Source organism: Beta vulgaris, chromosome 8 (genome assembly GCF_026745355.1).
Source record: "Beta vulgaris subsp. vulgaris cultivar EL10 chromosome 8, EL10.2, whole genome shotgun sequence".
NCBI classification, from domain to species: domain Eukaryota; kingdom Viridiplantae; phylum Streptophyta; class Magnoliopsida; order Caryophyllales; family Amaranthaceae; genus Beta; species Beta vulgaris.
The window spans coordinates 54,516,709-54,588,797 of record NC_079209.1 but is presented as its reverse complement, the minus strand read 5'-3'; the positions used below and the strand labels follow the sequence as shown (position 1 = coordinate 54,588,797).

Below are 72,089 nucleotides of genomic sequence, written 5' to 3'. Positions count from 1 at the left end.
TTTTCTAGAATAAAGAATCTGATCCCCGCGTGATTGTATTCAAAATATACAATAATAAAAGATATAAAGAATAATACTATTGTTAGCACTAATAATAGTAACGTAATGCGATGTGTCCAACTATCCAAGCTAGAAGCCATCACTTCATTGACCAAGATTTATGCGGATAATATATTATTCCAAGAGCATCATTGATTTTTTAATCTATACCAAGATTCGCGTAGATTTTCACTTTGATACTGATGTAAAGTTGTTCAACATGGTTTCGGATAGGATTTAAGGGGAAATCATTTTAATAATTGGTATTTATTCTCTATGTTTTATTTTAGGAAAAAGCTATGCATATAAGAAGGTAAAAATGAAAAAAAAAAACAAGCATTAACTGATCATTTATTACATAGATTAAAGTAAACTTTTGTCATAAATTTACAACTAAATTCCCATTTAAGCAATGTATTTATGTCTTATATGCAGCCCTAAGAGCTGCATATAGCATAACCCTTTTTTTATATCTCGTTTTTATTTTGTGTATTCTAAAATGTTGTTCTTATTTTCCTTGTTTTCATTTTTAAACATCACTTTTACTCTCTCTTCACTTTTTTACATGGGTTTTTGATACCCTCGTTTATTGTTCCTTCAATCTTATTGGTTGGGTATAAGAAAAAAAATGTTTTTATACTTTCTCTTTCCTTTTTTTTCACATGCTCATCCATTTAATATTCTAATTCTTTTTAATTTTTTTATGGCAATAATTCCAAAAAACACAACTCTCAATGCAAATACATAATAATCATGATTTCTTTAATTTTCGTGCCCAAAGTGAAACGGAAACTATAAAATGGGACGGAGGAGTAATTGAAACTACACGTTCAAACTATAATTGCTTTGTTTTTAAGAGATTCCAGCTTTTGCTTATCTCGACAAGTCTCAACTTTAACTTCTTTTATCGAATACCAACACAGTCTTTCTCCATAATTAAAGTGGTAAATCGATTAACTATGAAACATTAGACACTTTCATTGGTTTAAGTTAGCAAAAAAAGTCATCTAACCACTTTTTGAATAAACTAAGACTCTGATTGGTGATTTAAAATCCTCAAAAGATTATTATAAAGCCATTTTTCATTTTAAAAAAATATGTGACCCACCATATTAAAATTGTATATTTTATTATGCTTGTGTCATTTTTCACTTCCTTTCTTTAAGAATGTGGAAATCGATTGATCTCCTAACACGTCCAAGCCACTTTCGTTTTCAATATAACCATTTAATAAATGTTTGTTCCTCAAGGCATTGCCATCCTTATGGGCTTGTAGCTCAAACACAATCCAAAGGAGAACTTTTTTTTTAACTTCTTAGATTATGGTCAATTGGTCAGCTATCTCCAGAAATTATCCCAAAGAAGCTAAAGCAATAAAGTCTTCGTAAATCAAGCACCATTTTTTGCACTTAAGCATAGGTATTCTGATCTTTTACTATAAGATGAATAATTGGGAACCAAAATGCAACAAAACACATGGATCATCCCATACTACCTTCTTTTTTTAACCTTTCAAGGACAATTATTGCAAGTATAATGGGACCATGATCAAAGGGTAACATAGGCATATCCAAACCCGATATTCTACATACAGCATGTGCCACTTATTATTATAATAAGCTCAGTCAAATCTCTTACAAGTTACAAATACTTGCATTGTCTTTCCTTGTCTGTTATTCGTCGTGGTGTAGTTTACCCCTACAAAAAAGAGAAATTATTCTAAAATTTTAGAAAATCCTAGTGTCCGAGTATATTTTAGTTGAGAGAATTGGGTGGAGTTTCTCAATCACCTGTAAGAACGAATGTTACTCCATATCATTAGTTGCATAATTTTGTGCCATATGCGTGTTGGGGCCGCTGCGCACGTTCATACACCCACTAGTATGATATTGTCTGCTTTGCGCCTGGCCAAGCCCGCACGGATTTGTTTTTGGGCACAACCCAAAAAGCCTCATACTAGTGTGGTGAACATCTCATTAATAAGGAGCTCTCCCCCTCCTTATTTCTTCCATGTGGGACTTGGGATGCACACTCCCAACAATCCTCCCTTCAGACCAAGGACCACAAACCGTTGGTCTCCCCTCGCACAATACATCCTGATCTCTTGTACCGCCGCAACCCACACCACAGAACACGCCGCTTGACCACCCCCAAGTCAAGAGGACTTTCGACACAAGGTATACATCGGGTTTCCAATCGCGAGGGCGCACAAGGAATCCCACATGCTCCACCACGGAGCGACAGTCATTGTTGGGAGTGTTCATCCCAAGTCCCACATGGAAGAAATAAGGAGGGGGAGAGCTCCTTATTAATGAGATGTTCACCACACTAGTATGAGGCCTTTTGAGTTGTGCCCAAAAACAAATTCGTGCGGGCTTGGCCAGACCCAAAGCGGACAATATCATACTAGTGGGTGTGTGAACGTGCACGGCGGCCCCAACAATGCGTACGGTTCCACAATGGTTGAAGGGAAGGACTAGCTTGCGATATATGAAAGATGAAGCTATTAACTTTATCATTGTGGAGCTACAAGTACTTGTGGCTTGTAATAACCTTATAGCTACAAAGCTACAAAGTTTCACAATAATCTAGGCGTACTTCTTTTTGTTACTATTATTTGAGACCTACAAAAGTTATATGTGGTTGTAAGTAGGGGATGTTCATTTCGGATCGGGAAGAATGCGATCCGAATCCGTTCCGAAATTTGTAGGATCGATTCGGATCTTTGGATATCCGAAAAATAAAAAAAAATTGAAATCTCGAAGGAAAGTTCATAAAACAAGTTTTGCATCGGAGCATTGGATATTTCGGATTGGATATGCAAATATATCCGAAAAAATTCCATGTTTCTGATATTTTTGGATATCCAGAAGAAAAATCCCGATCCGTATCCGGTCCAAAAATTTTCGGATATCCAAACCGAAATATCTGGAAACTAAAAAAGCCAATCTGATATCTGAAAAATTGGATTGGATCGACTAGATCACAAATTGGATCAACCGGATCGGATACTTATGAAAACCCCTAGTTTTAAGTGATAGAATATGTAATATCTATAAAGTCTTAGTAGCATATTCTGTATATGGCTATGTATTATTTCCTTCTTAGAGTATAGCTGATTAGTTAGGATACTGTTGATGTATATATCACGTTAATGGAGTAATGAGAATATCGAGGAATCATCTCTTTCATGGTATCATGAGACTAGGGTTCGATTTTCCTGTTCCTTCGTCTCTTCCGCTGCATATCTTCTTCTTCTCTACTCCTTTATTTATTCCTACTCTTTCCATGGTTGAAGCTCATTTTCGTCCGGCTCTTACCGTCTTTAACATCAAGAACCACATTCTCATTGTTCTTGAAATTGAAACGGAACACTACACTGCCTGTGCGGAGTTGTTTAAACTCCACAGTCGATCTCATCGGGTGCTTGTCCATATTATCCCTCCGGCCAAGAGCACTGACAAAGAGAAATCTCCCACTGATAAAGAAATCAAAGGAATTATGGTGTGTACTTGATGCCACGGTCCTTCAATGGAACTATGCCACCATATCCACCGACCTTCTTCACACGATTCTTGAAGCTGATTTCACGGCCATGGCTACATGGACTCGTCATCGCGACATCTTTCAAGACAACGAAACCTCAAGACTTCACTCACGTGAAAATGGTTGATTTTCGAAATGCGTCGACCAATTGCCAACGCCGAAAAACTCTCTCTAATCAGTTACGGAGTGTCGGTGCTCCGGTCACTAACCGCCACCTTGTCCTCCGCATGGTGACAGGCCTCACCGAGGCACTACAAAGGCATTGGCACCATTATTCATCAAAAGCAAGCCCTTATCTTCCTTCTCTAAGGCACGTTCGAGTCTTCTTCTTGAAGAAAAAGCTTTGACTCAGATGCTTGAGGACTCTCCTTCGGCAATGGTGGTGACTTGGGATGATGAGGGTTCATCTGATAACTCATTTCACTCTCGAAACGGCAAGAAAAATGGACATCGTGGGTCCCACCTCTAGAACAAGAGCTCCGGTGGTGGACGCGACGGCAACAAGGGTTGCGGTGGTGGCCATATTGGTAGCAGTGCAAGTGCCGTCACCAACCAGCCACTGCCTCCCGCCACTTCTCCTTAGCAGTATCCCGTGGGAGGCTGACGCTAGGTTCCTCAACAGTGGGCAGTCCCACCTTGCCCTTACCCCACGTCAGCTTCTTGGGTTCGTTCCCCATGCCCAGTCCAATAGTCAGGTTCCAGTTTGTTGGGTCCACGCCCATCTCAAGCGTACATGGCTGCTGCAGATATGTCCATATACATGCCTACAAACATTGAGGCTGTTTTTCACACTATGACTCTTACTCCTCCTGATTAGAATTGGTACATGGACACGGGTGCTACCTCTCATATGACCTCCACGCCAGGTAAACTCACGTCTTATTTTAATTACTATATTCATGCAATACAAATGGTATAATTGTTGGTAGTGGTCAAACAATTCTGATTCGTGGTTATGGTCTTGCGCATTGACCCACTCCCAACCCCCTTTATCTTTCAAAAATGTCCTTCATGCACCCAATTTGATTAAAAAGTTGGTCTCGGTTAGGAAATTCACAACTGATAATAGGTGTTACTATTGAATTTTATCCATTTGGGTTTTCTATAAAGGATATTCAGACGAGGAGGCGTCTGATGAGAGCACGGGCGATCTGTACCCCATTACCACCACCACAAATACTTATTCATCTGCTTTTCTAGCTTTTCCTCTTTTGTATGATAGGTTGGGTCATCCGGGAGCATCTATTTTGCACTCTCTTAAACAAAATAATTTGATTGAATGTAATGGAGCATGTCGCTCTCAAAATTGTCATTCTTGTGTACTAGGAAAACACTTACCTTTTTTATCCTCTGTTACTAGTTACTACTACTTTCACGCCATTTGATATATTGCATAGTGACTTATGGACATCTCCTGTGTTGAGTTCTGCTGGCATCGATATTACGTTTTGTTTTTGGATGACTTTTCTAAGTACTTGTGGACTTTTCTGTTATCTAGTAAAGCTCAAGTCTTCTCCAGATTTCGATCCTTTAACACATTCGTACGTACTCAATATCACCGAGATGTCAAAACTGTTCAATGTGATAATGGTCGGGAGCATTATAATTGAATTTTGGAATTTTTGTGACACTAATGGCACGTCATTTCGTCTATATTCTCCTTATTCCTCCTCCCAAAATGGTAAAGTTGAGCGAAAAATCCATTCTCTTAAAAATATTATTCAGACTCTTCTTGCTCATGCTTCTTTACCTCCATCTTTTTGGCATCATGCCTTAGCTTGCAAATGGCAACCTATCTTCACAACATTCTCCCTATAAAATTATTATCCAACCAATCTCCACTCAAAATTCTCTATCAAAAAGACCCTTCTTTTCTCTTCTCCGGGTTTTCGGGTGTTTATGTTACCCTCTTTTTCTTGACACGACTATCCATATAAACTACAACTCTGGTCAACGCCGTGTGTTTTTTGGGGTTATCCTGCTAATCATAGTGGTTATAAGTGCTTTGATTTATCTTCTCATAAGTTGATTATTTGTCGGCATGTGATATTTGATGAGACCAAGTTCCCTTTTGTTGATATGCATTCTTATACTCCTGATACTTATGATGTTTTGGATCAAGATTGCTTCTCTCCATATATTGTGTCTCACCAGCTTCAATCTTGCCCACAAAATATGGCCCAACCCCTACCTCACACTCCCCTTACCCCTCATCCTTCTTTGGAGCATGTCCAGCAGCCCAACCCACCCGTTTCAAACACTCCAAGCCCACCTTGTTTTCCCCACTCCCAACCCAAGCGACTCTCCCCTTCCTACCTCACGTGGCTCTCCTATTGCTTTTCGCCCATCCCTCCCTCCCTTCCTGCTGACCCACACCCTCCCTGTCGTGGCATCCAGCCCTGTTCTTTTACCCCACCCATCTGCCACTAGGCACGACACTCCTCTCCCCTCATCTGCCTAGGTCAATCCCCCCCCCCACTCCCCGCATGGTCACTCGTAGTCAGCACGGCATTGTTAAGCTCACTCGTCGCCTTAACTTTCATACCACCACTGCCAAATCTCCTCTACCCCATAGCCCTTTGACTGTGCTTCGTTGGAGTTGGTGCCCTGTTCTCCTGATGTTAATATTATTCGTTCTATGTGGATTTTTTCAGATAAAGAACGCTTTGACGGTTTATTTGAGAGGAATAAATCCCATCTCGTATGTGATGGCAAAACTCGACAAGTTGGGATTGATTGTGGGGATACTTTCAGTCCAGTGTTCAAACCAGCCACCATTCGCGTTGTTCTTAGCTTGGCTTTGTCAAAAAAAATGGTCTTTACACCAGTTAAATGTAAAGAATGCTTTCTTACATGGTGATCTTGAGGAGACTGTGTACAAATATCAACCTATGGGGTTCCGAGATCCTCAATATCCAGATCATGTCTGCCTCTTGAAGAAATCTTTATATGGCCTGAAACAAGCTCCCCGGGCTTGGTATAAGCAGTTTGCTGATCGATTTTGTGACTAGCATTGGATTCCTCAACAACAGTTTTGATAACTCATTATTTGTTTATCATCATGGTTCTGACATGGATTATCTCTTGATGTATGTTGATGATATTATCCTCACTTGTTCATCTGATGCTCTTCATACATCGATCATTTCTTGTCTGAGTTTGCTATGAAGGACTTCGGGCCCTTACATTATTTCTTGGGCATTGTTGTGACTAATCATGCAGGTGGTCTATTCCTTTCTCAGAGGAAATATGCTGAGGATATTATTGAGAGGGATGGCATGACTTCGTGTAAGTCATCTCGTACTCCAGTTGACACTAAGTCGAAATTAAGCATTTCCTATGGTGATCCCCATGACGATCCTTCACATTTTCGCAATCATGCAGGCACTCTGCAATATCTCACATTTACTCAACCAGATATCTCCTATGATGTTCAACATAATATGTTTATTTATGCATAATCTTATGGTTAAACACATGCAGGCACTTAAGCGTATCATTCGCTATCTTTAGGGCAGCCTGACCCACGGATTACACTTATATCCTTTTTCCATCATTACTCTTATTTCCTATACGGATGCAAATTGGGGTGAGTATCCTAATACTCGGTGTTCCACCTCTAGGTATTGTGTCTTTCTGGGTGATAATTTGTTATTTTGGTCGTCAAAACGACAAGCTACTTTGTCTCGTTGTAGTGTAGAGGCGGAGTATAAGAGTGTTGCGAATATGGTTTCCAAATCATGTTGGTTACACAACTTGTTACTGGAGCTTCTCTGTCCTATTCGAAAAGCCACCTTGGTTTATTATGATAATATTAGTGTCATTTACCTCTCTGGGAACCTTGTTTAGCATCAGCGTACTAAATATATCGATATGGATATTCGTTTTGTTCGAAAGAAGGTGGCTCATGGCGAGATACACGTGTTACGTGTTCCTTCTAGGTATCAGATTGCAGACATTTTTACCAAGGGTCTTCCTTTGGTTCTATTTGAACATTTCACAGACAACCTCATCGTTCGTTTACCTGCCGCTTCAACTGCGGGGGTGTGATAGAATATGTAATATATATATATATATAATATATATATATATTAATAATATATATATATATATATTAATATTATATATATATATTATATTATATAAGCCAAGGGAGGAGGTATGGTGTCCTCTTTTGAAGTGACTAAAATACCCTTAATGATCTAATTAATGGAATGAAAAAATTACAAAAGCAAATCATTTAAAAATTCTCATTCCAACTTGCCATTTAAAACAAGTTTAAAATAGTATATGCATCAAATACTTCAATCAAAAATTAAAGGAAAAATTGACAATAGAGGTCTGAACTTTGGGTGATAATTTTTAAAAGGTCTGAACTATTGATTAACCTGTGTAGGTCCCAACTTTAGGGGGTCTTAACTTTTAGCAGGCCTCGACGACTTAAAATTGAAGATTTTTTTTTAAATCTGACTTAGTTCCTACATCCCTCCCTCAATTAACCCTTCTGATGTGATCCAAGTTTTACAAGTGATGACCTATTAAGCCAGTTTTAAGTCACTAAGACCCGCTAAAAGTTAAGACCCCCTAAAGTTGGGACCTACACAGGTTAATCAATAGTTCAGACCTTTTAAAAATTATCATCCAAAGTTCAGACCTCTATTGTCAATTTTTCCAAAATTAAATGGACAAAATATTTATACCTTATAAAAAAAGATGGCATACATAACGTGCACATGAACAGTCTGAACATTCACTAGCTTTGATACTCTTTAATCCAGTTAAACCAACTCATTATTTTTGTTCTGTCTGCTCAATATTCATTCACAAAAAATTAATGTTAACAATCACTCACAACCTTTTTATTTTTTTACATTAGCGAATCAATATATCTAAATTCATCTAACTGTTGAATTTTTCACATTTAAGTTTAATCATAAATAAGGTATGAATGGAGTATCTAATAGAATAACAAATTTTGAAATTAACGCACGCATCGCGTGCATATAAAGGCTAGTATATATATATGTAAAGTCTTATTAGCATATTCTATATATGGCTATGTAGTATGTATTATTTCCTTTCTAAAGTATAGCGGATTAGTTAGGATACTATGATGTATATATCACGATATTGGAGTAATGAGAAGATCGAGAAACTATCTCTTTCAGTTTCTATTAGATAAGTTATAATTTGAAATTGTTGTAATTTAATGTGACATATAGGGGTGTTCATGGGTGGTTAACCGTCCCGAAACAACATTTCGGTTTGGTAATCGCAAGTTTCAGTTCGCTCTTTTTGCGAACCATAGCCGTTCAAACCGGTTACCGCTTAAGCGGCTAACCCTTTTTTCGGTTAACCGTTATTTAATTTATACTATTATGTATTACTTAATGTACTATATATTTTCAATTTTTTTGTGTATATATTTTAAAATTATATATACTCTAAAATAAAATGTATTATAAAATGGATAATAAATCCATTGAAAAATATAACTAACACTAATAATTCACTTCGTTTCCTAATCATAATGTTTATATTAGTACTAGAGTTTCCAAGTAATTACATATTTTCCCTAATTGTTGTAACATAGAAACAAATATTAGAATTAATGTAAGTGTTGAAAATGCTTCACAACAATTAAATAGAAAAAAATAATATTTCGGAATTTCGGTTAATCGTTCACTCAAAAATCAAAACTGTGATCTACCATTTAACCGTTAATTTTATCGTTTCAGTTTCCGTACCGTTGACACTTTTTTTTTATCGTAACGATAACCACCCATTTAAACTGATTTTTCAGTATTTCGGTACGGTTTTCCGATTTTATGAACATCCCCTAACGATATAATAAGTCATAAGTAGATATAACTGATTATTACTAACTATTGTGGAGAAACACTTGGTAACCAACTGGTGGAGTCCAAAAAAGACTCAAACACCCAAAAAAAAAAACACAATGGTACTATTATAACCTGACATTGGTATCAAATTGTTATCAGGACTGGTACCAAGGTATTAATATTTTCGTATAATGGTACCATTATAACCTAGCATTGGTACCAATCAAATCTTTGCCACACGCACGTGAAATCTTCCAACACATAAAATGACCAAACTGCCTCCGTTTGAGTCCATCAAGAAACTCGAACGGTTGGACGCCTAGCTAAGCTCACCATTGTGTGGGTGCTCACTACTTCATGTTGATGATTGTACATTTGTACTCACTCACATGTTTTTCTTGTCAGGCCAATTCTACTCCAGACTCGTAGGCGCTCATTGAAGAAAAGTAAGATTTCGCCAGCGAATGCCTCGACAAAAGATCAGGCATGATTAATTTAATGCTTGATTTGGTATCCCTAACTCCAAAGTGAATGATTATGAGTACTTACAAGTTACAAGATAGACCTTGATTTTGCTCATTATTTTACTGGATATTTGGCTTTCGTAATTGATCATTTTCCAAATACAGTAGTCAGTATTATTCAAGATCTGAAAGATATATGGGCCTCTCTCACTCTCTGCTCATCAGCGTTAACTAATATCCTCACTCTAAACAATTATTTTCATATTACAAATTGTATAATTTATGTGCGAGAGTCTTCTTGTTTCCCATAACGTGTACCTTTTTGATATTTATTTGCGGTCAAACATCTAAGAATAGTTGTATAAGCAACCAGCAATGTAAGGTTTCACTTTTTATAGGGCTTGAAAGTCTCAAATTAAATATTTTTGCCATATTGTTCAAACTGAAGCTTAATATTGTCAAGAACAACACGATATTTTTTGTAGATACATTATTTATAATTTTACAATCTATGCATGATATTTTTATATCTAGAGCCAAAATTTATAATAAGCACGGGGGACTCAAAAATTTTAAGACGGCTTTGTATACGCATAGTCCTTCCATCCTTAAATAGAGTTCTCATTTTTCTATATATGTCTTTTACAAATAGATTTTTTATTTTCTTATTTGGTATGGGTCCACCTATTAAATGTCCTATTTAACAAATAGAATTTACCGTTTAATTGTTAGAGTTTAGAGTTTTACGTTTTTGTGTTAGCAGATTTGACTAACTTCTCACATAAATGTGTTTGGTGAAACTTAGTTGATTGCTAAAAGTTGATTATCCTTTGTTTGTATAAAATGACATTTATGGGCATATTAAATGATATGTTAACATTATAATTATGGGCAAAAAAGTCATTCGTACATTCTCTCAACTAATCCTCTAAAGAAAAAGCTCCAAAGATGAGCTTTTTCATTTTGAGAATCTTCGCTCCAAAACTCTCTCTTGAAACTCTCTTTACTAAACACCCCCATAGAGTTTTTTACTATCAAAAACTCTAAAAGTGGTCCAAAACTCTCTTTTTACCCCAAAACTTTAATTGCCAAACACCCCCAAAATAATATTAAATCTTTTATTAAATTACCCACTTCCAATAAGCATAATGACTTTGTAAAGTGATCCACATTCTATCTCCTCAATGAGCAATTCATGAATAGTATACCAACTTTAAGTTTTAATTCTGATTTATACAAACTAAAGTCTCATTTATAACTTATCCTTAATACTTGTGCCCAAAAGAAATAAAAACTCTATTAAAGACGAAGGGAGTATAATATATAGAGAAAGTGGAGCGTTAATCAAGATAAATTCAATCAATTCTTTACATAAGTATAACAATGTAAAATTAGACTGAATTATATGTTATCAAACGAATATTAACACACAATTAATCTAAATGAGGTTAAAAGACTCAAAGTGAATAATATTCCAATAATGTGTTAATGGATTTTTTACAACGTGCCCATGAGATTTTACAAAATTTATGAGATATCCCTGGCGGTTTTTTATCGAGTACCCCTTAAGTTTGCATTGATGTACCAGACACCTCATAACTTACTGGTGTTGATTATTTTAACTTAAATTACCTGAAATCTCTTAAACCCCAACCTAATTCACCTATTAACTCATATTATGCCAAAAATATCCTTTCATAGTGATATAAATCGTATTTTTCTGTAGTTAAAATAGTTTTTATTGTAATACCTAATAGGCAACTTTTTTTCTGCTTTTAAAAGACATTGTTGGGCATAATGTGAAATATTAGATGATTTAGGATGGGGTCAACTAATTTTGGGTCATTTAAGTTAACAAAATCAATATCAATAAGTTATTGAGAGTATCTAGTACATTATATCCAAACTTAAGGGCTACCTGATGAATTTTTAAAACTAAAGGTAGATGTGACCAATGGTGGGCCAAGTTGGGCTCGCCTTAAAAAAATTGTCCAGTTGTTGGGTCAGACCAAATTTCGAGTCAATATTTTGCGCCCAAAACCCATTTTTCAGGTTAAACGAGTTTTTTTTGGTCAAATAGGGCCTAGCCAAAATTTCAACTGAACAGTCATTTTGATGTTTCCCAAAATCTGTTCCAAATAAAAAAAAATTGAGACTCCTAAAAAATCTGCGCAAAGTCTTATAAAAGACTGTATCACGTTAACACTAACGTGAGACGAGTCTGTTTTTCCTTCAATTCTTAGCCTCGGCCTTCATTTATGGTTTTATGGTTGATATTTGTGATTTTGGCTATTAGCTACTATTTTAAGATAAATAGTTATGATATTTGCGTATTTCGTTATTATTGTTTTTTACACATAAAACGCACAAAACTTAGATTATCTCCTGCAATTTCACCACATTGAATCTCTCCAATGGCGAAAATATTGAAGAAATTTCAACACTTCTCAAACACAACAACTGGGAAATTTTAATGGGTTCCTCAAACATCACTAAATAGCTAACCTCATATATTATTCAATCCGTTCTTCATCATAATCCTTGATCCAACTAAACTTCTGAGTTTCTTCAACTGGTCACATTCATCAATATTTGTTTTCTTTCTCAATTTTGGTTGTTCTTCTTTGATAATGTGATCAATGTTTGAAAGAAAAAGGGTTTCTTGATTGAAGTTGCTAATGTGTTTTTGTGTGTTAAAGATGATGATTTTTGCCCTAGTTTGGTTTGTTGCAATTCTTTGTTGTCTGACTTATTAAAAAAAAAGCATGATGGGTTTGTTTTGGAGGGTTTATGATAGAATTAGTGCTTTAGTTTTTTTGAGAAAGACATAATTATTTATGCGTGATATATATTGAAGTTATAGCCAATAAAATGCATTATAATTTGATTTTTATGATATAACTAACTAATATACTCCAGCATTTAACTAATATACTCCAGCGGCTAACTAATATACTCCAGCGACTAACTAATATACTCCAGCAACTAACTAATATACTTCAATGCTTAATTAATTCATCCAGAATTAATTTAAGGCTAGCATAACGAATAGGTGCAAGCGCTTAACTGATTCTACTGCTGGTTTGATGCACGCGCGTGATGTCAGCATGACATCAGCGGTCTCACGTTAACACTAACATGAGACCGTCTCTCAAAAAACGAACTCAAAAATCTGCACAAGCCCTGACATTTTTCAGACCGAACTCTTTTTTATCAGCTCTAGCTGAAAGGGTATACTATCATACATTTTGTAAATCCTCGGTGACATCTGGTGAAAAATCTAATGTGTTAATCATGTTAAAATAAAAATTTGAAACCTTTGAAGCATTGTTGAGAACAATGAAGTTTTCCAATTTCCTTTGTCATTATCGTTGTCTATAAAGTATAAACTTGGAATAATTTTACAAGAGGAGAAAATATACTTTTCTAAAACCTTTCTCTCTCTAAAATCAAAAGCTCTGACCTCTCTCTAAAAACACAAACCCTAGGAACTCGCCGGAGTTCCGGCGCCGCTTAGGCTTCCGGCGGTCCTCCGGCGAGTTCCTCTAAATTTTTCAACCGTTATTTCGTTTCTGTTTTCGGGTTTTGATCTTTGTTTTCGCGTTCGTGGTCTTTCTTCGCTGTGCGCGGCGACTCTTTCCGGCGGTGGCGGCCTCCAGCTCGTCACTTTTCCTCCCTCGTCGTTCGTTTTGGTTCCCTTCCCCCTCCCTGTTTTTCGTTTGTTGTTACAGATTCATCGCCTAGGGTTCGGTTTTAATTCGCCTCTCATTCCCCCTCCCTCGTTGGTGTTTGTTGTTAGCATTATTTTCGGTCTAGCCTCCCCCCCTCCCCTGTTTACTGTTTGTGTCGGTTTGGCTTCCCCTCCCCCATCCCCCTGTTTATAGTTAGGTTTGGTTTAGCATACCCTTCCCCCTCCCCTGTTCAGTGTTAGTTGAGTTGTTGTAGGCTTCCCCTTCCCATACCCTATCTCGTACGTATTCGTTGTAGTATTAGTCTTGGGCTTCCCCTCCCCCTACCCTGGTCAGTGTTGCGATCTTAGTCGGTGACTTCCCTTCCCCGTCCCCCGGTTCGAGTTGTTAGTGTCGGTCCGAGGTGATTTTCTGTGTTGTTTGGTTCTTGGTAGTGGTAGTATGAACATGTGTTTTGCTTTGTCAATCTGCTTGGTACTTTTGGTTCTTGTTGGAGGTAGTTTTTGTCGTCAAATTGTTTGGTCTGGTCTGTGCAATTGGTTCCGGTTTGTGTGGCACGTGGTTTCATGGTTGGGGTTTGTTCTCTCCGATTTTGCGAATCGGAGGTTTGTTCGGGATCTAACAATGCTTAGATCTCCGTCTCGCTTGGTAATGACCTTGATCATTGCCTTGACAAAACGATATCTGAAGACGACTCCCCAATTTGTTAATTGGGTTTATAGCACGTCAACGATTTCGAGCTTCTCCTCACCGGAGAAGCTAGAAATACCCATTCCACAGGGTATATTAAGTCACACAGGATTGTGACTTGGTTCTGTTGCGAGTTTCTTAACTCGTTGTTTCTTTGTCGCCCCGATCGTGAAGTAGGTCCACCCCTCCCACTCCTCTGTTCAGGTCTTTGTCGCTGCTCTTCCATCAACAACAAAGTCATCCAGTTATCCAACCTTAATGTCCTCCAATGCAAGCAGATTTATCCTAGCTTCATTTACGTTATAGTACTTGTTCTTTAAGAGCATGTAATGATCAGTTTGTTTTAGTTTCTTTGTTTTTTAGAATGGATGCATTATCATTAGGATGTAATCCCGTTTTTAATTAATGTAAATTTTCTCGATGTCAAAAAAAAAAGGTATAAACTTGAATTGTCAGTTATAAGATCACTAATCTATTTCACCAATATCGTTTTAGTTGAGTCCTTTTTTATATTTAATTTCTCCTTTCGTCATTGTCGGTGTTCCACATGCCTAAATCTTAAATAATAAAATCAACAATCAATTTTGTCAATATCGCTTTAGTTGAGTTTATTTATTTATTTTTTTAGTTAAGTTTATTCTTAATTTGATGATCCGTAATTTAATCTAAGTATGTAAATGCTTTTTGTTTTTAAGGTAAGATGAATATAAGTAGGGGGATTTGTGGATATACTTTGCAAATGATAAGAATCAAACCTGTAAAAGAAGGGCTTCGAACCAATAGGTGAATCCTGATTCTTATGAAAGGGTTTTACCGATGTTAATTGTGAAAATAGGTTATGTCTTGTCATAATGATGTGGTTGTGCCGAATAAGTATACTTATATAGTTATATGATTGGTTGTTTAGAACAAGGAATATGTGCATTTGAATGCCACGCTGGCCCACAAAGTATGGATTCCGTCCAAAATATGATTTAACTAGTTTTGAAGCTCGTGCGTTGCACGGGTTGTTTTTTTTATTTTTTTTTTTGTAATTTTTTGTTAACATTATTGATTTTGTATTACCTTTACTTTATGTTAATAAAATCATCATCAAATTGCCTCATAAAGTTACGCTTACTTTATTAAGGATTCACTTATCCCCTACACTTGTTAATTAAAGGAGTACCTCTATGCTAAACTACACATTTTTTTCATTTTCTTAAAAATCATGCCCAAATCCATTATTGTAGTAGAAAAAGAATTGATAATATATTTGTCATTATACCCTTATTTTTAGATTATCTTTAATATCTTTAATTATCTATTAATAAGTTTACAAAAAGTTGATATAAAGTTAGTATTGCAATGGTTGTTTCCATCTCTAATAAGTGAAGGCATGTTGACCGGTATTGTCAACTAACATATCAGTATATCACTATAATAAAAGTTTGAAAATAAAATAAAGTAGATATTGAGTGGCCACAATTCCACAAATGCAAATTGCAGCAGTTCATTAGATGTTATTGTATGATTTAGGCAAATCTCAAGAATCAGGTTTTCTTATTTTATTTTGTGATTTTATATCTGAATCATAGCCGTAGAGTGAATATAAAGTATAGTATTACTTATAATAGATTCCTAGTTATAATAGATCCCTAAAAGATAAATTTTTTTGGTTTTTGTCATAGCCGTAGAGTGAATAAATTTTATTATCTCTCAAACTCTAAATTTTATTATCTCTCAAACTCTAAATTTTATTATCTCTTAATTAATAAGATGACGTGGCAATCCTAGGTGGCGCGCTCTATGCTCCCGAAAAGTTCCTCTTTTATATATATATATTGATTAATCGAAAATACACATGTCTAAAAGAATAATAATCTATTTTATTAAAAAAAGAGAATAATATTAAGAACAAGAATATGGCAAAAACAAAATTATCATTGTTCTCGATTGTTTTTTCTACTAATTTTGTACTCCATTAAATATTCATAATCACTAAGTATTCATCTGTTTCAAAATTCAAGGCACGTACGATAGATATTCGAAGTTGACCGCTAACTGTTAATTACTCTGTTTTAGATAAAATAATAAGAAAAATAACAATCTTGAAGTATTTTCAAGACGGATCTAATAGTATAATTTTTATAGTTTTTGTTTGTCATATCATAAGAGATAATTGTGGTAAAAGCAATTTTTCATAAATTGTCAATATCTTAGTATTTCGAAACACGAGAGTACTGTAGTAAATAAAAAGTAATTATATATACATTAATATAAATCAACCATGTTTCAACATGAAAAATTCATTCATAAAACAATGACTTCCATTAAAAAGTTTCATCACATTAATAATATAAAAACTTACCTTTTTTGAGGGGAAAGTGAGGTGCATATATTAAATTGCAGACAAAACGTCCATTAATACAAAAGGAGACACATATTTATTGAGAATATCAACTATTATAGAGCACTCATGTCTAGTAGCTTGCGCAAAGAGCAAACTGTTATAGAGCATCTACGATAAGAATAAATAAATATGGGGAGATAAGGTCACCTTGTCTGAGACCCCGGGAAGGAGTCACATAACCACAAACACTACCATTGATCACAAAAAAATATTTCATAGAGGTTACGTGATTCATCACCAACTTCACCCAAGGAACATCAAATCCCATTTTCAACAACATCATTCGGAGAAAACACCACTCTACTATGTCGTACGCCTTGCTCATATCCAATTTCATAGCCTAATAACCACTCCTACTTCTACTTTGAAATTTAATAGTATGAAATAACTCCATAGCAATAAGAGCATTATCAGTAATCAGGCGACCATGAACAAAAGCACTCTAGTTATCATATACATCACTAGGAAAAAAGTGTTTCAGCCTATTAGCTACAACATTAGAGACAAGCTTGTAAATTACATAAAAGAAACTAATAGGTCTAAACTCAAAAATTAAAGTAGGATTTTTCACCTTACGAATGAGAGCAACATTTGTTTTATTTAAAGTGTCTAGAGGGCGCGTACCATGGATAATACCTGAAATTACAACAGTAATATCATCATCCAAAATATACAAGAACCTCTAATAAAACACCGCATGCATCCTGTCTGTGTGCATCCCACACCTCATCTTTGCTAAAAGTACGAGCCAAGCAGTGGCGGACCCAGGATTTTGAATTTGGGGATACGAAATACAACAAACACAAAAGTAGCGGAAAAAAAGTTGACAAAAATTGTTTCATGGTGTGAGTGCTAACAAGTTGTAGTACGTCCTAGTTTCGACTTACTTTTTAGGAGCATAAAAAATGTTAAAAGTTTTTGGTGTTGTTAGACTTTTTTTTTTTTTAGTATGTGAACTACTATATAATTAACCGACAAATTTAACAATTTATTTGGACTATGAAACTAATTGCATTGTTTTTTCCTCGATGTAAATAAAAATTCAACTGAAAAAACATCACTTCATGTGACCAAAATCTTGAATCATAATCCATTTTGTATAATCTGATAAGAAATAGAGTAAACCCCACCCCCCAATTCACCAAAAGTCAGATTTATTATGAACTTACTACTATTTATTCCTTCCCAAGTTAATAAATTGTTCAATTTCAATTTCGAATTTTAATAAGTAAGCCCTAACTAATTGATGAACCATGTCCACAGTCCACATTCAACAATCTACATCTAAAAATATTCAATTAATCTAATAATTTGACATGTATAAACTTATAAAAGTAGGAAAATGTGAAATTAAAACACAAAAATTGAAACCAAACCTCTGTGACTGTGAGTCAACAACGACGCCAATCGGAACTTTGAAGTTCGAACTAAAGGGCGTGCGAAACTGCGAAGTGCGAATGGCGGCCGGCGTCTCGGCGGTCGGAAGTTATTGCTCGGTAGTTTCAGACTTTCAGGTTTGAGAATTGAATGCCTTTCAGTATTGAGAGAGAGAGGTGAGAGAATTAGAGGAGAGAAAGAGAAGAGAGAGAAGAGAGAGAAGAGAGGAGAGAGAAATAGATGGGAGAGTGAGAGTCTAAGAGAGAGGAGAGATACGCGTGCCTGCGCGAAATTCAAGCATTCCTTTTTTTTTTAACGCTGATTTTTTTTTTTTGAATTTGGGGATACAACTGTACCCCCATGTACCCCTCTAGGTCCGCCACTGGAGCCAAGAACATGTTCATGTCAGCAGAAACAAAAAGGGCTACCAAATCCAAGACTGCTCTCATACATGCATTCGGAGGGGAACTCGATGTATATAGTTGCTCATAATACTCCACAACAACACGCTCAAGCTAATTATCCTCACTCCTCCAAGTACCCCCATTATCAAACAAGCCATGAATAAAATTTCTTTTCTTGCATTGACTTGCTTTATGATGGAAGTATTTCGTATTTATCCCCGTCTTGAATTTCTAAAACTCTCGGTCACAAAAACCAGTAAGCCTCTTGCTGTTCAAGAAGGTCATCAAGTTGGCTTTGGAGTAAACACTCCTCACCTCGGTCCCTCTCACAATTATGTTGTTGCAATGTTTTTATTTTTCCCTACACTTCTTCAATCCTCTTTCCCAGTTTATTAAGTGAACCATGACTCCACACTTTTAACTCCTCTGCAACACTGTTGATTCGAGACTCAAAGGAAGCTCCCTGAGAGTCTGCCTAAACAGAACGAACCAGTGGCTCGCACTCATCATTGAGCAGCCATGTCGTTTCAAAATGAAACGATTATTTCCTCTTCTTCTGCTGGCGGTGGTAGCCCTGTAACTAGAGCATTATGGGTGTGTGATCAGATTTATAGCGAAGTCTCCACATGTGCATTGGGGAAGTTCTCACACCAACTCGACGAAGTAAGGTAACGGTCAAGCCATTCCCGAATACGAGTATGTGGATTACGGCCCCGCTCCCAAGTATACCATAAGCCAGAAAAACCAAGATCACGAAGATTGCACCCTTCCAATATATCTCTAAAATCCCCATAAAGAAGAGCCCCCTTCCAATCTCACTCATACTCAAAATCTCATTAAAATCGCACCGAAGAAGAATAGGCCCATCAAACTCACACAATAAGCTCCAAGTTTTATATAATTGCCCCACCTCCGGCCACCCATACATGCATCCCCATAAACCTCCAAGTGTCACCACTCTCCCCAACCACATCGTCCACAAATATGGTGAGAAGAGAAATAAATCAAATTAAAACTCAAATTATTTGCCATCCAGTATATACAGAGCCCACTTGACCGTCCAACACTATCAACACCAAAAGCACAATCGAACCCCAAATGACTTTTCAAATTTTCAGACACAGTAGCAGATATCATAGTTTCCGAAATAAATATCAAACTCAGGCTCGAAGATATGCTCCATCCACGGAGCCTAAGAACTACCCGGGGGTTGCCTAAGCCCCGACCGTTCCAGCATAACAGATTATTCATAATACCCGGCGGGGTTGGGTTTGACCAACCTCCGCCTCGACAGATGTCTCACCACTGCCATGAATTAGGGTAACAACACATTTTGATTTTTTTATACCAGAATAATAAACAACATTATCATCAATCACCATCGCATCAGGAAGTTTACGTTTGTAACCACATGAGATATTATTATCATGCACCTCCCCTAGGGAAGCTGCTTCATTAGAATTCAGATTATTTATACCATGTTTACGTGGTAATATTTTCACTGTTCAAGGTTTTACAACAAAACTGCAATCATCTATAATAATAGAATGAGAGGGAGAACTTACTTCCATACTCAAGACACTTGCACCTGAGAGAGCTTCTTTGTTATGGGATTTAACAGCCACTTAGAAATGCTCACAGGGGACGAGGGACTCGTCACAACAGCAGCTATAGAAGCCTTAGTGGTAAGCTTACAAGAGGCCTCTATGGTATCAACCACTAGTAGAATAAATGTTTATTGTTGCGGTCAAAAAGTGGCCTATTGCTGCGGTCTTGGGCGCGCAGCAATTAAGGGGGCAGCAATAGGTAAATAATATATTGCTGCGGTTAAAAACCGCAACAATATTTCAACATATTGCTGCAGTTTATAGCATAAACCGCAACAATATTATTAATTTATATCAGAAAATCCAGTATATTGCTGCGGTTTCTAGGCAAAACCGCAGCAATATTATTATTTTATATCAAAAAAATCAAGTATATTGTTGCGGTTTTTAGCCAAAACCGCAGCAATATACCCTAATATTGGTAAAAACAAAATTTTTTTTTTTGCATTTGCCAATTAAATTTGAAATATTAAAATCAGACAACTAACACATTCACTATCCACTAAATTCGCATACAAACTAAAGATGAAATGACATGAATCTCATTAATATATAACAATGAAAAATCTAATTACATCAATATTACAAAACAATAAAATGAAAAGGCAACAAAAAAAATCTAAACATAACAATAAACAGATCTAATAAAAAAAGAAAAAAAAAGAACTAAAACAAAAAATGAAAAACAACCGTCGAAATGGAGGCCGAAAACCAAGACATTGAAAAATGGAGATTTAAATTTTACAATCCAAATTCAGATGCAAACTACGAATGAAGATTTGCACAGTTGTATGAAAACTTAAAAATCTTAACAAAATTACATTGTAGAAGTTTGATTTATGCTTCCCTTGACACGCTCATCAGAATAAAAGCAAGTGTTGAAATTATAAAAATCAAACAAATCCTAAAACAAAATCTACAGATCTAAATTATAAAACCTATTGAATAGAAATTCGAAATTATGAACACAAAAATTTACATATCTATAAAAAACAACAATAACGAAAAAAAAGGGGAAAAAAAAGCGGATCTAAATTCGCGAATGATGTTGACAGTGACGAACACGAGCGAACGAACCGGAGGGAGGAAGCGCCGGAGCGAGGAACGAACACGAGTGCAAACGAACGAGATCTGGATCGGAGAGTGAGGAACGAGTGACGAAGCGAAGCGCCGGTGTTGCGACGGCCGGTGTTGGATCGGAGAGTGAGGAACGAGTGACGAAGCTCGCCGGAGAATAATGACGACGGATTAGGAGTGTAAGAGAGAGGAGATTATTGCGTGCAGATTATCGAGTGTAGTTTATTGAGAAGATTATAGAGGAGAGATGAGAAAATAGAGGAGTGAGAGAGATGCGAGGTTGATAGCAGAGTGAGAGAGGTTGAGAGCAGAGTGAGAGAGAGAGAGAGATAGAGAGAGGGGTTGAAGAGAGAGGCGTGTGGTGAGGAAAACAAAAAACCCTAAGTGATAGAAACGCGTCTTTTATACTGTTTTTTAATATTTTTAAATGACATTGCCGCGGTTCCTTGGAGAACCGCAACAATATATTAAAATATTATTTTTTAATATTATTTTATTTTATTGCTGCGGTTTTTTTATCAAAATCGCATCAATATTTCGGTCAAAAAGTCAACTTTTTTTCAAAAATTTTCATGTTGATACGATATTGCTGCGGTTTTAGGACAAAACCGCAGCAATATCTTTATTTTATATTTATCTTTTCTTTTCACGTGCTATATTGCTGTGTATGAGTAAAACCGCAGCAATACCACCGCAGCAATAAGCAATTATTCTACTAGTGAACTTTTCCTCCAGCACCACTGATTGTTCTTGGTCTCAATGGGTGCGCTAAAATTCAGGTTCCTAGCACAGCCACGAAAAACATTAGCCTCTTCGTCCATCTTGATTCTGACACGCCTAGGGGACGCCCGAAGCAAACCCCCTGCTCCACCTTCTCTCGGTTCTCCTCCACTACGGTGAGACAATCTCTTTCGATATGTCCCAAGACCCCACAAGCATGCACGAATTCGGTAACCTTTCATACTTTATCTCAACAGCAACAATACTTCCATCCTTTGATCGGATTTGTTCGATGTGGCAAAGAGGCTTGGTTACGTCCAAAAGAATCTTCAAACGAGCAGACTTATCCGAAGCAATTCCATCCGAATCCACTTCAATAACCCCCCCAGTCCTCCGCCAATTATCCGCACCCTCTTCTCGGTAGGACTATCCACAGGTGGATTATATAGTCTAACCCAAAAAGGAGTTAACGTTATTGAGATATTAGAGGGTTGAGCACTGCCATTAATCTCCTCCAACATGATCAGATTGTTGGACGTCCAGCCATCACTATACTTTTTTCTTATCATGCATCGAAGCAAATTGGACGACAAAGAGCCTGTTTTTAATCAATCGAAAGAGAGCACGCTTCGTAATCATCCATATCTGGTTCATGGTTCGTTTCATGGCCTCAAAATTATACGGCCTTATGGTTAAAACTCTACCTACAAGTGACAGATTTATCCCCGAATCTTCATTGTCATTAGGAACCTCATCAAAAGAAACCACCTTGCTTTCGTCATCCGTAACTCACAAATTCGCACACTTTGTCACTATTTCGTCAGCCATAATCGACTAACTGCAGTCCTAAGGAGGGAAAACAACTCAAAAAACAAGACTATTGATGGATTTTTGCCCCACCACTCAAATCCTAGTTCGCCCTAGAGAGAGACTCAAAGAGGTGTGAAGTTTAGAAAAAAGTACCTCTAACATTTTTTGTTTTTCCTAGCTTTTTAAGTGTGTATTTTTGTTTTCCAACTTTTACTTTTTCTCTCATTATGAGAACCCATATCACTTCTTATAACCTATTATTTATAATTTGCTCCTTGATAATTCCCTAAAGTAAATGAAAAGGATCACAATTTTGAGAGGACCAACATTGGTGCTCTCCAAGTAGCTTTCCAATGAGTTCTTCAAGGATAGAAAATGGAGAGCGAACTCTACCCCAAAATTGGAGCTCTCCAGTGGCTATTCATTCGCTCTTCATGAGAGAACTTGAAGAAATGCTCTCCCCCCGCCCCCAAGAGCATTGATATTTGAGAGCATGCTATTGGCATAGTATGATGACACATGTTATTGAAAATATCAAAAAAAAAAAGGAATTAAAGATAATAGGGAAATTATATATGGTGGCCTCCTACTTTAGGTTTTTCTACTTGGTGGCAGGCCAAAAATAATTTTATACCAAGTGACCTCTTACTTTGGCTAATTATACTTAGTGGCCTTAGTTCACTTAAAACCTAGCTAACACATCATTTAAAGTAAATTTACTAACCTATCCACCTAGTTAATTACCCATCCCTCTTCCATTAAAAAAAACAGTATAAAAAAAAGCATCCCTCTTATGAATGTTGGTGTGGCCTTCCTTGACATCCTTAATTTGCGTATATCCGTCGAATTTAGATCAGTTTTACTTCTAAGAGCAAGAATATCGGTAGTCTGGAGCACCGAGTCTCAGCGCAGACTTTGGTGAGTCTGCCTCCAGACAACCGATATTTGGACTAAATGGAATGATGAATCTGGGAATGAGTTTTGGTTTAATTTCCCAAACTCAATCTCAGACTTGGTTGTGGGCTTTTGGTAGAATAAATGTTATCTAAAACAATATGTTCAACTTTTGGTAGAGAATCTGGAGTGAGTCTGAGGGATAAAGTGTAAAACTAGAACGAGTCTGGAGTGAGTCTGAAAAATAAAAAGTAGATAAAAATTAGTGGAAAGCTGATATGGCACAGTCTTAAGGTTGGATTTGGATCTGAGGGATAAACTCACCCTAAGGAGAATTTACTACTGAAACTTTTTGATGTGAATCATGATTGATCAGCACTGTTTTGGTATATATGGAGTACATGAACATGCCATTAAATAGTGTAATGTTTGTGCCAGTTTTTCAAAATAAGACATATCTATTTACAATATTATTGAGCTTGAGCCGTTGAACTTGCCAAAAATTTCATTTAATAGAAACTAAGTTGCGGAACTTTACTTCAATTCCTTTGTTATCATATGGTAAGGCTGCATACATTCGCTTCTAAGAATGGTATAAGTCCTAATTCGATTATGTTTAAATCGCTCGTAATGGAAGGGTTTTTATTAAAATTATAATTAACTATGGGGTAGGTTAGTAAATTATTTTAAATGAAGGGTTAGTAAGATTTTAAGTGAATTAAGGCTGCTAAGTATAATTAGTTTAAATAGGAGGTTACTTGATATAATTTTTTTTAACCTGCCACCAAGTAGAAAAACCCAAATTTGGAGGCCATCATGCAAAATTTTTCTAGATAATAATAAATTGAAGAGCTTATTGGAGAGTCATGCCATTGTTAATAGCAATTTTTGAAGGGTGATCTTGATGAGAGAGAAAGTTAAAAATAAGTCGGAGAATTATCTTGAGCTATATTAATATTGGTGTAGTGATAGAGTGAAGAAGTTTACCAAAAAAAAATTGTTTACCGAAAAAAAAAATATAGAGAATAGAAGCATAATGTCAACAATATTATGGGGTTGGTTTGAGTGTTAAAATCTTGGGCACTTGTGGAGACTGGAGAAGTAGCCACGATATCCCTTTCAACGCCAGAACTACTGGGATAATTAATTGTATGTTGGCTATATTAAATGAAAGGGTGGCATTATCATTTTTCAACAATAGTATGTAATAATAATCATCATTATGAATTTTGTACATAAGAATCTTTGTGACAAATATATGTGCATGCCATACTTTTTTTTTCTGAAATTATATATATATACTATTATATTAGATGACTTCAACGGTTAAAAATCAGACAATACTATGAGATTTTCAGGGGCGAGATTTTTCTTAATATTTTCCTAATTCCTAATTAGTCTGAGCTAAAGACTAGTTGAATATTTCCATAAAAGATGCCCGTTACAGTCTTAACCACTCAATCAGATGATGTTTGGTGCTATAATTTATAAAAAAAAATTTAATAAATAAAAATTATAATTACTCGGACATCAACCGAGTTTAAAAAACTATTTACATACTAAAACTCCAATATAAGTTTACTACTTTTCCTTTCTTCATATTTTGACCGCTAAGTTCTCTTCAAATCGCAGAATTGGTCATTAAACTTGCAAGCTTTAAAAGTTAATCCTATGACCTTAAGTTGAAACATAAGGTAAGTATCATAGATACAGCTTCTCATCTAGAAACAAAATTGCCGTCTACACAACAATCTAGACATCCTTCGAGCTTAAAGCTTATATAATTATAAACTAAACCTACTCATAATGTTTATTTTATGATAAAAAACAACAAGAAGTACTTTCCAAAATATTCCCTCCGTCCCAAAATATAGTTCCCACCTTTTTCATTAGTGACAACAAGTTGTACAACAAGAATATATCTCTATTATATAAGCCAAGGGAGGAGGTGTGGTGTCCTCTTTTGAAGTGATTAAAATACCCTTAATGATCTAATTATGGAATGAAAAAAATTACAAAAGCAAATCATTTAAAAATTCTCATTCCAACTTGCCATTTAAAACAAGTTTTAAATGGTATATGCATCAAATACTTCAATCAAAAATTAAATGGACAAAATATTTATACCTTATAAAAAAAGATGGCATACATAACGTGCACATGAAAAGTCTGAACATTCACTACCTTTGATACTCTTTAATTTAGTTAAACCAACTCATTATTTTTGTTCTTTCTGTTCAATATTCATTCACAAAAAATTAATGTTAACAATCACTCACAACCTTTTTATTTTTTTACATTAGCGAATTAATATATCTAAATTCATCTAACCGTTGAATTTTTCACATTTAAGTTTAATCATAAATAAAGTACGAATGGAATATCTATAGAATAACAAATTTTGAAATTAACGCACGCATCGCGTGCATATAAAGGCTAGTATAGAATAATACAAGGTCCTAAAATTTGAATATAATTACCCCACCTTGAATTATTGTTTCAGTAAGCTAAATCTCCACCGTTGGTAACATGCTTAGCTATTCTCAGGAATACCGAATACGCATATTCCATAATTCTGCTTTGATCAAACACTCTTAAGGCCCACAAAACCCCATGTTGCACGACATTGAGGGAATAATGAAAACGTCCAACTACATTGAAGAGGAGTTATGTTATGAAGGTGAAAAATGGAGACGACGTTGAGTTTTTGTCCTTTCCAGTTTCCACGTGATACAGAACTAAAGAAAGAGACACCATAACCTCTCCCAAAATCGGATCTTCTAGTGCGTGTCTTAGTTGGACATATCAAACCGTGGGTCCTAAACAGATGGCTTGAGTCGGGTTAGTATTAGGTTAAGTTCGTTTAGGAGGGATGTGGATTATTTATGTTTCAAAATACTTGATACACTTTTATTTACTAAAGGCGAAACCCGTCAATATTAATGGGGCTAATCTCTATTATATAAGTGAAGGGGGAGGAAGATGGTGTCCTCTCATAAAAAGTCTGATATATCCTTAATGAAATTAAATTGTCATATAAATCTTTTATTCTTACTTGTCATATATATTGAACAAGTTAATAATGGAATTGAATTTGAAATTTCAATTGAATATTAAATTAAGGAGAATGATTTCCTCTTATTACCTACGTATGAAAAAAAATTATTCAAAAATTAAATTGATAATATAACTTTATCGACACGATTAGAAGAAAAAATTTAAACTTGAATTTCATATTAATAATTATACTCATAATTTTTTAAAACCTAAATGTTGATTATTCTTCAGTAATCTCTATTATATAAATCAAACACTTTTCGATGATTGAACCTGATACATAAATTCTTCCACTTTATTTGAGCATAGACTTTTTTCTATTGTATATTTCTCTCAATAATATATTTGAATAATGATGAGCAAATAACTAATAAAACCAATGAAACATTGATTTAAGAAAAAAAAAAAGTAAAAAGTTAACATTAATTCTAAATGTATTTTCGAATCAAAGTTTTTATACAACGGATGAATAACTAATTCAGAAAAACAAAAAATATTAATAGGACACGCACGCATAGCGTGCAAAAAATGCTAGTAATTATTAGGTCAAGGATTATACTATCATCTATCTAAAACTCAAAAAAACAAATTAAGAGTGAGGGGGCCAAGGCCCCTTTCTGCCCTAACATGACTTCGTCTACGCACGACACACTTGTCAATAAATATTTTTGAGAATTAATATCTCAAATTCCCTAAAAAAAAAAAACTAGGGTATAAAAAGTTGATATTTTAGAAGTAAATGTCGAGACGATTTTAATCAGATCCCAAATGCTTATATTTTTCTTTACGTAGAAATCACAAAACACTATGAAGGGGGAGTGTGAATAGTTCAAAAGTCAAACAATGTCCAATGTTTTGAAACGAATAAAGTATATTTTAAGTTATTTTGTATTAATAATTGCACGTGAGTTTTAGTTCAACAAACTCGTATTGGGAGGAGAGGAGGAAAACCTCAAGGTTGCACATGTTTTCAATCAAGGGGCCTGGAATCTCGACCTAATTTCATTCAACCTCCCATATTTTATCCTTACCATATGATGATATTCAACCCCCAAACGACCCTGATGTCAAGGACCTCCTGATTCCAAACTTCCTCACTCCCAAAGGCTTCTCTTTTCAATTAGTAGATCCTGGATCGAGGTGTAGGATGAGCATCCTACACCAGCTCCAAAACGCAAGGCAAGAAGAATGAAACGCACCATTCAACATGCAAAAAAGTAATTGATTTGACAGCTAATTTACATTCCCATTACATCCAGTGTACATGTCGAAAATTCAAAAAGTAACTGATTTGACAGTTACTGTTCACCATTTAATAACTGATTTGATGTCAACCGCCATAATTTCCCCCCGTATACTGATAACACGTTTATATACTCATTTTTATGTGATATATTTGTGTGTTTCCATCATATTTTTCCCATATATTTAATCTCTTAGAGCTATTATTCTTTACTTTTCGCTATTGCTCTTCTCGGATGTATTTGTTTTGTTTTTGTAGGATTATGGCGTTTATTGGAGTTGATTGGGATTTGCACGAAAGCTTGGAAGATTGCGGAGCATTCAGATGGATTGATAGCTTTATCCGGCGATGATTTTGAAGATATATTGCGATATGGTGTTGGTAACCATTAATTACCATGCCTAAGGAGCTACAAAATGGACTTTTGATAGCAAGAGAACAAAAAAACAGCATAAACCGCCACCCTTTGGGTCCTTTCAAGCTTACCGCAAGGCCATGGCGGTCTCCAATTTCAATATTACGTAATCTTAGTTTTAGAGTGTTTTAGGAGTCCAAATCCTAGTCAAACTCCTTGTATTTGGATAGATATAAATAGGTTTTGGATAGAATTTGAAAAGGAGATTCCTTTAGAGAGAGAAATCACGTTTGTTTTCCTCTTGGACGCTTCTTGACGTTTTCATCAAGGCTCCACGTTTTTCATTGTTTCTTCATACTTTCATCAAGACTTTGTTTTCGACATTCAAGTTTGCAATTTCATCAATTAATTCAAGTATTATTTTCTCTTCTCTATTCTATTTATTATTATTGTTAATCATGCTTTCTTTTAATATTTATTTTGTTTATTCAATCATCATGTGTGAGTAGTTTTTTTTATTCTAGGGTTAGGTTGAACCCTAATATGAATTGATGCTTGTTTAATTCCCAATTCCCAAACTTTGATTAATTTATGATTAATTTATTTTAGGGTTGGTTTTGATTATCAATTTTTGACTAGAAATAGTATATATTGAATGTGAATATTTTTGCAACGAAAGTTGAATCTTAATCGAATCTAGAACCCTAATTTAAGATAAAGGAAATCATCACGAAAGTAGTTGATGGAATTTATTAGGATGTTAGGATGCTATGTCTAAAGTCCTTAATTTGCATGACTCCATGAAAATAGGCATGATTGCATTGTTAGGGAAGTTATTGATTGATCGAAAAAAATCCTTAGTACTATTAGGGCGCGTCTATCCTATGATTTATCTATTAGTTAATTAAGGGAAAAGGGATTATTTGTGGCATTAATTCGTGTTAGTGGGGATACTTAAACCTAGATGTCTTTAGTCTTTGATTCACTCTTGATAATTTCATTTGCTTTAGTTATTTAGATTAGTTCATCATCACTTTTATTGATTACTTGCTTAGTATTAATTAGAGTCAATTTAGCTACTTTGAATCAGTTAGTCTCTTGGGATTCGACCCTTACTTGCCCGACTACATTAGTTAGGAGGAATAGTTAGGTTATTTTTGTTAGGTACGCGACACGCCTTTCATATACTGTTCACCACTTCTCTCTTTTTCACACTCAACCTCCTTGTACATTCTTGGCTTCGTGGTTGTTCATTAACAAAATCAAAATGTACAATGACAGCCCCCTAGCTGAAAGTAACCCAATTCCTGAAGCTGATGTTAAGTGAGTAATTTACAATCTTTGTACACCGGTGTGTTGATGTTTGTTCACTAATGAAATTCAATATGTACAATTACAGTCCCATACCAAAATTTAATAAATCACAATGTACAGTGATGGTCATTACTATTGTACACCAAACCATTGCATATGCATTTGTACATTAAAAAAATTATTTCAGCAAATAAATGAGAGAGAAAGAGAGTGAATGAGTGAGTGATGAGAGAGAAAGAGCTGGCCCACTTTCAAAAATACTGCCAAAAGCCAGCCAAATGAGCAAGGTGTAGGATGCTCATCCTACACCTCGGTGTAGGATCTAATTTGCGTTCTCTGTTAATTAGGCGTACAAGTTTCTCATTTCAGCCCCTTCAGTAGATATTGGGTGGTATGGAAAGGGGAAATGTAACCGAAGCTAAAGTTCTTCTGTTGGCTCCTACGGCACGATCATCTCCCCCTTAAGACGTTCCTCTCTATCAGAGGTATGACATAGGACCCCTTCTGCCCCCGCTGCTCTGGGGACCCCCGAGAACTCTTCTCATATTATTCGTGGACTCCAGTCCTCACAATTAGTCTGGGCCTTAACAAACACAAACCTGCAAGATGTCCCCTCCTTCTTAGATTGGTTGAGACAGAACCTAGCATCACTAATCTAGTTTCGAGGTTTTGCTTGGAGTATTGTATTTCCGATTGTGTGCTAAGATATATGGAATGATAGGAATGATTGCGTCTTTTATAGTCATGTTTACCCAATCAACCACGAGCTTAATTAGGAGGGGTTTTTCGTGATAGGCAAGTACGTTGGATTCTTGAATTTAAGAAAAACATTCATGCCATAGACTCCCTTCATGCGGAACTTATGAGTATTCGTGAGAGACTAATTATAGCGGAGGAAAATCATATTTTTGCTGGTATTTCATATTTGAACTATCATAATGCAATCGAGCTAGTTGCTAACATCACTGTTGTTTCTATCTATCATAGCATTATTGTGGAGTGTAGAGACAAGCTTATTAGGATGAGGATGGAACCTCCCCGCCACTACAACAGGATATTTAATTTGGTGGCCGGCAGATGCGGTAGCGAGAAACTGTAGGCGTCAAGATCTATGTAACAATGTAACTAGGACTATTCCCACCCCTCTAGTTACTGTATGGACAAAGTTTGTATGAATTATAATGTACTCTTTAAAGTTTAATTAAATTACTCCTTGTTTCCAAAAAAAAAAAAACTCGTATTGAGGAAAAAATTGTGAATTGACTTGTATTCGGGTCCCCAGTTTGCTAGAGCGATTATTGGATGTCATTTTTTTAAAAGTTTGAAAACAACTTATATGTTAGATAATAGCTTCTTCCTAGTCAATCTGGTATGTTGACTTCCTAAAGCAGGCAATTATAACCTCTTGGAAATTCTTCATCTTAAACAAGTCAATGGTCAACAAAGACTACTGCAACATGATTGAAAGGGTTGAATAAGAGTTGCTCTCTCTTAATTGGGTACACTTATTTGAAATCAACTCAAAAGCTCAAAACTATGCTATGTATGCTTATGTAACCAAAGCGCATCAAATCTTAAGTTCATAATTTGTGTCGTCAATATAGTAACTAGTAAACTTGTTGCGCGTTTGCCCGAAACATCGAGAGACCCAACCATTAGAAGATTTGCTTAGTTAATTTTGAACAATGGGCCTGTTCAGGTCCACCTTTGATGGTGTTGAGATTCAATAGAAAAGGAATTATTTTTTATATTGTCATTTGCCAATTGGTTATAGAATCGACCCCTTTTAATATAGGCTTGTAAGTGGTCTAAATTCTCCTTATTAAAAAGTGCGACCTAAATCGATCTAAGAGTTGACGAATTTCGGCAAATTGACTCACACAGATATTGTCCAAGGTTCAAATTATAACAACCCAATTCGCTAATGATACTTGGGAGAAAAACTTAAAACAAAGTAACAAATGACCTGCTTACAATGCCAAGTAAATACAGAAAATAACTTCCAAGAAAACCGAGAGTAGACAAATGCAAAAATCATGCATCTTTCGAAAATAAAAAAACACATAAAATATGCCAAGCAGAGAATAAAATTATGTTGATAAGAAAAGAGGTATCTAAAAATGCACAAACCACAATATCTCTATAATATTATTGTTATTAACACTAATTACTACAACTACCAAACAAGTCGTAATCTTTTAGAACGTTTATATTAACGAGTTGAGATTATCAACCCATTTTATTACATTAAATTTTCAAAAACATGATTGTAACAATATTATCGAAGTTTTCCTTCAACATAAAACATGAATTGACAAAAGATACATCAAAAGAAAAATATCCAAGGACTCGTTCGTCATTACCGTCAGTTTCAATTTTTGATATAAGAAGTATAATAATTTTAAAATCAGTCATACCTATTCTAAGCATTATAATTTGAAAACTGACAACAAAATGTGAAAATTATTTTTTCTGACTTCCATATTTTATTTTGATTTTCAAAAAACCTAAAAACTGAAAACAAAAAAAGGATAAAAAAACGAGCCCCTAAATTATTAATATAATTAACTTCGCCTGTTCTATAAATGCACAATATTTAGAAACCTATGTGAAAGGGTGAAAATGAAGATGGAAAAAGATGTCCATGTGATGGGAAAGAGAAAGGAAAACCCTATACATCGGGGAAAAAAAACATTTACTAAAAACAGGAAACTTACAAGTACCAAAATAACCAATAAAGAGAATAAACGGTCAAGGTTAGTATATGAACACAACAGCACAACATATTGGATACAAGAAAAGTGATTTATTTCTGAACCTTAATTACGAGAATTCTAAATTAAACAAGTTAAACGTCATCACAGTGACCAATTTCCCTACTGTAGCCTTCAATTTTGTTCAAAGGTGTACTAGTACTACGACTTCATATAGATAAAAACATTCATTGGTCTTGTTAATCTATACTAATATATTAAAAGGCGTGTGAAAGAACGTTTATGTGCGACGTGGCACTCTCCCTCCAAAGCGTGGATTATGGACTAGGGTGCACAATGATCATTGTGCACCCAAAAAGAACATGCAATTAATATAAAAGAACACGAACTTTTTTCAACAATTTTTCTACTTTAAAAAAGAACATACAGCTTAAAATTAAAGAGCGTATAAATCTATATTTATAAAAGAACAAATATTATAATGAAAAGAACATAGAGTAAATGAACATCTACACTTAAGGTTAAAGAACATACACCTTTTAAATTTAAATTTGAAAAAGGAATCTTTACTTGCAAAATTTAAGGAAACAAATAACAATAATTTTTTAAAATTATAGACTCTAAAAATGATAAAACGACGTAGTTTAAAAAAGGGTGCACCATGCTCTACGTGCATGTACTTATTTGCGCTCTCCCTAGGGTATTAGTTCATGTAATCCATGTACATTAAAAAAATTTAGAAATTGCATGGTATAGGATTTGATCCCTAGACCTCAAGTAAATATACTAAAGTTTTAACCACTAGACTAAGTTGTATTTAGTGTTCTTATCATAAAGTGTTATATTAATAAATGAAAGTTTTTCTTACCTGGGGCATAGCCTGGGCCTAATAACTAGTTTTAACTTAAAACATGTCATTTTTTTTTTAATATAGTGACTAGTAAGAACCTGATTAATCTATTTCGTGACCAGTTTAATTTATACAGTAATAACATTTTTTAATTTATTTAGTGACTAACTTAATTCATTTAGTGACTAATTTAATCCGTTCAATAAAACTACCAAGTTATTTGTTGCAACGGAAGCGATTATCAAAGCAATAAACTCAAGAAAACGAATAAAGAACACACAAGATTTAACGAGGTTCACTATCAATGTGATAGCTACGTCCTCAAGGCAGGAGAAAAGATTGTTTCACTATGAACGAGATGATTACAAGTACAATAGGCAAGATTCAATTGAATAAGTTTGCAATTGAATCTCAAAGACTCTCTCTAATCTCCTCTATTGTGTTTCTCTCTAATCTCTCTCTCTAATTTGTGGTTTCTCTCTAATCTCTCTCTCTAATTTGTGGTAGAAAACAAAGCATACAATTAGGGCACTATTTAAAACCCTCATTAAACGAAACCGGAGAAAATCCGCGTTCCCGACAGGTGCGGGCGCACCGACTCCTGGTGCGGGCGCACCAGACAAATGTGCGGGCGCACCCAATGCTTCTGCCTCAACGTTGTAGATTCTGCCGTAGTGACGTGCGGGCGCACCACTCTGATGGTGCGGGCGCACCTGTCCTGGTGCGGGCGCACCTACATTTGGTGCGGGCGCACCATTCGCGCCGATCGCAAGTCACACATTTCACAAATCTCCACCTTGACTTGCATCTACCACACAACTCCACCTCAAAACAATCAACCAAACATGTATCTCTTCAACAATACTCGAGATACTCTTTCCCCACCTGCAATTGCATCTTTAACCCGATGTCGGGCTTGCCCACTTTACCCCGGGGCCGGGATTGCCTCCACCTTGAGGCACAACCTCTCACAAGGTCATATGTGACTATCAACGTTCAACAAGTCCAAGCAATGTTTGAACTTGCGAACTGGAATGGCTTGGTGAACATATCAACTGGGTTGTCTGCAGTCCCAACTTTCTTCACCACTATTCTTCTCACTCCTCAGAAAATGGTACCTTACATCAATGTGTTTAGTCCTATCATGGTGCACCTGATCCTTGGCAAGACAAATAGCACTCAAGCTATCACAATACACAATAGCACGATCATGGTGAAGACCCGGATCACTAACCAAACCATGTAACCATATACCCTCCTTTGCTGCAGCAGTCAAAGCCATGTACTCAGCCTCCGTAGTAGACAAAGTCACTGAAGACTGCAAAGTAGCCTTCCAACTAACCACAGAACCTCCTAGAGTGTATCATACCCAGTCATCGATCTTCTAGTGTCTATATCACCTGCATAGTCCGAATCAGAATATCCGGTCACCAAACACTCAGTATCATTCCCATAAATGAGACCCACATCTGCCGTTCCTCTCAAGTAGCGGAAAATTCGCTTCACTGCCTGCCAGTGTTCCTTCCCTGGTTGAGTCATAAACCTGCTCACAATAATAACAGCATGTGCTAAGTCTGGCCTAGTGCAAACCATAGCATACATCAGACTACCAACAGCACTAGCATACGGAACCTTAGACATATACTCTTTTTCCTCATCAGATTGAGGAGAAAGCACAACAGAAAGACGAGCATTTGCAGCAGCAGGAGTATCAATAGATTTCGCAGTACTCATACCAAACCTGTCAAGTACCTTCAAGATATAACTTTTCTGAGAAAGGAAAAGTTTCTTCCGTCCATGATCCCTATAGATCTCCATGCCAAGAATCTTCTTTGCTGCTCCCAAATCTTTCATGTCTTCAACTTCAACACGTCTGACTTCTTCTTTGCTGCAATAAGCATGTCATCAACATATAACAATAAGTAAATATATGAACCGTCCTCCACCTTGCTATGATAAACACACAATCATATGGACTCCTGTCAAAACCATGCTCAACCATGAAGCTGTCAAACCTCTTGTACCACTGTCTGGGTGACTGCTTAAGTCCATACAAGGACTTCTTCAGAATGCAAGCAAACTTCTCTTTTCCTGGAACAACGAACCCCTCTGGTTGACTCATCAGAATATCCTCCTCCAACTCCCCATGTAGGAAAGCTGTTTTCACATCTAACTGCTCAAGTTCCAGATCAAAATGTGCTACCATTGCTAATAACACTCTAATAGAAGTATGACGAACCACTGGCGAGAAAATCTCATTGTAGTCGACCCCTTCCCTCTGACTGAACCCTTTTGCAACTAGCCTGGCTTTATATCTGACACTTTCACCCTCTGAAGTTCCCTCTTTCCTCTTGAAAACCCACTTGCAACCAACCACCTTACGACCCTGTGGTATCCTCACTAGTTCCCATGTCTGGTTCTTGTGAAGAGACTCCATCTCCTCACTCATAGCAACTAACCACTTAGCTGATTCGTTACTAGAAACTGCTTCCTGTAGGACATTGGCTCAGGTGACTCAATATCTTCAGCTACATGTAATGCATAACCAATCATCTCCTCTACACAGCAGTTTCGGCCAGGAACATTCCTGTCCTCTATCTGTTCAATCAGTCTCTGCGTCTTCTTCCTAGGTCGTTTCTGACCTTCAACAACAGTTTCCTCATGATCAGACTCAACATCAGCTGTTTCATCAACAACAGCTACATCCCTCTGACTAGTCTCCACAATGGGAGAACTCACTGGAGCCTCATCATCCTTCCCCTGAGTTCGAACCTGTGGCTGTGGAGTGGATTCTGAGCAACTACTTGCTCAGATCCTTCATGTGCTCTCATCAGTATCACCTGCAGGTTTGTTAGCAGATACAAACATAGTGTTTTCATCAAAAGTAACATCTCTACTAAGTATAACACGCCCTTCTGATGGGGACCAAATCCTGTAACCTTCACACCATCTCCATACCCCAAAAAACAACCCTTCTTACCCTTGGTTCAAGTTTACCCTCATTCACATGATAATAGACCATACAACCAAGACACGCAAACCAGAATACTCAGCACTTCTCCCAGACCATACCTCATAAGGTACCTTGCAGTCAATACCTGTATGAGGACCACGGTTTATCAGTAACATGCCGTTTTCACGGCTTCACTCCAGTACTTCCTAGTCAACCTGCATTAGAAAGCATGCATCGAACTCTCTCTAGCAAAGTCTGGTTCATGCGCTCTGCAACACCATTCTGCTGTGGTGTTTTCCTGACAGTGCGATGTCTCACTATCCCTGCGTCCCTGCAAAGCTCATTGAACTCATCATTAACAAATTCTAAACCATTATCCGTACGTAGCCTCTTAACCTTCTTGCCTGTCTGATTTTCCACTAAGACTTTCCATTGCACAAAAGTCTTAAAAGCCTCTCCCTTATGCTTTAAACAATAAAGCCAACAGTACCTGGAGAAATCATCAATAAAAGTCACAAAATAAGGAATCCTCCTATACCTTCTACCCGAGCAGGCCCCCAGCAATCTGAGTGAATATAATCCAGTGTCGCCTTAGTTATGTGCAGCCCCTTCCCAAACTTAGTCCTGTGTTGCTTACCCAACACACAGTGCTCACAAAACTCAAGGTTCTTCACCTTGTGGCCACAAAGAAGGTTCATCTTGGATAATATCTGCATCCCACGCTCACCCATATGCCCAAGTCGTCTATGCCACAACTTAGTCATCTCCTCAGAACTTGTAGATGCAACATTAGCAGAACCAGTCAGAGTAGTACCTTGTAACACATACAGAGTACCCAACTTAGTGCTCTTAAGCACCAACTTCGAACCTTTCCACACATAGTTCCCCATCCGAGCCAGAAAAAGTAAACCCTCCTTCATCTAAGACACCCAGAGAAATCAGATTTTTCTTTAACTGTGGAACATGTCTAACATTCATCAATGTACGAATCTCACCCCCGAAAGTCCTTATCTTGATGGAACCCCTCCCTACAACCTTACAAGCAGCATCATTACCCATAGTAACATTACCACCATACAAGACTCATAAGAAGTAAACCAATCACGATTTGGACACATATGGTAAGAACACCCCGAATCTAAAATCCAAGATCAGACGGACTAGGCTATCAACAGCAGCTAATGCTAGGTCCTCTTCGGAGTCATATTTCGTATCCTGTTGTGCAATGTTAGCATTGGAAGCTTTAGGATTCTTGGGACATTTATTCTTCCAATGGCCAGGTTCTTTGCAATAGTGACAGACATTCCTAGGATTGGTCTCTTTACCCTTAGAATTTTCTTCTTCTTAGGACCCTTCCCCTTAGCCGAGTTCACCACCAACCCAGCCCTGAATCTCCACCACTCTCAGTCGTTGCCGCCTTATGGCGCAACTCCCTAGTAAAAAGTGCTGACTTCACCTCCTCTAGGGTCACAGTCTCTCTCCCAACAACAAATGACTCAACAAAGTTCTCATATGAATGTGGAAGTGAAACAAGCAAAATCAAAGCAGCATCTTCATCCTCAATCTTAACATCTATATTACGCAAATCAAGTAAAATAGTATTAAGTTGATCTAAATGATCTCTTAGAGACGTACCTCCTTGCATACGCAAGGCAAACAGCCGTTGCTTCAAAAGCAACTTGTTGGTGAGTGACTTCGTCATGTAGAGACTCTCCAACTTCGCCCACAGACCTGCCGCAGTGATCTCATCTGCAACCTCTGTGATCACATCGTCTGCCAAGCACAGCAAAATCGTGGAGTGAGCCTTCTCCTCCATCGCCTCCAATCGGCCTCACTAGGGCCTCCAGCCGCTCCACTCTTGTCACTCTTGACAAGAGGTTTCCAGATGCCTTGTTGCTTCAACAAAGCGCGCATCTTTATCTGCCATGGCCCAAAATTGTTCCTCCCCGTAAACTTATCAATCTTTGAGTTCATCGTATTCATCTTCCCAAAACCCTAACGCTGATTTTAATCTCAAGCTCTGATACCAAGTTTGTTGCAACGGAAGCGATTATCAAAGCAATAAACTCAAGAAAAACGAATAAAGAACACACAAGATTTAACGAGGTTCACTATCAATGTGATAGCTACGTCCTCAAGGCAGGGGAAAAGATTGTTTCACTATGAACGAGATGATTACAAGTACAATAGGCAAGATTCAATTGAATGAGTTTGCAATTGAATCTCAAAGACTCTCTCTAATCTCCTCTATTGTGTTTCTCTCTAATCTCTCTCTCTAATTTATGGTTTCTCTCTAATCTCTCTCTCTAATTTGTGGTAGAAAACAAAGCATACAATTAGGGCACTATTTAAAACCCTCATTAAACGAAACCGGAGAAAATCCGCGTTCCCGATAGGTGCGGGCGCACCACCTTTTGGTGCGGGCGCACCAGACAAATGTGCGGGCGCACCAAATGCTTCTGCGTAGACTCTGTCGTAGTGACGTGCGGGCGCACCTGTCCTGGTAAGGGCGCACCTACATTTGATGCGGGCGCACCATTCGCGCCGATCGCAAGTCACACATTTCACATTATTTTTTTGAAATCATTTGTTGTAATTCAATAATCAAGAAAAAAAAATGAAGGAAAAGAGAAGGAATAATAGTGTTGAATGATAGTGAAATAGAATAAATTTGTTAAAAAAATTCAGTCTTAAATTCGTCTAATTTATGTTAAAAATAGTCCGCCTATTCTAATAATTTGTGAAAAACATTAGATCCAATTCTGCAAAATGAGATAAATTCCAAGAAAGTACAGAGAACATTATGCGTTTACAACACATGCTCAAGAACAGGTTCTCTTTTTAGAAAACTAGTTGGACCACCGCGTGCTACGCACGCGGTAGCCAACATGAATTATAACAATAATCTCAATTTTGGAATAATATTTTTCATATAATAAGTTATATATATAAATATTATTTACATACACACCTATTTATAAGATACATATATAAAAGCTTAATTTTGGGCATAATTACATGTAGACCAAGATATAAACATCGAAGGAAAAAACAAATATTACATTCCTATGATATATTATTTTACATAAAATATACTTTTCTAAGAGATAGCAACATCAAGTTTTTTTATCTTTGATCTTGGATATAGTCATTGTATTCTTGAAGTAGATGGCTATTTGTATCTTGCAATATTTTGAACTCATAGTAGTTGAAATCTGCAACTTCAATATTATATGTTTCTTCTAAAATTTAATTGCTTTTCTTGCTGCATTTTGTTGTGAAGGGCCTAGTTGTGTAGATGATGATCCAATAAATCGTAGAGGTCCACGAACGTTTGGAATTCCATGAAGATCGACATATGCTTCTATTTTGTCGTGAATTGCCGCATGAATTCCAAAATCTGCATGTGGTAGACTTAACTGCATTAGTATATCATTTAATATAATTTTGATATTTACCTCAATTACTCGACGTGGTTCTTCCATTGATACTGAAATAGAAAATGAGAGTGTTAATCAATTATAAGCAAATAGTATTTGAGATTTTAAGATATGTAAGTTGTATGAGTACATTCTTAATTACTATGTAAGGGACGAACTATTGTACTTGTTGATGTTTTTTTTTTTTTATTTATATAGAATACAAAAGGAACTGAAATAGATTTGTGAAAGGTAAACTATGAACAAACTTAATTTCAGCTACGTGTCTTGATGTAGATATCTACAAAAATACGTGTAAGACAGGTGGTCAATTCAATGTAAACTTTTATTATACGTGTCTAAAAAGTTGTTGTATATGTGTCAACCAGTTAGTCAGTTATAAAAAGGTGTCATAGTATTGAATGACTTTGATTTAAGTAAAATGTTGATAGTTATCCGCATATGATGTATGTATATACATTTTTTTTATTTGTTATAATATTGTATTAAGGATAGATAAAGAAATTGAGTTGTTGTCATTTCTATATAATAATATTTGTTAAAGTAACTATAATTATGAAATAATATGGATGTAGTAAATAAAACAAAATGATTTAAAAAAAAACACTTAATGGATATATATTAGTATTTGTGAAAAAAGACAAATACATATTGTACCATATATTACATAGTTAATAAAACATAGTTGATTACATAAAATCTAATTTTGAACATGAATACATTATGCAACAACACAATTAGGTTCTCATATATTTTTTGTATAGCTGATGTAAGTGTCGATGACTGTCTTCCAACAATTTCATCTGATAATAATTGTAGTCTCCGATGTTAAGATTATATGTATCTTGAAGAAAGCTAATGGCTTGTCGAGCTGCAGTTTGCTGTGAAAGATTCGCCTCTGTTGAAGGTATTCCGATGAATCTTAGTGTCTGTGGGAAATTTGGAACTCCATGAATTTCAACGTATGCTTTCAATTCGTCAGCAGTGATAGAATGAATTCCATAGTGTGCCGCTGGTAAATTAAGTTGTGTCAGCATGTCATGCAAAATTATTTTCATGTTCGTTTCGATTACTCGATGTGTTTCACCCATTATAAGCAACAATATTTTCGAAGTTTTCGGAGTATTTGAATGAGTGTGTATGTGTTTCACTTTCTTTCTATCTGTGTGTGTGTGTGTGAATATATATTGAGTACGAGACATGCATGTTGCCATGTGCCACAAAGATTGCTCTAAATGCATATATGTATGACAACACGTGTTGTTTAAATATTCATGTTGATATGATTTGGCATGAATGTTTATGTGGACTGTATATTTGAAATTTACGTGTCAAAACATTTATACCCTTAGATAAATAATTATGACATAATATGGATGTAGTAAATAAAACAATCTGATCTTAAAAAAAACATAATACAAATATATTATTACTTGTAAAAAAAAGGTAAATACATATTCTACCATATCTTATATAGATTGTTACATAGATTTTAATCTTAGATTCGGATACATTATGTAATAACACAAATAAGTTCTAAAACATTTTGTTGTACAGAAAAAGTAAGTGTCGGTAATTATCTTCCAGCAATTTCATTTGATAATAATTGTAATCTCCAATGTCAACATTGTATGTATTTCGAAGAAAGCTAATGGCTTTTCGAGCTGCAGTTTCTTATGAAAGATTGAACTCTGTAGAAGTCATTCCGACGAATCTTAGTGTATGTGGAAAGTTTGGAACTCCATGAATTTCAACGTATGCCTTCAGTTTGTCATCAGTGGCAGAATGAATTCCATAACATGGCACTGGTAGATTAAGTTGTATAAGCATGTCACGCAAAATTATCTTAATGCTTGTTTCCATTACTCGATGTGTTTCATCCATTACAAGTAACAATATTTTCAAAGTTGTGGTAGTATTTGTTTGAGTGTGTGTGTGTTTGTGTGTGTGTGTGTGTTTGTGTAAGTATATATTGAATACCAGTTTTATAATAAATGTACCATGCATGCTGACATTTGTCATAAATTTTGCTTCAAATTCATGTGTCTACGATAACACGTGTTGTTTAAATATTCATGTTGATATGATTTATCATGAATGTTTATGTGGGCTGCTTATTTGAAATTTACGTGTCAAAACATTTATGTCCTAAAAATCTGAAATTTTGGAGCAAATAATTTTGGAGCCAAAATTTACTCCACATGCAGTCCCCATAGCTCCCCTCCCCCCTCAAAATGCCCCCAGTTTTGGTTCCCCTTTATTTTTTGGCCCCACTTTCTCTCCTTATTAATCTACACACATGCTAAACTTTTGCATTAATCTTACCTTAAGAAATTTTACCTAGGAGTCCGTGTCAAGGGAATTGTTGCATTTAATTTGATACGGAGGAAATAACTTAAAACTATATGTCAAAGACGGGATGCATAAGACCCATTTTGTGAATCAGCTAATGAGGCGTTGGTTGCATAGAAGTTTCGTGCATTACTCATTAGAGATCATTCCTTTTGGCCCGCGAAAATGCAGTTTTTGAAATCGAGTTGAGGGAGCATAGAACAAACACGGGAGGTAGGGATGACAATCCAATCCGAAAGAAAAAAAATGGATTCAACTCTGATAAAAAAAATGATCCGATTTCGTTTAAAAAGTCCAACTCCGAGTCGGAGGAGGGTTGGAGTCGGATACCATAAAAAAATCCGACACCCGGATCCAATTCCGACTTTAAGGCAATTAATCCTTTTATTATTTGTATTAATGTGTTATGTATGTATAATCTGGCTCTGGCTTAAAGACAATTGTATTATTTAAGATTTTTCTACTGAAGAAATGATTGTTAAAAATAATAGTAATGTTTAGATTATTTAATTATATATAATTTTCATACGATTATTAATAAAATAGTAATAATTAGATTATATGTATTGTAGAAGATTTTTTTATTAAAAAATGGGGCTAAAAAATAGTCGGATCGGAGTCGTATGTTAGAATTTTAAGTCGGATCAAACTCAAATTTTCGGAGTAGGATGTCCAAATAGGAGTCGAACTAAAAATTTAAAATATGACTTCTTATAGGGATAAAGTCGGATTATGTATAATCTGATCCAAGACCGATCCTTTGCCATCCCTAATGAGAGGAGAGAGAATGAAAGAATGGAACAATTAAGATGGTGCATAAATAGCGTGATTGACATGGTAGAAGATATCATGGTGTATTGGTGTTGGAAAGTAATCTAAATTGTAAACATCTCCTAGGAAAAAAAGGAAAAACAAAAGCAAAAAAGGAACATAGAAAAGTAAATAAATAAAAAAAGAAGAGAGGACAGGATAATTATATTGCCTAGTCAACTCAAGGGATAAGACAAAAAAAATAAGATAAAAAATGGAGATAAAAAAGAAAGTATTGTGTAAGTTAGGATAGAGTGAAGATATGAATATTGTTTATAAAAAAAAAAAGTCACCTAATATAAAAGGAAAAAAGGAAAAAAAGAAATAAAAGGAGGTTGATCTCATCTCAGTTTATGTATATTGATTTGCAAATGTGCCATGTGTACTATAATTTCAGTAGTACATTATGTTTTCAGATTATGGTGAAGGGAAAGCAAGTTTCCGAATTATATGGATATCTTGTTGTGTTTGAGATATAAATAATAAAATAAAGGAAACAAAAAAAGAAAAGAAAAAAAGGAAGAAGGAAGTGACATCATACATGGGGGCAGTAGTTGAAATTTTGTGGAATGTTGGGTCGGTGCACATACCCTTGTGCACCCAAACCCCAATTCCCTTTTTATATAAGATAAGATAAAAAGGCAACTGCATACAATTTCTGAAGGACTAAAATAGAAAATGAGTTATACCTAACAAAAGAGGTTTGCAAAATGATTACTACAAATCCCGATCTTACAATAAAAGGAAGAAAAAAAGAAAAGAATAATGTTGACCATATAACTCTATTTTTCACAAGACTTGCTTCCAAATTATCATTATCATCATCATCATGTAGAAGTTTTAGCCCCTCCAGCCTTGTAGTTGTCATCTAACGACATTCAAAAATTGTGCGATAAAATTTAAAACTTGCCCGATTTGTAGGCGATAAAATGAGGAGAAGAAACCGCGAATTCCTCCCTCTGTCGCCTTCTGATTTTGCGCCGATCATTCATTAGAGGTACTTGAAGAGCAAGCCACCGTGGGTGGCGAAGAAGGGGGCGAACACTAGTGACTCGACAGCCATAAGCTTGATTAGAATGTTGAGTGATGGTCCTGATGTGTCCTTAAGTGGGTCACCGATGGTGTCACCGATCACAGCTGCCTTGTGTGCATCTGATCCCTTGGGACCAAGTGTCCTTGCATGCTCTGAAGCACCAGCCTGTAACAAGTGCCATGGCCCAAATCATTAATCACAGCATTATATTTACAGTTCAAACAACAGGTGCTCGATTTGTAATTGAGCATACACAAAACAATGAACCGTTTGCTAGAGATAGTGTATATTCACATTACTGTCAAGTGTCAATAGTGGTTGTACCTTGTTTTTTTATCATTAAGGAATGGAATAATAAATAGTTAGGTGAATAATTTAAATTCATTTAATATAGTTGTGATCTTCTAAAGAACCAAAATTAAATATATAGAAGTATAAAAAAAATAAGTAAAAAGTAAAAAATAAAAAACTTATTTCAAGCACTCGAAGTATAACCAAGATAAAGTATATATTCACCACCTTGTTATTTGGTGAATAAGCAATGAAGGTCAATAAAACAATCAGGTGAATAGCTCAATTCATTGTATAAAGTTGTGATCATCTGAAGAAATTTATAATTCGTACACGCAATGTACCCAAACTGTTCCCAGTGCGGAGCACACGAGTAACAGACATTAGCATGAGAAATTCTTCACAAAAAAAAAACTATTACTCCTTCCGTTTCTTATCCAACTTTGTACTTTGCACCATTCACATACACCACTGTGGCCAATGTATGTGAGTTATAAGTCTTATAACTTATATGCAAGGAAAAATATAGACATGTAGTGATGCGCGATCCTGTTGGATTCGTTTTAATGTATATTTTCAGAAAACCAACTTTTTATAATGTGTGAGTTGTAAGCAAGGAAAAATATAGGCATGTCGTGATGTGGGATCCTGTTGGATTCATTTTAATGTATATTTTCAGAGTACCAACTTTTTATAATTATATATTATGCATTCAAAGAGTACTGGATGGCCAGGCAGAAGAGGAACTTTTTAGTTAATCTGCATAGAAACAAATGTCAAAATAGAAAGTGTCAGGCTTCCCTTCGATCTGCTTACCTCAATGTACTTCTTGGCATTGTCCCAAGCACCACCGGTGTTGGATGCAGAAATAGCTATCTGCAATGCACGAGAAGCAACAAGAATATATCAGAATGAAATGTTATACAGGAGAGAATTTTCATATTCCCTTGTCTATGAACTGTTCACCAAAACGCAACACAATCAGGAAAGACTGTTACCTGTACACCAGACACAAGAGAACCAGCAAGAACGCCAGACAGAGTTTCGACACCAAAGAAGGTTCCAACAATCAATGGTGTGAGCATGACAAGAGCACCTGGGGGGATCATCTCCTTGATGGAAGCATCAGTGGAGATCTTGACACAGGTAGCATAGTCGGGTTTGGCAGTGCCTTCTAGCAAGCCAGGGATGGTGTTGAATTGCCTTCGGACCTCTTCAACCATTTTCAAAGCTGCACTTCCCACACTCTTCATTGTCATGGCAGAGAACCAGTATGGAAGCATGGCTCCCACAATGAGACCAATGAATACTTTGGGGGTCAGCACATCCACAGTTTGGATGGATGCACGGCTTACAAAAGCACCAAAGAGAGCAAGAGAAACAAGAGCTGCAGAACCGATTGCAAAACCCTGAAAAGATGGAAGTTTTTTTATGAGTAGATCATTACATATAATAATAATGTGCATAAGCTGATCATTGACCGGTGGCTCAAATGAGAAGGCATATGGAATAATAGGGGGGGTTGCAGGGGGGGAAACTCCCCCTTTGCTGGCTCGTTCAATTTCCGCGTAAGGGGACATAAGATAAGTCCAGCATGTCCACAAGGTCCAAGCCCAACTTCAACATAATATACAATTATACATGCTAAAGCCTGGGCCAAGCCCATATTTGATCCGCCGTCAATTACACATATATAAAAAAAAAATGTCCAAAACCTTTCCAATAGCAGCGGTTGTGTTTCCAGCAGCATCAAGGGCATCAGTTCTCTCACGGATTCTGTGGCTCATACCAGCCATCTCAGCAATGCCTCCAGCATTATCACTGATAGGGCCATATGCATCAATAGCCAATCCAGTGGCAATGGTGCTCAGCATACCAAGAGCAGCCATAGCAATACCATACATAGCTGCAAAGCTAAAACTGACAAAAATGCTGATAGCAATGGCAAAAATAGGAATAATGACTGATTTGTAACCCAAGGCCAGGCCAAAAATAACATTTGTGGCAGCTCCAGTTCGGCAAGAATCAGCAACATCTTGCACAGGGCTACAAATAAAGATGATAATTATAAGCTTACAAAGATATGTACCGAGTGGAAAATTAGAAATGTAAATTGTTGAAAGAGATACCTGTATGCATTGCTAGTGTAGTATTCAGTCACAAATCCGATGATGAGCCCAGCCCACAACCCAACAGCAACACATAAAAACAATTGCCTACATGTTCACAAAGAAGCAATTAGTATCGATATTAAAAAAATACTCCATTACACTCGGAAGCAATAATAACAACACAAAACATTTATCACAATAGGATGGAGTCGGCCGCAGTAGTCAAGATTCTATCTCTGGAGGTCGTCCATATATGACCATGTCTAATGTACTATCTAAGAAAAAGTAAAGATTGAGCCTCTACTTGTATGACGTGAAGATCAATGCAACAATTGATAATATATAGGAAATACAATATGGATATGGCATAGACTATTGTTATTTCAAAGAAACGTGGCCTGAAAGAAGCTGAAAGCAAATGCAATTTTACGAGAAAACAATGTCAGCCCGTATAAGAACTGTATTCATGAAAAATATAAGTATATATGAGAGAGACAAAGAGGAATAGAAGAGAGAACTTACCAGTTCTGCACCTCCTTCTGAGTTCCAAAGTCAAAAATGGTAAATGATGTAGGAAGAGCGATCCAAGAAATAACTGCAACTCCGACAGTCATAAGAGCAGTGGAGATGATTAGCTGCTTCTTGAGTGCAGGCTCAATCTCCTTAACAGCCTTGATCTCGAAGAAGTCGGTTGCAAATAAGGTTGTGATCAAGCAAACAATAATACCAACCGAGCTAACCAACAATGGGAACATCATTGCCGTCAAATCATGGGAAATTCCGAATGAGGAAATAGATGCAACAACAAGAGCAGCACAGGACGACTCAGCGTAGGATCCAAAAAGATCAGAACCCATACCAGCGATATCCCCAACATTGTCGCCAACATTGTCAGCAATAACCTAGGGAAAGAAATAGGTCATCCACGTAAGCTTCTACACAAGAACATTGACAACTTAAGTTATTGTAATATCAAATATTTGGACTGAGAGGAAAGCTTACAGCTGGATTTCTGGGGTCATCCTCAGGGATGTCTCTTTCAACCTTACCGACAAGATCAGCACCCACATCGGCAGCTTTTGTGTAAATACCTCCAGCAACTCTACCGAAAAGGGCCATGGATGATCCTCCAAGACCATAACCAGTAATAGCCTCAAACAGACCTTCCCAGTCATCACCATAGTAAATCTTGAAGAGAAGGATAGTAATGTAAAGCACCAAAAGACCATTTGCAGCAAGTAGGAATCCCATGACAGCTCCAGACCTGAATGCTACAATGAATGCTTTGCCGACACCCTTTCTAGCCTCTAGTGTTGTTCGGGCATTTGCATATGTGGCAATCTTCATCCCAAAGAAACCAGAACCCAATGAAGTGATAGCACCAAGCAAGAAGGCCACTGTGCTGAAGATAGCAGTGGCAAGAGCAGGCTTGCACCTCCTGGTTTTGTCATAGGTACACTCCTGGCTACTTGTGCTGAAGCCCTCCACAGATCCGAGGAAAAGGAATATCAACACAGCAAAAGCAACCATAAAGATACCAACATACTGGTACTCGGTGAAAAGGAAGGAAGTTGCTCCTGCAAGTCAAGGGAAATGGTTATGATAATAAAAAAGAAATGGAGATGAGGACGGGAGGATTCAATATAGACAGCACATTGAGTATGACAGTTTGTGTATAGTTTTCTATCCACCTTATTTATATCATCTTCACTGAAACCTTTAAGAAAGAGATAATAAACCAAGAGCAATGCTTTCACATATTTTAACAGTCAATAAATGTCAAACAGTGTCGACTCAAGTTAGTTATTTAAAAGCAGCCACAGTCACTGCCTATTCAAGTGACATGTACTTCCTATCATGATATAATGTCTGATAGAAGAAACTTCTGTCCAGCAACAAAACTAAATCTTGATAACATATTAATCAGCTGTACCAGAAGAAGGACCATTAAATTCATATACTTCAGTTTGCTAACAGGATAGCATCAATGAAGCTCATGGAACATATACGCCTTTCTACACTATCATCACAGCACAGTGAAGCTCATGGAAGTTTATATTATAGCCTTTCTACACTATCATCGCACACACAAAAGAGATGTCATACCAAGCAGATAGTTGACACACCGATTCTTTCTACCAGAACTTTTCACCAAACATAAATAACTAGAAAAAGATCAGCCTAATGGAGCATACGGGCCATATGTCTCTGCAAGGTGCTATATGCAAACCAAAAAAAATCTCAAATTGAAATGACAGGAAAACCCCATTCATCACAGTGACAGGAAGCATCAATTAGGCAAAGCAGCATTTAGTCTCAGTTAGGTAGACAGATTTCAACACTTCCAATGAGGGGGAAATATGACATGAGAAGAAAAAGGAGCAGTGACCTATTTTAATTATTGGAAATAAAATTCAGGTAAACAGCTATAATTGTAAACCATATAGAGAAGCGTTGGTATCATATGTTTCTATGAGCCTCTCTACTCAAGGACAACTACTTTCACTATCTCATCCATGATATTTTAGAGAAGCGACTAGAAAGATTAAATCATTTCTCATCATCTCAATTGAAGTAATGAACCTCGCAATATGGAAAAGCTCATTAATCGACCAATCTCTGTGTTCCTTAGAGGGATCTCTTAGTTGGATTTCCAAAAAGCTCCAGCCCACACGAAGTTAGCAACAAGGTCAACAAGATAAACCCACAACCCCACTGACATAGAGTCTATTATTTACGTGTGTTGGTGCAAATTCAACACGAAACAACAAAGGAAAGATTTAAAAAAATTGAGGCAACCTGCCAAGTAGTACCCCATAATATGTTTAAATAATAATATAAAGATTCAACTAGTCCTAATGGAAGGGGAAAATAAACAAATAACTACATAAACACATAGTACAAAACTGAGCATTATTCAAGCCTTACTGTCCCCCTTGTTTCAGTAATGCCGCTCAAGGCAAGATCACAAGCAGCATATTCCACTATAAATTAGTCCTGAAGAGGTAGCATGCCAGTTCAAACTTCCACTACTATACTAGAAAAACAAAGCTAAACTGCGCAGGCAAGATACCATATGAAGCAAATGTGCATATTTTAGTAGTGAAAAATAAAGTGACAAAACAAATCTTGATTTACAAGTCTGCAAACCATGTGCATAACATTAAAGATATAATTAAAGATCAGATCTAAACTGAGAACTCCTAGGATTTTACAAGATTATATTACTGATTTTACTATATAATAATCTCATAGTATCCCCACATTCGTGGGCATCGGGCCGAATATCAGCATAATCATGATCATAACAACATGACTAAACAACATTCACAGCACAGCAAACTCGCAAGTCTCAACTATTTTATTGTATCCTATAACCTACTTAAGCACCCCATTTTATTGAATAATTTCCTACATAGAAGTACAGCCAAACTTATTAGATGTATCCCACACAAAGATTATTAAATATTTAAATCAAACATCATTGAAACAAGTATAGCCAAAACTTAAACTTTGATAAAAGCAACTAAACCTAGAACAAACAAATCAGAATCAAAACATTGAACATCACAAACATATACACAATTGAAGGCTTAACATATACCAATACTAATCAGATATACCAGGAAAAAAATGCACCGGTCCGAATTATCATTCACAAAAAGTGAGTGAGCTAGAGATTAATTGACAGTAACAAAACCAAAGACAAACAGCAGAACACTTTACCCTCTCTTCTTACTCCAAAAATCACCACTAAATTGCCAATGTAAGCTAAAATGTGTGTGCTAACAATAAATCTAACAGCAATTGACCTACACAATTGTATCACCAAAAATTATTCCACATAATAAATCATTAAAGCTCTTCAATTTAAATCTGTCTATTTCCCTCAACTAACATTATTGGTATAACAAAACTTGAAGAATTAGAACACACACATTCATGGCATCTACAAATCAAAATGTACATATTTTTATAAAAACAAAACTTACCCAGATCAAATCTAATATAATAATTTAACCACTCAATAGTCAAAATCTGGTGCAAGTAAATCGCAAAAAAAAAAAAAAAAAAAGTGCTTAAACACATAATCTCTAGAATAGAGCTAAAGATAATGTTAATTGTAGAATATAAGTTTTTGCCAAAATTAATAAATAAACGTGAGCTCCAAACATTAGTGGAGTATCATACAAAAAGGTTCAATTCACATTCCAAACATTCTAACCATCAAATCAAACAGAATAAATCTCAACCAAAAAGAATTACAGGTGAATAAAGCTTACATCTTTATTTAATTTTTCACACCTTCATATAAAGCACAATAACTTTCAATATAATTAATATCAGAAAAAACAAATCCAAAGAAAACTCACAAAATTTAAAAAAAAAAAAAAAAAAAAAAAAAAAAAAAACTCCCAACTTTAATTTAAATCACACACAAATAAAGAACGACCCACAACTTCAAATCAATCAATATATGTAAGAAAAAAAAATCAAAAAAAAACTAAGCAATACCCATAAAATATATCAAAAACCCAGAAGTTTATATGAAAAACCCATAAAAAAAAACCCAAGAAAATAGCAAAAAACAAAAGGAAAAGAAATCACCTTCAGAAATAGCATTCTGAATTTCAGCACATTTAGCAACAACACTTTGGTCATTAAGACCTTCTTCTTCTTCAATCAAACTATCAGAAAATCCATTTTTGTTGTTATTATTGCGGGTAGAATCAGGGGAAAGCTTGACCTGAGAAACGATGTACCATTGAAAGAGAGAAAAAGCAATTCCAATTACAGCACATACAGGAATGATAATCTCTGTTATGAGATCTGGAAGAAGAGCTGCACCCATGATTTTTGAAAATGGGAGAAGAAAATTGAAGAAGAAGAAGAAGATAAAGGAGAGAGAGAGAGAAAATGAGGAGGGTTTGGAAGAGAGGGAGAGGAAGAGTGTGAGAAGTGTGGGTTTTGTTTTATAGGGAGGATTGACAAGGGAAATGGGATATTAATTAAGGTAAGTACTCCTCAAAGTTGAGGGGTTTTTACTTTCTATTTATTTACTACTTATCTCTATTATATAAGGGAAAGGGGAGCAATGGTGTCCTATTTTGAAATGTCTATTTTACCCCCTTCTCATTCTAAATAACAAATTCACTTACAAATTAAAGTGGGCTTCAAACAAAAATGCCAAAAATATAATTATAACAATCACTCACAAGTCAACTAAAATCATAAAATTGCATAATTTACGTTATGCAAATCACTAAAATGAATAAACTTTACAAAAACAAAAAAATTCACTTACAAACTACAACCTATGAAAAAATTGACTTGAAATCAAAGTGTACACTTTCTTTACAATTTATAAAGTACTGTACTTAATTCAAAAATCAACTAAAAAATTATAATATTAAAAATTATAAATAAATTCAATAAAATTTCTCTTTTGTTCATATAATTTAACTTTGAAAAGTATAAAAAAAAAAAAGAATGGTGAGAGATATAAGTGATAGAAACTAAGCCAATCAAATTTTGCAACTAAAAATAATTATACTTCGTTTGTCTAATGTTCAAATTTTGACTCTTATGTCGAAAAAAATCGAGTTTCTTTTTCGAAAAAAATTCAAGCACGCATCGCGTGCAAAAAATTCTAGTAAATTATAATTAGGTGGAGTATTATATTTTGTAATTCATTTTAATTATTTTTATTGGTATTATTATTATTACTATTATTTCTTTGATTGATAATAGGTGTTTCTGAAGCGCTTGATAAGGAACCTAAATTCACATAGTATTACTTTTTTAAGGTGCTTTTTTACCGTCATTGTCAGGTACCGACTTCTTTTTAGATACTGATGGATGTTATATAGCTTAACTGGTAAAGTCTTGTGTGGGATCGAATCTCGTTTATGTCATTGAACTTAATTGTTTTTAACATAAAAGAACACTTTTTAAAGATAACTATGAGAATCATTTTATTGAAGTGACACTTATAATGAACAAAACCATTAGCTGAGAGGTTAAAGAAGGACAAAAATACTCTCAACATCACTAATTGAGTTAGCGGTTTAGGTTAGTTTTTATTTTAGAAAATATTGTTCAAGTGTTATGTGAATGGTTTGTGATGTACCCGAATTAAACCGCTAATTTTGAGTTAGTGGTTTAACTTAATTAAATCGCTATCCGAGTTAGTGGTTTTGTAAAATAGAAAATGCTAACTTAGGGTTGTTCAACATCACTATTAATTTTCAATTTTTGGTTGATGGTTTTAAAAGTCATATGATATAAACAGTATAATAAACTTAAAAGTATTCATTGCTATAATATATAGTCTTCTCAATTTTGAAAACTAATAACTTAAAACTATTTTTTGTGGTTTTTATCATCTTGTTTATAGTTTTTAGAAATTTTGAAAGCTAAAAACAAAAAATGATAGTAAACAGGCTTCAGTTAGTGATCTATTTTAATAAAATCGCTAATTGAAATAGCGATTTGCCTTAAGTAATTTCTAACTTTTGCACTGAACTTTTTAAAAAAAAAAAAAAAATCAACGGTTCACATCCTATGTGAATCGTATGGAGGATTTCTTTTTAATTTTGAAGTAAAGTGGAAATTATTTATAATATTAGCGTTATTGCGGGGAAATTTTGATTTGAAACTTATTATATGAAATTCTTTTTCTCATTTGTGATACATAAAACCATTTGCATAACAAGGTGTCACATCATATACCAAGTCAATTTTAAGTTAGTGTATACCACTTTCACAAATATTAAAAATGTGGAGTAGTTGATTTTAGTTAAAGTTGCATTGAGAATGTTTTTGCACATAATAAGTACATATTGAATTAAGATATACATAAACCTATATCTTAATTAAGTTATTTATCAAGTGACATTTCATATATTACATGCGTATTGTACACAAACTTGTCTCTTTTAACAAAAAAACTTGTAGTTATCCAAATAGCTTTTCACATTTCTTTCATAAGTTAAAGACATATATTCTTACCTTATCCTTTTTGAGTTTTAATTCTATTCCATTTACTTTCCTCTCTTGCTTTTTCCTTTTTGTTTTTTTAATAAGAAAAGAAAAAACTAGATTAATCAGTAATATATGATCAACTTAACACATCTTTGCAGATGATATATAGAAAGAAACAGGAGGTCATCCAGCTCGAACCATTAAATGAATGACTTTTTTTTTCTCTCTTCATACAAATTCTTTTTCTATCCATATGAGCCACGAAGGCAGTGCAAAGAAGGAGATGTAGGATTTGAACCTGTAACATATTTACCTATTATTCATAACACCTCAATCTTAGCCTGTAGGAAACACCAACACATTTGCTGGTAAGGCATGCATAGCATGCTAAGTATAATGTTGGGAGTAAGGATCGGACCCCTGACCTCAGGGGTCAAGGGGGGCGCTCTATCCACTTGAGCTAACTCCTATCATTTACATTTCTACTACCATATTCTTGTCTGCCCCATTTATATAAACTAATAATCCTAAGAAAATTCTATTGTGAAAAAACATATTGGAAGGAACGAGATGGAGTATTTTATCGTTGGTTAATTTTGATTATGTGGTGTCATCGGATTAGAACAATTCATCGTTAGATCATCGACAAGTAGAAATGTTGTTGGATCATCGCCAACTAAGGAAATGACTTGGGATAAATTACCATATTGATATTACTTTATATACCATGTTGATATTAGTTTATACTATGTTGATCTAATCTAATCGTATAAATAAATAAAATTAATGCACGTAGATTTGAAAAAGGGTGACAGAAAGGCAAAGGTAAGAGATAAAGATCTACACGGGTTTGTGACGTTTGCACCCAAATAAAACACGGGATTGTGACGTGTAACATGATTAAGAAATAGGTAGCGCCAAAGGTATGGGCGAAATCTGGGTGTGAAAAATTGAAATTGCCCAACACCATTACATAAGCATTCACTAATTCATATTAGAGCGTTCCACACTTCCACTAATTAAGAAACAAATTCAGTTTTTTAAAAATGGTACAAAGAGGAAATTAAGAAACCTTTCTTTTGAGGAATTTTTCTAATTTATCAAATTGAATAAGTCTTGAAAGATAATTGTTGGTACTCGGATTAATGATAGTTGTTGAGACTTGAGATGGGAAGAGAGTGCCCTAGTTTTGATAGATGATCAAGCACTCGATTGGCTTTTCGAAATATGTACGTGAAATGAATCTTCTGAAACCCATGACTGAGATGTAGAATATCCTTGACGATGTAATCTAGTTTTCAGAGGCAGTTGAATTTACCTTGAATGATGTTGATAAGGATCTGGTTATCACCTTTAACTAACATATGGGGAATATTGAGGTTCTTGGCAGTAAGAAGGCATGCCCGGAGTGTAAGAGCTTTAGAAACAAGTGGAGTAGTCGGGCCGAATTTAAAAGTACTTGTATTAATGACATCAACAGTTGGTGTCCGGAGAACAACACCGGCGGTCGAGGATTGTTGGTTAGCTGACCCACTAGAGTTGAGTTTAATGATATTGGTGGGTGGTGGATCCCATCTAACACGAATAAGTCTGTTGTACCTGCAATCTTGAAACATGTTGTTAGTAATCTGATCATTTAGTTTTGGCTTGCCATTCACAAAAATTATATTTTGCTCTATAAAGAATTCGATCTATTAGGTGCTAAATATTATGTTCTTTTTTAAAAAAGAAGTAGGTTTTACTCTTTCTCTATGCTCCAAAGAATCGAGATAACTTTAGGGATAGAGGTATTATTCTTAGAGCGAAGGGAAAGCAAACTTTGGTCATTGAGTTGGTTTGGAAGTTTAATTTCCTTCAATTAAGCTTTTAACCTCGGAGGAGTTCCATAATCTTCAGATGATAGGGGGTTGGCCAAAAATATGATTTTTAGATTTGGTTGGTTGTTGTAGAAGAGACGGTCGGAAGATGTAGTGATATTTCTTTTAATCAGGTTGTCATGAGTAGGAAGACCATTTTGAAGAGTTTGCCAAATAAAAATATCTTTTAATTACGGTGCCATGTTTAGGCGCCAAATCCAGTTGAAGGTCCATTTTTATTTTTCAAAGATGTTGGGGTCATGTGCGAACCATGTAGGTGACTTGATTGAGAAATTTCCATGGTTTGTGAGGCCCCAACATGGAATATCTAATTGTTCCTAATTTGGGATAGGTATACCCAATATTATTTGTACTAGATGTTCTGGAATTAGAAGTCGTAAAAAATCAATAATCCATTCTTTTGATGGAGTGATACAGGCGTTCCCTATTAGATTGAGGTTATGAACAAAGTTGGGGTTTATTTTTAAGTGTTCAATAACACTAGTTGGGAGGCATCAATTATCAACCCGAAACATAATTTTGCTACCAGTTCCTAACTTCCATTGCCTTCCCTGTCTAGTTAGATCCCGAATATGTAAGATTGATCTCCAAATGGCAGAGTCAAATTGCTTAGTGGTGCATTCAAACAAGAAGGTATTCCTTAACTATTTGTTTGTAATTATTAAAACCCATATAAATTAGAGTTGGTTGATAAAACTTTCCACCCTAATTAGCTATATATGCCTGGTTGACTTAATTTTTTTTGAAGTCCTCGGCCTTCTACTTATTTTGGTCTATAAATTTTATCCCAATAAATAAGTGAGATACCTTGTAATTAGCAGAGTTTTTTAAGAAAAAATTTGCGATTAAGAGCATCAAGAGATTTAGCAGATTTATTTAGGAACTTTGAGGAGGCCATGACAAAGGAGGGTGTTGCCTCAAGAGATCTTTGGATTAAATCCATTCGTCCCACTTCAGAGAAAAACATGCTAGACCATGAGTTCAGCTTTTGTCCGTCTTTTCCAGTAGTAGGTGGAGGAAGTCTTGTTTGAGGCATTTATAAGATGAAAAAAAAAATCAAATTAGAGCGAGTTCTATATCTATTATCTACACATCATAATTTATTAATTAAGATAAGTTTGGTTTGATGGAACACATTTTTAGTGAAAAATGATTTTTCATAAAAACGTGTGGAAAATGCAAATGAGTATTAGTTTTCCTTTGTTTGGTTTGATGGAAAACCATTATGCTAAGAAGTGAAAAATGGAGATATTAGGCAAAAGATACCGGAAGAAGTAGTTTCCTTCAAATTTTGGAAGAAAATGTTTACAAAGGGATGGAAAACTCTTCTCCACCTTAGATTTCATTTTAAATCCCTTGTCTAACCAAACAATGGAAAATAGGAAAAATCGTTTTTACAGGAATATGTTTTCTTCAAAGACAAACAGAGCGTTAATTAAATTTATTCTAATTCATATAGGGTCTGATTTCCTTACTTTATTTTTGCTTAACTTATCTATTTTTTTGAAAAAAAGTTGTTCTAAACTATCTTTATTTATGTTTTAAAACTTTTTCTAACATTTTTTTTCCTGATTTTTTCTTATTTTTTCCTTTAACTTTTTTTATTAAACTTTTTTTTTTCTTATTTACTCTTAATTTTTTCTTAAAATAAGCAAAAATAAATGAAGAGAACATACCAAACTTATCTTAGCTTAGACTTTGCCTGTTCAATTTATTTCTCTATAATTTCAAAAATAGTAAGATACTTTTGGTAAGTTTTACCACCCTTCATATATAAGTTTCAATAAGTTTAGATAAATTAAATTAAGTTCAGATGAGTTGAATAAAATAGACCCCTAGTAAAGGGTAACTTATTATTCAAAATATTAAACCTTAATTATATGAACTTAAATTACAGGGGTGACTTATCTTTTGCTCATTTGAACTTATTAAAACTTACTTCTTTTTTCCCCTCAACTAAGGCTATGTTCAGTTACCTTATTTTGCTTATTTCAGATAATATCAGATTAGAAAAAATAAGTTCAGATCATATTCCTGTCAAAAAGTTCAGATCATATCAGATCAGTTAGATCATGCTTATATTTAAAAAATCACTATTACTATTATTAATACTACTATTTACTAGTACATTTGTTCAAAATAATTATTATTGTTGTTGTTGTAGTACTTGTTAATTATTAACGTTGATAATTATTATTAATCTCGTTGTTATCATTATAATGTCATTGTTATCATTATTTTAAGTTATTTTGTTGATATTAAATAATAGAAAATTAAAAGTCACGTATTAAAAATATAAGATTGGCGCAAAAATAAGAAATACATAAAATATAATAGCTCATATTCATGACAACGAAACTACTAAGTTCGGATTACATTTCAAAATAAGCTAAGTGCGAGATACAAATTATAAATTTACATCCGGTATACCTCTTCCTACCGAATTCCAAATCTCTCTAGCCATTTGAAGTTGCACCCTATCTATTTCTTTCTTGCGCAAGTCATTGAACATATCACAATCTTCTCTACTTGGTGCAATATTTATGGTCCTTGAAATCGGTATATCCAACTCATACAATGGCATGAAATTTTGAAGTGTTAATGCAGAAGCCATAATAGCCAATTGATATGGGACATCCATGTTCGGCATGTCTGACAATATTTTCCATCTTTTTTTAAGGGTTCCAAAACATCTTTCAATTGTAGTATAGATAGATGAGTGACGATAATTAAAGTTTTCTAGCATGCCTTCTGGAGGGGGGCCATTTTGAAATTCGGGAATGTGATATCTTATATTTTTATCTTTAAATGGACTCAAGTATCCAATAGTATTTGGATATCCAACATCTACCATATAACATCAAATAGTGACGATATCATAGTTGTTTGTACTCCCTCCGTTTCCCAAAGATCTTCCTTGTTACTGTTCCTACAGATACTAAGGAGAATTCATTTGTGTGGGGTGTGGGGTGGATAAAGTAGGAGAGAGAAAGGGGTTAAAATAAATAAACAAATAAAAAGGGGTTAAAGTAGGAGAGAGAAAGGGAGTAAAATTGAATTAATAATGTAATGGTGGACCATATGATAGGGTAGAAAGTAAAAAAAAATCCAAATAAGGAATAAAGTAAAAGAGAGAAGTTCTTTTGAGAACACACCTAAACGGAAAGAGGGAAAATCTTTAGGAAACGGAGGAAGTATATCTTATTTAATTTTATATAAAAAAAATGAGTTGAGTATGCCGACTTCTCAAGTGTGAAATATTGTTTTAAGGGAAAGTGTGAAACATTTTAGAAGTGCTCTTATAAATTAATGACTTGGGTTATAGAATTATTTTAAGTAATAATAATAATTATTATGAGTATAATTATTGTTGTTCTTATAATAATGATAATAATAATTATTTTTATTAATAAAAGTTGTGTAAAAGTTGTGATAGAATAAAATGATAATAATAGTAATACTATAAATAAGATCTACTTATAATGTATTGCATAATAATGAATTACAAAGTATAATATAATAGTAATAATATATTTTATAAAAGATAAGATCTTGTAAATTAGATCAGATTAGAAAAAATAAGTTCAGATCAGAGAGAATAAGTTCAGATCATATTAGTTAAGTTTAGATCAGATCAGATAAGTTTAGATCAGAAAATTTCAGGTGAACTAAATATAGCCTAAGTCAACATAAAACTAAAGAATGTTTACTAAAAGTGTAATATGGGCATTTTACTCATTTACTCATTTGCTCATTTTGCTCATTTTGTAATAAAAGTGTTTGCTCATTTTCTTAAATGAGTAGAAATGTTTACTCATTTGCTCATTTGTTCATTTCGTTCATTTGTTCATTCACTCATTTAGAGAAAATAGTCTTGGGTCTACCATGAGCATGGTACACCCAGGTGTACCATAAATATTTTCCACTTTCAAAAGTCAGAATAAATACCTTTTTCATTATCAAAAGGAGGAGAGAAAAAAGCAAACCACGCAAGTTTGTGATGAGTACTCTTGTCAATTTGTCACTTTATTTTTTTCCATATATTAAGGTATGTCTCACTTATTTTCAAACATTCTAAATAGTAAGTATTTCACTTATTATGCAATGGAGGGAGTAGATAATTGTATTCGTGTTTGGCACAACATATTTTTTTTGAACAAGTTTAAGTCTTGTCCAAGAAGTATGCTAAAGGTAGGGACGATCCGAAAAAGGGAAGAACTTTGTGAAATTTCCTTATGAGAAATACAAGACCAAAAGTGAACACAGAGAGTAGATTTTATATGCATTATTTACGACACAAAAACTAGACGCACCACACATGCACCATTTTCTTTTCGTTTTGCCATTATTTACAGATGGATTATACTTTAACAACTTAATTTGTAGACGATAAGATAGTTCGGTAGGATCATGAATATGTATGTGAATTTGTAAAATAATGTTTGTGTCATTGTCCATATTTAATGGCATCATACACTTATATATGTTTATTTTTATAAATTTTCATTACCACTTAATACCACATTAAAAGTTGTGATGTATATTTATAAAAAAAAACGATATTTAAAATGGAGAAGTATTACTCCGTAAATATTGACATGCGACTAGCTTCCTTCATAAGGTTATAAATTGATTATCATCATCATAATTTATGACCCCTTACTAAACGAGTTGCGTTAAAGTATCAATGTGTTAGAAGTTTGAACGAACTAAATCACTCTTGGGTTTGCTTCTATTGCCCCTCCAAAAAGCTAGGGTTTAGTTCTATATGACAATTTTTCACTTCTTTAATTAAGTAGTGAAAATGATTATACTTTAGTTAAGACAATTAAATTGAACAATGACGACCTAGTTATTGCTAGATATTATCTCACAAAGGGGTGTCAGAAACATGAGCAGAGTGAGCGATCGCTTAGGCTCCTAATGTTAAGGGCCCCTACCTATATTTTACTTTTCCTATTTTTAAAGGTAAGATGAAGTCCCTTGCAAGGAGGGGTGGGGGGGGGGGGAATTGGAAATCCCTCCTTGCAAGGGGGTGAGACTCGATCCCAGGATCTTTGGGATCGGAGGTGATGTCAATACTTTTTTTTTTTGACAGGAAAATCACATGTTGTATTACTCATTAAATTTATCAGCAATTACAAGACTTGCGAGTTCAGAGGGACAATCCTCCAGCCACACAAGCAGACCCTCTGAATGCTTACTAAGTTTTGCTAAACAATGTGCTACTTGATTACCTAATCTCTTGACATGAGAAAAAGAGATATGAGAGCATTGGTTTGCATACTGCCTTATGTGACTAACAATTCTACCAAACTGTGATGGCTCAGCCTTGCCATCTTTGAGACATTTGAAGAGGCGCCACTTATCCACTTCCATTATCAGATTCACAAACCCAGCCTCCAAAGCAACTTTAATACCGTGTCGAGCACTCAACGCTTCGGCTATCGCTACATCATCGATTCCATCCATCTTGTAACACATAGCCACCACCACATCTCCTTCAAAGTCTCAAACCACACTTCCCAGCCCAATCTGACTTCCATCAAATATTGCAGCATCCGAGTTGATCTTATACATACCGAGGTGATGCCAATACTATTAGGCTATCACCTGCTGCTCTTATATGTTATTTTGCTTACTTATTAGGTTCTATGAGTTTAGATCGAAAATACATGATAATCCACAAAAATTTCCCCTAATTTATTTAACTTTTTTTATTATATATTTCATAGCTTATTTTAGTTTAATCTTTGATATTTCCTTACTGTTATGTTAAATTTAAGGTGTCTCCTTGTTGAAAATGAAATAATATTGAAGTATTTAAGAAAGTTAATCAATTTTTCACTCATTTTTTTTATAACAAAAAATTAAATTAGTTATTAATAATATGAGATTATGGGTCCATTTCATAGTCTTATAAAACACATATTTAATGTCTGGCATAGCAGGGTTCCGAAATTATATGAGACTGACATGAAGAGAAAATATAAACAAAAATTTAATGGAAAACAAAGACAATATAATTAATTGTGTAGAATAATGACATATGAATCCAGAGACATTTGTTAACCTATCACTTTCAAGAATTCAACTTTTCAAGCGTAGATATTGATCTTTTGTTTCAGCACATCACATACAAAACATGCATCCATGATCCATGATCCATGATCCATGAGTTGTTTATAGTCACTTTAAAATGTTTATTCACCACATACCCATCATTTTTTTTGATAATTCACTATGTACCCTTAATAATTAGTAAGTATCAATTTTTTTGATCATTAACACCTGATTCCATTACTAAACCTTAATTGATCCCTATTTCATTCATTTACCCTAACAAATTAGTATTGAATTAACACCGATGAACAAGGAAGAGAGTTATGGAGGGAAAGAGATAAAAGGGGTCATTATAGTGTTTTAATGGTGATAAATTAAGATTAACTACTCAGATAGGGGCTAATTAAGATTCGGTAAAGAAATCAAAGGTTAACAATAAAAAAAGTTGGTAGTCATTAACTATCAAGGGAACATGGTGAATAATCAAGATATTGAGGGATATATGGTGAATTTTGAAAACATCGAGGGTATATGGTGAATAAAAATATTTGTCGGAAGTATATGGTGAAAAATCCGTAAAAGTAAGTGAAAATAAGGTTATACACTCTCACAAATAAGTTCAGATAAAGATAAAGTTCATATAATTTCAGTTAAGGACTAATAAGGTCTAATAAGTTTAGACCTTATTAGTCCTTATTAAATTCGATTTTTTCACCAAGTACCCCCGAGTTTTCAAAAAATTCACCTGGTACCCTCCATGTTTTCAAAATTCACCAGGTACCCCTAAATTTCAAACTAATACACGGGGTACCCTTAAATGCCCTTAATGACTAACAACGTTAACCACCGTTAGTCATTAATCCTAATTAACATATAATCCTAACCCGAAACCCTAACCCGAAATCCTAACTGATAGGCGTGTCGCACACCTAACAAAAATAAATAACCTAACTAATCCTCCTAACTATGTAGTAGGGTAAGTCAGAGTCGATCCCACAGAGAGAAAGTTATTCTATGATTAGTCCTTAAATAATGGTAAGACTAAAGGAGATTGATAACAATGATCGTCGAATCAACTATACTAATCAATATATAAATAAAAGACTCTACAGTTAAGTATCCCCACTAGCACGAAGTAATACAAATAATTCCTACCCCAAACTAATCAATTAAATGCTCACAAGGAAAAGTTCACCCTATAAAGTACCATAGACCTCTCCCGAGTATCTATGGCTTTTCTAATATGCATTCAAGCCTACTCCCATGGAATCATGCAAATTAAAGACATTAAACACGACACTTTAACTTCCTAACAATCCATTCTACCTACTCCCGTGGAGAACTTCATGTCCTTAATTGAAATACTCAAATCCGTCAAAATCCAACTCCCGTTGTGATCAAGACAATGGAATATAACAATACTAGTTATCCCTAATCTAGTATTGGAATATGCACAATCAATTAAGCAAGAACAATTAACAATTAATATGAGAATTTAAAGAAACAATCATGAATTAAATCATACTAGGTTCAACTTAACCATAGATAAAAGAAACTACTCTATCATGAAATAAATAATGAAATCTAAATCTACAAAGAAAAACATAATCAAAGAAATCAAGGAAATAAACTAAAAGAATTCATGAATCAATGAAAAAGAATAAAAATTAGGGTTTACACTAAAAACTAGAGAGAAAGAGAGGAGAGAAAACTAAAACCTAAAACCTAAAATAACGTGAGAGGGAGGAGAGAGAAAGAATGAAAACCTATCTAAATAAATATTCAATAACCTAATATGACTTGGAAAGTAATTTACAAGATAAGGAAAGTCTTAAATAAATCATTAATAGGCGGATTAGTGATCCGCGCGTACGCGTGGCAGATTCCAGCAGAAACAGTGCAATCTTCCGAAAGGCATAACTCCTTGACTAAAGTCTCTCGGGGCGTGCCACCTATCGTTGGAAAGATTTCAAGTCTACTTTCCAAATATGGTGGAATTACTCGATTCTAAGGATCACATCAAAAGTTATGATCAGAAGAGTAAACGTGACTCTTTTTCACATTTCTTCTAATGATTTTCCGCTTCGTTTTTGCTCAAACTCGTACTATGACATATCCATACGATCCTTATTCATTGTAGCTTCTTTCCAAGTGCTCCTAATCCTTAAAATTAGCTAATCATACTCCAAATAAGTCTTCAATGCCTGAAATTCATCAAAAACAAGAAAACATACCGAATAGGAATAGAAAAGCATAACTTAAGAATACAATGCAACAATGAACCTATATATGAAAGTAAATGCTCTAAAATGCAACTAAATGCATCTAAAAACTATATATAAAAATGACTTATCACTAACTATAAACCTAACCCTAACCCTAACCCTAACCACACCCTCCCACCGCCACTGCAGCCTCCCCCACCTCAGCCCCCTCCCCTCCCCCACCGTTAGTCATTAACCCTAATTAACATATAATCCTAACTCTAAACCCTAACCCTAAACCTTAACCCTAACCCTAACCACCCCTCTCACACCCTCCCACCACCCCTGCAGCCTCCCCCACCCCAGCCCCCAATCCTCTTGTAGCCTCCCCACCCCCTATCCCTCCACCGCCGCTCGACCGTCACAACCCTCCCCTGCCACCGCCGTCGATTTTCGTTGCTCCCCAGATTTCCCCCACCCCGTTGCTGCCCAGATTTCCCCCACCCCGTTGCTGCCCAGATTTCCCCCACCCCGTCTCTGCCCAAATTTCCCCCACCCCGTCGATTTTCGTTGCTCCCCAGATTTCCCCCACCCTGTCGATTTTCATTGCTCCCCTACCCGTCTATTTTCGCTCCCCAAATGTTCGTCGACGTCCGCTGCCCATAGGTTCGTCTACGCCACCATCGATCTTCGGGACTTATGGTGGGATGTGCCGAAAAAGATGGTGGGGAGGGGGTGGGAAAATCGAGGAGAGTGGGGGTGGGACGGGGTATCGACGGGGTAGGGGAGGAGGGATTGCGGGGGTTAGAGAGGTGGTGTCACATGGTGGGGGAGGGAGGGGGTGGGGTGGGGAGGCTGCAGGGGTGGTGGGGGTGTGGGGGAGGGGTGGTTAGGGTTAGGTTTAGGGTTTAGGATTAGGATTAACATTAGGGGGTTAATTAGGGTTTAAAACAGAAAATTAGGGTTGATGACTAACGGCGGTTAACGTCGTTAGTCATTAAGGGCATTTAAGGGTACCCCGTGTATTAGTTTGAAACTTAGGGGTACCTGGTGAATTTTGAAAATATGGAGGGTACCGGGTGAATTTTTTGAAAACTCGGGAGTACTTGGTGAAAAAACCTCATTAAATTTTATATTTTTTCTGATAAGGATTGAAAATAAGGTAAACAGAATAAACCAATAAACACATGTTCATTCATACATTGAACATGTACCTCCTGAAAAAAAAAAAAAAAAAAAAAGCATGTTCAATACTTCTATATGGATGAACATGTCCTATACTAAAAATAAAGAATAGTTCTATTGACTTTGACTTCAAATACCAAAAATCAGTTGATTCAACTCGTTCTCATGGAATGTTGCGTCTTCTATTTTTTAAGTGACGCTACGTCTTCTTAATATAAACTCTGATATGGAAATTTGAACATAGAAGTATATAATACTCCATTAGCGAAATTGATTATGGTTATTCAACTTTTCTAGAGCCTTGTTATTTTGAGTTGAAATTTTTTTTAAACTAAAATTAATTTCACATAATAGAAATAAATGAAAAAAAAAAATTAAATAACAACAATAACTCTGAATCTAGCATGTTAACTAAAAAACATGCGCATCGCACGAGCATAAACCTAGGCTATATTTAGTTCACCTGAAATTTTCTGATCTGATCTAATATGATTTGTACTTATTTTTTCTGATATGATTCGATATGATTTACAAGATCTTATCTTTTATAAAATATATTATTACTATTGTATTATTACTTTGTAATTCATTATTATGCAATACATTATAAGATCTTATTTATAGTATTACTATTATTATCATTTTATTTCTATCACAACTTTTACACAATTTTTATTAATAATTATTATTATCATTATTATAATAACAACGATAATAATCATAATCATAATAATAATAATTATTACTAAAAATAATTATACAACCCAAGTCATTAATTTATAAGAGCACTTATAAAATATTTCACACTTTTCCTTAAAAAAAATGTTTCACACTTGAGAAGTCCGCAGACTCAACTCTTTTTTTTTCCATATAAAATAAAATAAGATATAAAATAAGATATACATGGATGGTGATAGTATTGTAACTAGGATTTTCCCTTCCCCCCTAGTTATTGTTTGGAACAACTACTTTCAGATTGTAATATGTTTAACATTATTAGGTAATGAATGAAATGCCATGTTTACCAAAAAAAAAACAATTATGACTTGCACAAGAAAGAAATGGATAGCGTGCAACTTCAAATAGCTAGAGAGATTTGGAATTCGGTAGGAAGAGGTATACCGGATCTAAATTTATAATTTGTATCTCGGACTTAGCTTATTTTGAAATGTAATCCAGACTTAGTAGTTTCTTTGCCATGAATTTGAGCTATCATATTTTATATATTTCTTATTTTTGCGCCAATCTTATGTTCTTAACACGTGACTTATAATTTTCTATTTTTTAATAACAACAAAATAACTTAAAATAATGATAACAATGACATTTATAATGATAACAACAAGATTAATAATAATTACCAATATTATTAATTAATAAGTACAATAGCAACAATAATAATCCTTTTGAACAAATGTACTAGTAAATAATACTCCCTTCGTCCCAAAATACAGTTCTCATTTCTATTTTGGGAGTCAAATTTTAAAAACTTTGACCAAATATTCTTACTAATGTATACAAAAAAACATATTTATGAGGGGTCTTGTTAGACTCGTCTCAATGTATAAATTCGTAATATCTACTTTTTATATTTTTTATTAATAAGAAATAGAGGATATCGTAGGTCAAAGGTACGTCTTGGAGACTGTGCAAAATGAAATGGGAACTATATTTTGGGACGGAGGGAGTAGTATTAATAGTAATAATGAATTTTACATATAAGCATGATCTGATCTGATCTGAACTTATTTTTTCTGATCTGATCTGATTAGATCTTAAAAAAGAAAAAAATAAGATGAACTGAACATAGCCCTAGTAATCATACTAATTGCATGTCAAACTTTACCATATAGATATTGGGAAACGTGATAGCTAAAAAAGTGAATTTGTCAACGAGTCTTTTGAACTTTAGTTTAGCTCTACTTATCAAAATCAAGAGCCAAAGTCAAATAACTCCCTAATAGTCGCACTCAAGAATTGTTGCTAAAATCCCGATTAGGATCTTACGATTCCACGATTTGGAAGAATCTCACCAATCTCGATCCTACATATGATCTTAAATTTTGTAGGATCTTTGATTCGATCCTACCAAACCACAAAAAATCATATGGTATGATCTTAATATGATTCTACAATCCTATGATTCAACAATCCAATTCTATCGTAAAAAAATCATAAAGTAAGTTCACATATTAAATTTCTCCTATTAGATTTTGGTTCGATGTTACTTCAATATTATAGTATTGAAAAACTATCACCAATTGTTAATGAAATAAGTCATTATTAATTTGTGTAAATTTTTAATATGAGTTTCTCGCCATATTCTATCATAATTATCTCTATTTTATGAAATTGTAGGATCTTACGATCTTATGATCCAATCTCACCGATTCAATCCTACCAACCCTTACGATCCAAAGTAGGATCCCGATCCTGATAACATTGACTCAAGTCATTATCACACATCGTCTAATTAACGATTAATATCATCTCAAATTTTTCTAGACGGGTATTTAGTTAAATGAGTTAGCCATCTATTGTTTAAAAGTAATACAAAATAGGAAAAATGAAGCTACTAACTAGCATTAGTTACATAGTTTTGCTCCCGAAAGCACTTGAAATATAATTATGTATCCTTAAACACATTTATAGACATATGTCACATATCTTACTGAAATGAGCAATATGAAAATGTACAATAAATGTGAACAATAAGTAAAGGTGATTATGGGAACATCATGAACGCTTTGAGTATCTTATCTCACAGTTCCAACTTCCTAGGCCAGATCTCTACCACTTTCTTTGACCCTCGCCGCTATCCCCTTTTCTCTCGTCTTCCTAGCTTCTACAAAAACTTCATCTTCACAGGGTAGGAATGACCTATTTTCACTTTATGTTGTTTATTTTTCTTTTCTTATGTTTAACAAGTCTTTCTCTAGTCTTCTCTTATGGTAGTTTTTGTCTCCCCTCTTATAGGTGTTTTTCCTCCTCTTTTGTGGGAGTACTTGTGAAATTTTATTGCTCATTAGTAGAATTATGATCTCATTTACACACCATGAATCCTCATATTCCAAGAATTATATCATGTATTGTGAATGCCTCCATTGTCAAAGATGCAAAGTCATCAAAGTATGTTCATGTGAGAAGTGATGCCATAATTTGGGAGTTGTGCTCGAGTATGATCTTATATAATTTCTTTAGATGTAATATATGTGGTCGTTTATTAAATTTCGGATGATCTTTGCAGGCGTGTTTTTATTGCTTACGTGGGATGAGCGCTTATTTGACTATTTTATGTAAAAGGTTTTGTTCTGAAATTCGTTTTAAAATGAAGAAATCGCCAACAAGTTTTTAAAGAGATCATAAACTTAATTGGATTTTGGAAAATCTCAGGGACAACTTAAAGACTTATCCAATGTAGATTTTTTCGTCATGACTCCATAAATGGTAAATGAATAAAAAAGTGAGTTTCGTGGTGAGGGTCTTATGGATATGATCAGGATTCAAGTTTGTCCATTAATGACCTCTACTTAATACAATTCATGTCGAGTGTTATGCAAATAAACAATCACGTAATGGGGTGTTTGGCAATTAGAGTTTCGGAGTAAAAGAGAGTTTTGGACCACTTTTAGAGTTTTGACTAGTCAAACACTCTAAAAGGGGTGTTTGGTAAAATAGAGTTTTAGAATGAAAACTCTCAAAATGAAAAAACTTCTAATAGGAGCTTTTTCTTTAGAGGATTAGGTATATGTATGTTCAATGACTTTTTTGCCTCTAATACTACTACTACTACACATTGTACTAAAATGTCTATATATGTCATTTTACTCAAACAAATGACAATAAACTTTTAGCAATCAGTTAATTGTCACCAAACACGTTTATAAAAAAAAGTTATCAAATCAGCAATCAAATCTACTGAACAAAAAGTTTAAACTCTAACAACAAACTCTAAACTTTAACAGCTAAACTCTATATGCCAAACAGGGCCAATATCTTTAAGCAATCTAAAAATTAATCTATATCGATCGATTCATTAAACACGCAAAGGACTAATTTTTGGGGACACATTATTATAGCCGGCAAAATAGACTCGTACCTTTACCCGCCGATCCGAATACCCGACAAGAGATCGATCTGTCTTTTCACCCGAAAATGACCACCTGAAATAGATTAGAAACTCGAAATAACACGACACCAAAACAAATTTACTCGACCTGAAATGATGATCACCCGACAATAATGACTTGAACCTGACCTGAAAATAATAATGAAATATATTCTTCACAAACATTAATTTAAGTGTTTTATTTATTTGTTAGAAAAGAAAGCCGACTCTCCATCTGACTCAAAACCAATCCGAAACAATCGAAACTGACCCGATGTTGACACAACTAATGAAACTGGTACTCGATCGGATCCAAAGTTTCATGAACTCCAGATAGGATTGGGAGTGACAATATTGTCAAGTGGAGTTAGACTTTCACTTATGAAATACTCCTCTTTAATGAATCTCATTAGTTTTCATGTGGTACATAAACTAAAGAAGACAGAAAATTGATCACCACTATATTTGTTTATATATATTGGACAAGTTAAATTTCATTGTCTTAGGGCATGTTCTCTTCGGCATAAAACAGCTGAACTGAACTGAACTGAACTTATTAGAGCTGAATTGAATTGAACTGAACTTATTAGAGCTGAATTGAATTGAACTGAATTGAACTGAACTGAATTGAATTAAATTAAATTGAATTAAATTGAATTAAACTGAATGTAATAAATATATCAATAATATTTTAAACAATAATAATATGAATATTAAATAATAATTATAATGATAAGTAATAATAATGAATAATAATAATAATAGTATTTTGGATATTTTAAAATGATAGTTATAAATAAATAATATTAATAATCATAAATTAATAATAATAATAATTATTGATAATAATGATAATTTATAATAATTATTTTATATTATTTGTATTATTATATTAATACTTGATGATGATATATAATAACAATAATATTAAGAAGTAAATTAATATTACTATTTTAATAATTAGATTAATAATATAAAATATTTAGTAATAAAAATAATGATTGGTTGGACGTGCTGAAAATTACATCATAAACCGTCTTGACGCGATTTGATTGGTTTATGGGCTAAAAAAAAGTGGGTTTATTTGTGCTTTGACCTAAACCAGGTTCTTCCTAATAATAATAGTAATATAATGAGTAAAGCTATAATAAACTAAATAATATATAGAAACAACAACAACAACAACAACAACAACACAACAACAACAACACAACAACAACAACAAACAACACAACAACAACAACAACAACAATAATAATAATAATAATAATAATACTCAATAGTAATGATATATATTTAAATAATAATAATAATAATCATAATAATAATGATACTAATAATAATAATAATAATAATCATAATAATAATGATACTAATAATAATAATAATAATAATAATAATAATAATAATAATAATAATAATAATAATAATAATAATAATAATAAATATTAAAAGTAAATTAGTAAAATAAATTATACCAACATAATAATAGTATTTAACAAAATGGTTATAAAAGAATGGAGCTGAACTGAACTGAACTGAACTGATTGGAACTGAACTGAACTGAACTTATTGGAGCTGAACTGAACTGAACTGAAAATAAGCTGGGGAGAACAGGCCCTTAAATCCCCTCGTACTTAGGCTATGTTTAGTTCGCCTGAAATTTTCTGATCTGAACTTATCTGATCTGATCTGAACTTATTTTTTCTGATTAAGATTATTATTTTTAGATTTTTCTCAATCTATAAGAAAAAATATAGTCATGTGGGGTCTTGTTTGATTCGTCTCAATGAGTACTTTATTAATATTCAATTATTATAATTTTTACTAATATGTAATGAAAGATATAATGATTTTTAAATATAAGCATGATCTGAACCGATCTGATCTGGACTTATTTTTTCTGATCTGATCTGATCTGATCTAATTAGATCTGAAATAAGCAAAAATAAGATGAACTGAACATAGCCTTATTATATATTGGGCAGCATTTGTAATTTGACATTTAGTTTGATCAACAGTACAGTATATTTGAGCTACTGGTAACTGGACCATCATTGGTGGCATAGATAGGAATACTACCCATGTCAACCTCATAGAAACAAGAATTTGCATGTAGAAGGTGGTGATCAGCCCACATATTTATTGAATGGCGTGCAATTGACTGCAGAAAGATAATAGTCTTTTTCCTTGGCTAAATTGCCTTTTGATTTTCATAGTTCTTGTATTCTTCCTAGCATCTTAAAGGGAAAATTCGTTTTAGTGCTTGACATATACACTTATTCGAAAGAAGATTCCTGGATTCCAAATGCTGAAGTTAAGAGAATTTAACTAGTTTGATCATGTAACCATGGTATGGTGAAGTTTAGGAGATATGAGCACTATATTACATCCTGAGCTTGATTTACTTAAAATTTAAATCAATATGTGAGCAATTCTTGATTCAAGTCGAAAATTTTGTTAGAAGTTCTAATTCCTCACTATAAAGTATACTAAGTTCCTTCAACGTTGAACATACACACTACTTATGTTAAAGTTATATAGAAAAAAAATCGCGCATTAATATAAAATGTGAGAAAATGTCATAAATTAGTGCTCATAAAATTGGATGTGTATCGTTCTAAAAGGATTAGATTGATATTGATTCCAATTATATATGTCTTATGATTAGATTTTATATAATGTAATTATAATAAACAATAAAACTTAATCTCCACTCAAATAGAAAAAGCTAACCTTTCTATAACTTAACTAACTCGATAACTACAGTTTTACCGGCTTTTCCATTTCAGCCTCCTCTCTCCTTTTTTTTCTATCTTCTATATCCTCTCCTACAAACCCTAATTTTCAACCTAGGGGCTACCGCCATCCTTTTAGGCGGTGGTAAGCCCATTTTCTCCTTTTGTTACTAGTTTTTATGGTTATATCTACTCATATATTGGGTTTTATCTTTTTCCATGTGAGAGTTTGAAGACTTTGTTTTTGGTTTTTGTGTAATTCAAGAGGTTGATTTGTTGATCGAAATTTGTACGGAGTTGCAACATATATCAAGACTTCGTTTATGATCACTTGAATTGAATCAAGTTCTACTTCAAAACTACAAAAGATGGACAAACCCCCTTGCACAAGGCTGCATCAGACATCGATGTGAAAGACGAGGATTTTCAAAAATAATGTTAGATCTATTCAACGATCGTGGTTTTGTCATATTAGAATTATATTTATTTCATTTTGATATGTATTTGTTTAGTTTTGACTTCTATTTTAGATGTGGTATAACTTTGAATCAAGGAATTAAAATTAATTTTTTTTTAAAAAAAAAACTAACTCGATAACTATGCAGCAGAATAACTTTTCCATGAACACATTGGACCAACTGTTACTATTTTTCTTATAATAAAATATAAATGTGAACATTATATTGACATGTTTCCAGTAGCTAGCTTGCAATTGCATATAGAAGTATTATCTTTGGAGCATGAGGAATAAACTAATATTCGAGCTCATCAACTTCTAACTATTGGACTGACATGAGATAGATCCAACCAAAAAAAGACCAACATGACCTTTAAAAAAGAAATTTATTCATGACT

The 72,089-nt window shown here is 34.6% G+C and overlaps 1 protein-coding gene across 1 annotated transcript; it reads right to left on the bottom strand.

The window, feature by feature from the left end:
• Positions 1-43,191: 43,191 nt before the first annotated feature.
• On the bottom strand, positions 43,192-51,032 carry LOC104901923 (pyrophosphate-energized vacuolar membrane proton pump). The gene is made up of 8 exons (XM_010689548.4): positions 50,684-51,032; positions 47,078-47,652; positions 46,598-46,977; positions 46,094-46,180; positions 45,680-46,010; positions 44,963-45,373; positions 44,781-44,840; positions 43,192-43,838 (listed from the first exon to the last, which is right to left on the bottom strand). The coding sequence occupies exons 1-8, from the start codon at positions 50,925-50,927 to the stop codon at positions 43,632-43,634; spliced, it is 2,295 nt and encodes a 764-aa protein (XP_010687850.1). The 5' UTR covers positions 50,928-51,032; the 3' UTR covers positions 43,192-43,631.
• Between the last annotated feature and the right edge of the window lie 21,057 nt (positions 51,033-72,089).

Excerpts from the sequence above, each read along its gene's own strand:
- LOC104901923 (XM_010689548.4), bottom strand. The coding sequence starts at position 50,927 with ATGGGTGCAGCTCTTCTTCCAGATCTCATAACAGAGATTATCATTCCT. Across the intron at positions 44,841-44,962 it reads CTCTTGTGTCTGGTGTACAG|ATAGCTATTTCTGCATCCAA; the intron begins GTAACAGTCTTT and ends CGTGCATTGCAG. Across the intron at positions 43,839-44,780 it reads ATGCCAAGAAGTACATTGAG|GCTGGTGCTTCAGAGCATGC; the intron begins GTAAGCAGATCG and ends CACTTGTTACAG.